Here is a 54,095-nt window from a genome sequence, read left to right as displayed (position 1 = left end):
CTGACTCCATTGTAGTATTAAGTATATTGGCCCTATGAAACTTGGCCAATCAGTGCAACCAGCCTAAAGCAGCCGTCTGCTGCCCTTGGAGCAGAACTCCGGCCGCAAAGTATATTAAGAAAAACTGTAGAACTACATTTCCATTCTGGAAGTAATGCCAGTGTCAAAATATCTACTGGAAACCAAACCACAGGTTCTTTCCATAGCCCTCACTGCTGTTCGCAAAATGTTAAAGTAACTCAGCTGAAAAGATGCCGGCAGAGAATTTCAGATGGGGACGTAGTCAGAATCCAAACTAACCAGCCACCATTTATTTCAACGAAAATATTTCATTTCAAATGAAACGACTTTCTCACCTTGCCAAATCCTCTTGCCTACCTCTCAACGTTTTAATACGTCCATATCTTAGCGACAAATACTGATAGAAAGAAAGAAAACAAACCATGGCTGACCGGATAGCAGAGTTCCTCTGCCGACTCATCAAAGGCCATTAAGTGTGCAAACCAGTGGTGATGAATATTCATCAGCTGATGAAAGAAGATTTTTTTTCTCCCCACAATCAGTGAATTCAGACGCCGCGCTCAGATGCAGAGACTGCTGTTTGTGTGCCAAGATGTGTATTTTCAAAAGTGGGCACTGATGTGGGAGTTTCCCACATTCCCATGCCTCTTTTTCCACGTATTCAACTGGCGGCCCCTGAAGAGGAAGGCTGCGCAATCATCCCGGGGGCTCACGATCTGACTCAGGAATATTGTTCCAGCTTTTGAAGCTGAAAGTCGCAGCGGTACAACTCCAAGAGTGTCTTCTCATGGACAGTGAACTGGTGGACTAAAAGCCTACTGTTGAGTGGGCTGAAGAGCTCCTGAGATCCGTCTCCCTGCTTACACCAGAATGGTGTCATGCACCCCCAGCTGGACATCAGACACCTAACGCTGTGTCTTAATCTCCACAAAGATGCACCGTTAATAGTAGTGACTGCTTATGGTGGTTCTCTGTTAGAATTCCAGAAGTACCGTAAGTGGTTGAGAAACACCAGGTCCACTGACTCCCGTTCCGATACATCGCCCTGCGCTTCTGCTGTAGTACGGAGGAGCTTTGGGAAAAAAACCCTTACTCCGCTTTAATAGCGCCTTAACTTGTGCTGAAAACTGGGATTTCCTTGTGGGTTTTCCATGTGCTGGCTGTGTGAATGAAGAGTCGCGACACAAGAAGATGGATAGAAAATCACCCTCGTGGATTTTGAGGTGCTTAGTTTCAATTAAGCGCAGCTTTTCCCTGCCAAAACCTGTCTCACTCGCTTGATCAAGAGTGGTAGACCGCACGTTTCGGTCTCTTAGATGGAATGTTGGGAGCTGAGGGTGGTGAAGCAGACCAGGTCTTTTTGGTGCAGCATCTCTCTCTGTAGCGCTCTTAGTGGTCGTGCGTTGTCCCTACAGAAACGGTAATGCTGCCTCAGGCAGTAATACTGGGGCAGTTCCCAGTCACACCAGCAAAGCGACCGTGAAGATGGGACCGTCCCAAGAAGATAGATAGTCCTTTCACTTCAGGGTAAGCTCTGGGTTTGCGTAGTACGTTGCTGCAGTGCTGCGTGGTAAGCCTGAGGTTTATTAGCAGTAGAATCATGAAGTAATTTTAGCAGGCGCGACGGAGCGGGATGGAATTGCAAGCTTGGACTCGGCTTGTGCTGGTGCAAGTGTTAAACCATCCTGCTGGGTTTCACGGGGACGGGAACGGGAACATCGCGCAAGGGAGTACCTCATCCGCTGAAAACAGTCACTAAAGACCAGAACAAGGGCAGATTCTTCAGTGTCGTCTGCCCCTCGTTGCCCCATGAGAGCGATGTAACAAGATGGAGGATGACCTGGGGGTGGAGCGGGTCCCCCCATGTTTGGCAGGGTACCTAAAGGACCTTCCCTGCTCTCTGCGCATTGTGTCTTAGTGTCCCCACCCAAAAGTGCAGAGATAACAAGTCATTGAGCTATCACTCATTGATGCAGAATTTAGAGAAAGATTAAATGGAAAGCGATGTCTCATTCTTAATGTTCTTGATCTATCGTACCTGGTTCTGGGTCCTCTTCCCTCTCGTTCCGACCAAGATGGGGTAGGGGAGCAGTGTCACACGCCCACGTTTGGCAGTACTGGTTGCCCAGTCCTTCCACCTGGGCGTCCAGTCCAAGTGCGCTGGGTGACGGGTCCTTTCCCTGCTACGGCACCGTCCCAGCCCGCCTGCCAATCACTTCTTTCCACTTCCCGTCCTGCCCCATAAATGCCGTGTGCAAACACGTTATTACAGGGTTGCAGAAGCAGCTGGAATCTGGCCATTTATCTAAATAACCCATTGAATTGGATCCTTCGGATTCTTTTACCAAAGCCAAAAAACCAGAGTGTGCCTCCTGGTTGGAAATAACTGCATCTGTAAGAGGAAGGGGTGGTTTCAGCGGCGCTCGCTGGTGCATGCCGTCAAAAACGTTCCCTGTCAGAACCGTTGTTTTGAGGGTGAGCTACCAGTTCTGTTACATCTATGGCTTTAGGGGGTCTCTTTCTTCTCTTGGAAATCAGCGCGAGTCTTCTGAAAATGGTGGGGTTAAAGTGTAAGCTCTCTGGGACACAGTCAAAGTTATGTTTCCTGAACAGTGCTGAACTTGCTCGCGATTTGCAGCGCTTGCATGGAAGAAATGGAAGAGAGAAGTGCAAAAGCGCTGTTATCTCAGAAGTCGGCTCTGAGAGTTTGCCAGCCGTTATTTACTAATGAGGAGGAACTCCTTAGATGTGCTGGGCTGGTTTGGTTTGGTTTGTGCAGCCACAGCGCTCTGGCATTTAAAAATCTCCTGTCCAGTTTGCGGGATACTTTTTAACTTTGGGAGCCATAGAACGGCATGTAATGAGCATCCCACCGTGTCACAGGGACAGTCCATAAGGCAAAAAAAGGGTATTTGAAACCCCATGAGTTCTCCTGCAACGTCTGTCTGAAAAAGGCGATTCAGAGAAGGCACCTCGTGCCCTGAGAAGTGGCTTTTCCCGCTGTGCCTCACACCAAGCATCCTTTGTCTCTCTCCGTACCAGCTGCAATAGGGCTGCGTAGGGCTAACTTTCTATTGTAGGCGCTCAAATTAAACAACCGCAGTCAAGTGGTGGGGCAAGGCTCTGGGAGCCAGGTTCTGGATTAATTTTGCATAAGTGGGGCTTTCTGCTAACGCTTAAAAGATTTTAAGTAAAAGCTCAGCAATAGGGTGCTTGAGCTTCCATGCTGAACTTAAGTTAGTTCTTGCCTAATCCTCCTTTGCTCAAGTACGGTGTTGGATACATGCTCTCTCTCAGTATTTTCTTATTTTTAACTGAAGTCATCCTTGATTTACAGCGGTCCAATCTCAAGAGTCCGGCCCCAGTTTGGAAGATGTGTTGGATATGCAAAACATCGCATTCATATGGCTGATTATTTGGCGCTGTAAGTTTAAAAGAGGGTTCAGTTATGCTTGTTGTATTTCAAGAGTTGTGGTGTGTTGTTGGTTTGGTTTTTTTGTTGTGTTTTTTTTTTTTTTTTTTTTAAATTGCATCTCTCGCCAGCAGAAAATAACATGACTGCAGTTGAAATAGCAATTCCAGCATTTCAGTTGCCTAAAGATTCTTCTTTGGGATTGGCAGTTCTGCCATGGGTATAAGCCAGAGATCGCTGCTTGTGCCGAATTTTTTAGCTCTCGCTTCAGGTAATTTTGCTTTCTTCCTGCGGAGATCTGCATTGGTTTTATTATTTGTGTCCAAAAGCTCGATCACGCCTTAATGTTTTAATTATATATGTTCACTTGTACAGTTTTTATATTGCAATAACGCAGGTTTCTTACAGTAGTGAAAAGTATAGGTAACTTTACTATTAGCGTTCATGTTGAAATTGTGTGTGTTTGTACATACTGGGACAGTATTTTTAGATGTATTTGGCAAATTTGATGCCTCAAAACTGTTTGAAAATGAGACACTGCCATGGGTCGTACTTGAGCACTCAAATATAGAAACATGTAAAAATCATTTCTCTGCTTTGAGAAATCTTCTCTTTCCTTCCACCTGCTGGTAGGCACCTCCCTCTTGTTGTTACGGATGGGCTTATTAAAACTGCATAACAGTATCTGTAACCGATGCCAAATTCAGTGGAATTTGAAAGGCGAGTTCACCCTCCGGTACATGATGTATTTTAGTGTTGTGTTTAGTGCTTTATAATGATACGTTTTCTGCAGCCCGTTGAAAACGTGAATGCCTCATTGTGGAAATAATGTGTGCTGAGCTCCGTATGGTACTCTGCAAGCCAGTTTTCTTATTTCCCTTCTTTGGGTTAGAAACAAAGTCATTCTCCTGAGCCAACGTATTTATAAACCCTGAAAAGGCACGGGGGCTTCTCCTGTGGTTTCCCGCGGCAGCTGTGTGACGTGAGGCATCCTTTGTGTGGCAAAGCGTATTTTGGAAGGGATGGGGTTGCGTATCTGATGGGGCATTGTCTCATGCGTTGGCACTGGCCGGGGGGGTGAGATGTCTGTCCTTTTGGCGGTGAGAAGCAGCCCAGGCAGGAGGTGTGTGAAGTCCTCTCAGCTGAGCACGGAGCACCTTGCCCCGTCCCCGACGCGGTGGAGGAGCTCTGGTGCATGGCATTCCCCTTGCAGCCTGCGGAAGGGTTACGTGCCCGAAAGGGCTTGTCCTGCTTTCTCCTGGGCATGGTGTATCTCCCGTGGCATGGGCTCGAGCTGCCGGGGACCCCTCTGCCAGCCCTGGCGCGGTTGGGGAGTGACGGAGGAGGGGGGGGAGCATGGCTGTCCCTCTGAGGGGATGCCCGGTCGGCATCCCTTCCACCTGCCCGCCGCAGGCTGTGCTCCCAGCCCAGCCAAGCCGGAGGCGTTCAAGGGGAGAAGGCTGAGCGGTTCGACTCGTGACTTCTGTTTTATTGCCATCGTGTTATGTGACTGCTTTTGGGGGGGGAGCATCCCACCGCCCTGTTCCCGACTGCTTCAGGGACACGGCGGCTGCCAGTGATGGGGTTTGGAGTCAGGTCTGCGTGTGTGTCTGTGTGTGTCTCTGTGCGCCTCTCTGTGCGCTTCCCTTCTGGTGGTGGTTCTCCCCCCCCCGCTTTGCCTCCCGTTCGCCGCGGAGCCGGGCGGGACGGCGGCGCGATTGGCTGCCGGTTGCAGAGACCAGCCCGAGCCGGGGCTCACACTCACACGGCGCACACACACACACACACACACACACGCCGCACACCCGCAGCCTCTCCGCACCGCCGCCGCTCTCCAGCGCAGCGAACGCCTCTCACCGGGACGGACGGGCGGTTTGTGCCGCGGCGCTTTTCTCTGCACTGCCTTTCCCTTTTTTTTTTTTTCTCTCTTTTCTCTCTTCTTTTCTCTCTTCTTTTCTCTCTTCTTTTCTCTCTTCTTTTCTCTCTTCTTTTCTCTCTTCTTTTCTCTCTTCTTTTCTCTCTTCTTTTCTCTCTTCTTTTCTCTCTTCTTTTCTCTCTTCTTTTCTCTCTTCTTTTCTCTCTTCTTTTCTCTCTTCTTTTCTCTCTTCTTTTCTCTCTTCTTTTCTCTCTTCTTTTCTCTCTTCTTTTCTCTCTTCTTTTCTCTCTTCTTTTCTCTCTTCTTTTCTCTCTTCTTTTCTCTCTTCTTTTCTCTCTTCTTTTCTCTCTTCTTTTCTCTCTTCTTTTCTCTCTTCTTTTCTCTCTTCTTTTCTCTCTTCTTTTCTCTCTTCTTTTCTCTCTTCTTTTCTCTCTTCTTTTCTCTCTTCTTTTCTCTCTTTTCCCGAAGAGGCAACCCCCTCCGCGATTCATTACCGCAGCCCCATCCGCGCCCGCCGCCGGGGCGCGGATCGACCTCCCTTTGGTGGGGGGTGTCCGGTGCGGTGGGGGGGGGCTCCATCGCCCACCCGGCCGGTTCGGGGCGGGGGGTGTCTGGTATGGCGGCGGCCACCCGCTGGGCGCTGTGCCTGTGCCTGGGCTGGGGCTGCCTGTGCCTGGCGCTGGGGGACGCGCTGCGGGCGGGCTGGGCCGGGCTGCGGCGGCGGGGGGGGCGGCGGACGGAGCCGGAGCGGGAGCCCGACGAGCGGCGGCGGCCGGAGGCGGCGGACGAGGTGTCGGAGCACATGCTGCGGCTCTACGACCAGTACAGCGGCGGAGGAGGAGGGCGGGCGGCGGCGCGGCCCCGGGACCCGTCGGGGCAGCTCCGTCGGGGCAACACGGTGCGCGGCCTCCGCCCGGTGGCGGCGGGTGAGTGCGGGGACCGGCGGCGCCGGGAGGGGAAGGGGTGTCCGGGGGAGGCTGTGCCCGCAAACGGGGGCTCCGGTTCAGCGAAGACCCCGCGGTCCCCAACGGCCCCCGCGGGTACCGATGGCGGTGGCGGCGCTCAGCCCGGGAGGGGGGTCAGAAAAGGGGTGGAAAAGTAGAAAAGGGTTAGAAAAGTAACGCCTCCTGCAGCAGCGGTTGTGTGTTGTAGGATATAATGTTTATTTTGTCTCTCGTGTTTTAATTGCGGGTCCGTCCCTTCAGCGCCGTGCGGTGTCTGAGCACTGCATGAGAGGAGTGCAGTGATTAACGTACCCTCTCCGGATGCTCCTTTCAGTGCCACTTTGGCATGTGTCGCTTCTGCTGAAGCCAGGGGCGGGTTTGCGTGTGGTAGAGCCGTAACGCGGTGTGGCCATCCTTGAGGACCATCTACAGAGTTCACATACAGAGGCACTGGTGACAGTAGCAGTGGTTTGGGGCACAGGCAGGTGGCTTTGGTCAAAGTGTAATTTGTGCATGGTAAATACAGCATCTCAGCATCTTTCACAGTGGCATTTGGATCTCTCTGTGATTGCAGACTGGCGTGTGCAGGTAGATTTATGAAAATGTGAAGTCATTTTTCACAAAGGGTGTGTGCGTGTGTGTGTATTTGACGTGGCAGCATCCCGAAAGAACTCCCCTAGCAGAAAGGGAAGGTGGCATTGTCTTGGCACTGCATCCCCCGACTCCGCTGTTCTGCTTTTTGCGCATCTGACCGGGGCTAAATGGAAATGCCACAACCCAAACGTGACCCCCGCTGGGACATGCTTCCCAAATCCACTGCATCCCAAAAACTCGCTGTTAGCATGACAACTGTGGGGGCAGCCCGACTTGCCCATCTCTTGGTTTTCATTGCACTACTGGATTGACCCCAGCGGCTTTTTCACAGAGCAGCATCTCCCAGCAAAGCTGAGTGTTGTCGGGAAGTTTGTGACCTGCACTGATTCCTTCCTCTCCCAGAAAACCCGGGAGCTGGGTGCCAGACTTCCCTTAGGTTTCTTTGCAAGTCATTACTTCTGATTCTTCAAAGGCCACGACGTCTATTGTAGGATAGCTCTGCGCAGAGATCAAATACCATGGATAATTGAATGGCTTTGGTGTCTTAGGATTCAGCCCTACAAATGCTCTCCATCATGTGTTACTGCGTGTATTTCTGTCCACAAGATGGGCTTTAGAGGCTGGAGGCGTAAAAAACCCTGGGTTTGGAGGATGGTGAGCTGGGGCTCCCCAGCTGCTGCTCCTACAGAGCAACTCTCTTGTTGAACATGACCGTTCCTTGCAATATAAAATCTAGTGTACATTGCTTTGTTCTGAAATAAGCAGTTCCCTCACTGAAAGAGGGAAAGGTAGACTCAAAAAAAAAAAAAGGGGGAGGGGGGTGTTATAACCCCAGCAGAGTGATTTTTGTGCCTTTTAGCATATCTGATTGAAGATATTTATTGTTCTAAACCTAGAAGGCCTTTGGTTGAAATCCCATCTCTGTGGTCTTTATGATTATATTTATACTTTCACTTGACATTGGGTGGCAGCAGTCCTATAAACACAGTATTCACTGATCCCTTTCCTCCTCCTTCTCCACTGCTTTCACAGTTCAAGTGCCAAAGCAATAAATTGGAAGTGATTATAAGTTTTTTGACACTTCTATAAGTATTTATGCAAAATATTTAACCAGTTAGCGGTTGTCTTTCTCTCTCCATAGGCAGCAGCAGCTCGTTTTGTGTGGTGTTTGATGGCAGAAAAGTGCATTTCCAGAAAACCCTGAGATCAAATGTTCTTTGGAGCGGTGTGGGGAGCAAAAAGGCTTTTTCTGCTTTCTGGTTCTTTCTTGTGCCCGACGGCCCGGCCAGCCCTGCGACAGACATGGCGCATCCACACTATTTCCTTTTCGAGGTAGTTTGTTTCCAGATCCTCTGCTCTGACGCTTGCACTCCTCAACTGCAAATTTCAGTCTCCCACAGGCTTCTCCTTGTCCTTAATGTGGCTGTCTCGGTTAAATTAATAAATTGTGTTGCCGTTACTCCTGCAGCACACTTTACCATCCCCATCCCCACTGCCAGCCCCGTCAGGAGACTGCTTTTTGTCTGCAGTGAGCAGAACATCCCTGAAACTCTGCCCTGCATTTCTCCTGCATCTGCAGCAAGAGGTCTTGAAGGGAATCTTTTGTGGTTTCATTTGCAGTTTAACCATACGTTTTGCAATTTAATCATATATTTTCAGGAGAGAAGCCGTTTCTTTCCTGAAACGCAGCTCTCAAATGTGTCTGTGAAACCTTTCTGTCCTCTCTTTTCCCCTGGGGGGCTTCTGGCTCTTGTGCAGCACACGGAGAAGGCCTTTCCCAGAGCTCCCAGGTGACCCACCATGCAAATTTTTTGAGACCCTGTAAGATGGTGTTGCGTGATGAGACCGAGAACTCTTAGGATCTGTTGAAACTCGTCCCTGTTTCTAGTCCAAGCAAAGTGGTGTTGCATATGGCAGCTGCGGACAGCCAACAAGAAAGGAGGAAGGTGCGATTAATCAGAAGAAGCAACCCTACAGCTGCTAAACGCAAGTTTGTCTTGGTGTGGCTCAGCGCTCTGAGGGGAGAAGGTGAGAGCTTCAGCCCTGCGTGGGCACCTCTGAAGTCTCCATCCTGTGCTGCCCGGGAATCTCTCGCGCGTTGGATTTCACGATGAGGCTGGATCGTTAGTGGTTTGTTGTTTGGGCTGGGGGGGGTTGGCCTTTGATTTTGATGAATGTTCATGTGATCTTCTACTCAGGAAAATTTGTTTTCCGTTAATCTTGCTAAATTATCTCAAAACATAATTGTTCAGCGTGAGTCACTCAAAAAAAGGAACCTTTGATGCCCATGACAAAGCTTTAAAGAAACCGCACGCCCCAAATCCGTTGAAGGTGAAGTGAAGGATATGCATCGTTCACAGTGTGGCTGGTACATTCCAGTACATTCCTCTCATTGACATAACTGCTCTGATTATTTCTTCGTCAAAGGATGTTCAGCCCGTGATTTCTGTGGCAGCCATGTCATCGTCATGGGATGTTTCTGGGATGGCGCTAGCAGCCCTTGTCGTGCATGGGCCAGGGCTCACAGTGAGCTCTGCTCTGGTAAGAATTATAGGATGGAGCCTTTCCCGGTTCTTTTCCTGTGGGTACCACCACATCGAGGGGTTCTCCATCCCTTGTGCTTCTAAAAAAGACAGCTGGGAAAAGAAGGTCAGACGATACGTGAGGTAGAGCTGAATGCTTTGACGGTTCTGGCAAGCGCGTGGTCTTGACCTGTGGTCGAGTCTCTGCACCAGTTTCTGCACACGACTGTTCTCTTCTCCTGCCTGTTAGCGAAACCGCTGAATGACCAGACCTCGGACTGATAGAAATCTGCTTACCTTCAGCGCTTCCCGGAGAGGTGTGCTCACCTGCAGCTTCTGAAGCTCAGGATCTGGAGGAAAGATACAGCGCGGAACAAATAAAAGAGAGCAGAAAGATAAAAGCCTCAAACGCAAGACTCTCGGTTTGCTTTTGAAAGCGCTCTTAATCATAGCATGGCTAAAGGAACATGTCTTGCAAATGAGTCATTTAAAAAACTCTCCTTTAATTGGAGGGTCCCTCTAATGATGTTATAGTAAAGCTATACAGTCAGAAATTACTTTAAACTCTTTTTTATTGACTGAATTTCAAGTAATTTTAGGTATTACACCTGCCCCTAGGCCAATTCTTGTGGTTGAAGAACTATGTTCTCCTCCTTTTCAAAACGCCTTTCTTTCCTTTGTTGTGGTACGAAATGCCCACGCAGACAGGGGAAACGGAGAACTGCGCAGGGAAACCAGCGAGTCACCGGCTGCCATCAGCCTGTAAAAACCAGTACGGGCCAAATCCTCGCCTCTTTGAGCCCGAGTCACGTTAAGGGTCTTTTGTAACGAGAGCTTTAACAGCGTTGGGGCAGGAGACGGTGAGAGCATGGCAGCCGACCTGCTGCCACCAGCTGAAGCAGAAATAATCATAGAATCCAATAGAATTGCTGAGGTTGGAAGGGACCTCTAAGATCATCAAGTCCAACCATCATGGCTGTGAGAAGGAGTAGAGTCGACTTTCCGTGTTCCCCTTCCCAGCTCCGAGTACTTTATTGATGCAGCCTCCTTGCTGGCTTAGCTCATGCTATCTTCGAGTTCGATACGGTGTTTAGTTTTCAGACCTGCTGCGGCCTTTCTGCTCAAAATATGTAGAAGAGAGATCATTTGCCCACTGTGCAGCACATTCACGATGTGCAGTGTGCATATTTGTGGTTTTCGTATCATAATGTCCACATGTAAGATCCTGAGCGTGCACCATCTCTGCTTCTTGAAGTTCTTTATTTAAGTAGCTGATAGCTTTAATCAGAGGGGTGGACTTCTTACGTTTTTTTATATCAAGTTACTAGCTGCTATGACCTTACCTGCTTTGCTAAAAAAAAAATAATTGTAAATCCAGTTTGGCACCGAGTCCCATGCTCTTTAAAAAGAGAGAGAACTAGATCCTGTATTTTTCTTTTGCAAAATGCTCAAATTGTTAAGGGGGAAGCAGCGGACAAGTAGGAGCAAAGGTGGGGGAAAAGGAAGAAATCTGACTTCCAAATCTGTGTTCCTGTTCTGGAACTTGTTCCCGTTTCCAGCCCTGAGTGAACTTTTTTAGCTGGGCCGCGAACCCTCGAAAACCAAGTTTTACAACGGAAACACTGAAACATTCTTAACTGTGCGCTGGCACAAGGGCACTGCTTTAATATCTCATTTAAATGATGGCTAATGACGACTATATAACTAAATAGTCCTCGTTATTGCATCCTTTTTCACCCGTGGGATAGATTTGGCAGTCCATAAAAACGTCAGTGCATCCTCTATAAAGGTAAACACACCACATGTGAGCGGACTCGTTCCAGCTTGTTGACGGCGGGAAATGCCCCTTGTAACGGGAACATGTTCGCGCCAGTGACGTCAGTCTCCACACACCTACTGCTGTTTTTTTTGTAAAATGAAGGTAATTTAATGCCATCCGCGCAGCTATGGGTTATTGGAGAAAGGTGAGGAAGCTGTGACCCTGGAGATCAGCGGGTAGAAGCGCTCGGGCTGTGGTGCTGTGGGTTTGTGGTCTGAGCTGTGAGTGGCGCCTGTGATGGCCCACGCCGTGGGTGGTGGCACAGCCCGACATGGTGCTGGGAGACAACCGCCTGCGCGATGGAGTACGGCTTTAGGCCAGCTCTGTTGTACATATTTTTCCTTCGCTTGTTTCCTCTTGAATCTTCTCATTGTTGCATGCTTTGTTGCTGAGAAGGCTTCTGTGCCTCCTGCCTTGCACTACAAAAGAGCAAAGCTGAGTTTGCAGAACTCACTCAAGGTAAGAAAGAACTAAAAGGCGTAGCTGAAGCAGCGGTGGTGGGACAGACACGTGCCGCTGGCAGAGCTGGGGGGCGCGTCGGGTGAGCCAGCCCAGGGACCGCTGCTGAAACAGCACCGAGGAGCACCGTGTACTGCTGCGCGCGAGCACACGCGAGGTTTACGGAGTAGAGCTGCTGGGAGGCAGCAGGCAGTCTTGCCAGGCAGTAAGGGGGGCGCCGGGCTGCGGGGCGCCTGTGGAGGCTGCACCCAGCGTTGGTGCGACCTTCCCACCGCTGCGGTGTCCTGCGAGCCAGCCCGGGCAGAGGGGGGCCGTCTGTCCAGCATCCCTCTGAAGGGTCCTGTTTCGGCATCAGGTCCTTGGCTATGTCTGCAACAGGCCATGTCTCCTCTGGGCAATGACCACAAAAAAAGCTGCTGCAAAGATGTTGTTTTCACCGGTTTTGTTTGACATTGAAAACGTAAGAAAAAAAAGTTATTGCGGTGCCATGATCTTCTAGGGTATAGGTTTCTGCACCTGTGTTTTATGTTCTTTCACCTGCAAAGCCGACTTCATCCTTCTAGACTAATAGAGGGCTTTGTTGCCAGGAGATCCTGTTGCCTTTGAGATCTTAAAGGTCTTGTTATAGAGGGCGGACTGCCCGGAGGCCTTGGCCGGGCTTGGTCAGTCTGCCTCTTTCCACTGGTTCTGAGCAGTGGCTGATGGACTTCACCCTGCGGTTTGGCCCCCTCCTCCCGCCTTTTAACGTGGAGCCGTTGACAGCAGCGTCCTGGGAAATACCGTTTACTGCACGTGGCAAGGTATTGGAATTAAAGCCCTGCAGAGATTGGTCTTGGGGTTGTGTTTGGGGTTCGTTGGGATTAGCGAGGGGGGAGATTAGTCAGTCAGACTGCTCACGGGAGGAGTTATGGTGAAGACCAAAGCCTCGGCTCACATCAGTCGGTAAAAGATCACTGGTGTCAGTAGCACGTGCTGGATGAGGCTCAGGGAGAGCTTCCCGCGTCAGAACAATGCGTGGTTAGTTGCTGCTCGATGCCTCCTGATGTTGGTGAAAAGTTTAAACTATGCCCTCGACCTTGGCTAATAGTTTAAACTCCGTTTGTTGTAAGGACAGATTTTCAGCAGTCTCTGTCCTCTGGGCTTGAGGACAAAGTTTAACTTGAGTTAAATGAAATTTTCCTGAGGACAAGGTGCATTGGTAGATATTTTAAAGCTCAGTCTTCCTGAGTGTGTCTGTCATTTTTAAGGGTAGTGACTCTCTTGGGGGACACTCATTTGAATGCACTGCTCACATCTGAGAGTTGGGTATCGCTGTCACCGACGGATGTATTTGACACGGTGTTCCGAAGTTGTGACAGAAGCGTGGGTCACGAAGTTGGATTTTTCTGAGCCAGACACCAGCAACTCTGTGCTGGCCGCTAGCAACTGGTTTCGAGATGATTTTGCAGGCTGAATGATCCCGAATCTCTTGGGAGGCGTTTGAGATTGGAGCTCATTCAGTAAGAAAACAGCACCACCTACTGCAAGTCCCCAGTCGTGGGTGCAGCATGAAATACGAAGAGTGGCTTCTTGAGTTTTGCTTTTAATCAGAACTGTATATTCCTCCCGTGTCTGTTTGACGCCATCTAGGGTTTCTTTATAAACAAAAGCGGCTTGGTTTGTGTTCCTCTACAATACGCCAGTTTAGAACAGGTAATAGTTGTTAAGTGGAATTCTTATTAAAAATTTAAAACCAAAACTTGTCATTCAACACACAGCAGTGATTTAAATAATAACTTCTTTAACAGGCACTCATGAGACATCATAAATTCTGGTTGCTGAGACATAGCGCTCTGCCAAATTACATATTAACCTTGTTATATTAGTGATTACAAACCAAGCAGAGGTCAGGTCCTCGTGTGTGCTTAGTGCAAATGTAATAAACGGCCATTTTTTGGCTTGAGGAATTAACAGCAGGATCAAACTCAAAGAAAATCTAGTTCCTCAGGCGTAAGTAATAGCTAGAAATTGGATTGGTTAGGTATGTTAATTTTCACCTATTGGGAACTTACCTGTGTGATCCGCTGTCAGATTGGGCTGAATGTCTAAACGAGGGTGTCTTGCCTAAATTATTTGGCCTTTTTGTGCCCTGTGCCACTGAGAAAAGCGCATGTTGGGTTTTTTTCCCTAATTTCATGAAGCAATGCATGTGATAAATTGGGGAGAAGGGTTCTGTCTTTCTAGCGAGACGGATTCTTGCTTTTTTAATGTACCGGTTAGAATATTGATGAGGAAAAAAAACATTGAGAAGAGGCAGCTGCTCAGATTGTCGGGTAGGGATGGGGAGGCAGAGGGAGGATACGGTCTTTTTCTGCATTTTTCTGAACGGCGTTAGCAGTTGGGATGTCGCAGGCTGGAAGCACAGAATGTCACCCAGAACGTAAAGCTGTCGAATGTCTGAAAGATCAGCACTGGAAATCTTTCCACTTGCTTGGGCAGGGGAGTTACTACAGTGCTTTGAGGGTGGAAGCGGGGAGGCTGTTCTTCCCTGGTCCACGGGCATCTCTATGCTTGTCATAGCTTGGAATAAAAAAATACAAGCAAAACTCTTGCAAAATTTTGTAAACGATAATTTCTCTTCAGCCTTCAGAGGGGGTTTTGTCATGCCATGATGTCAAAGAAGCATTTGACTCCGTGTTCCCTTGTTTTCCTAATGTGTTGGGTTGTCTCCAGCCCTTTGGGGGGCTGCAGACCGTACCATTTTTTGACTATATTTGAGTTTTCCATACAGCCTGGTTCCACAGCTCTCAATAGCACCTTAACATTTGGATCGGCCATCACAGATGGGCCTGTGCTGGGGGGGGCATCGTTGGGTTTGTGCAAGGCACCTCTGGTTGGGTTGACTTCTCTAATTTCACAGCTGTGGAAACCTCGCTGTCCCCCACATCTCTCCTAATCGATGCGGTAACATCCCCGCCACAGAGGAGGATTGTTCTTGGCTTGTTTCCCTCTCCACAGAGGCAAGCAGGTGTGTTTTGCCACCACCCCCAACCCCAAAACATTTTGGGTTGGCTTTCTTTTGGTTATTGGGGTTGCTCTAGTACTGTCCACCTACCTTCAGCTATAGTAGTAAATACTTTCTAACTCTGACTGGCATGAAAATTGATGAAATGTCCTAGGCGGAATGACTAAATTTACCCAGGGTAATTGAAGCAGTCCTGGGCTTTATTATTCTAGAGGGAAACTTCAGTTGTGATTAGTGTCTGACTTAGCCAAAAGGCTGTCAGACCAGCTTGTGTGTCCTTAGCTCATTATAAATGGTGAATCGTCTCTTTCTCCAGAGCTGATGTCCAAGCCTTAAAAATGATTAAGCAGTGATTCTATCCTTGTGTTTCTTCTTCCCACCTATTGAGAGGAGAGCCACATCCCTTCTTTGTGGGTAAGGCTGCTGTCAATGACTTTATAGTTCCTTCTGTGCCGATCTGTAACCCTGCTTGTGTGAAGGACTCAGTCATGAAGATCCAGTTGCACATGCAGAGGTCACTGACTGCTTGAGGGGCCAATAAATTGGTCGTCTTGTAATGGAGGAATCGTTACTATCAGCAGGAAACATCCTTTGCTACACAGGATTTCAGTTTCTCTTTTCATTTAACTTTTGAACTATGTCGTGCTTTCTATGTTTGCGTATCTGTTTTGCATCCTAATACACATAGGCAGCTGTACCAAATGTTACATGGGTTTGGGTCCCTCTTTAATACTCTCTTTGACATCTTTGCAAGCTAAGAGTAAACGCCACCCAGGCCCCGAAGTCCCTGCAGGCGAGGTCCGGATCACAGTGCAGCAGAGTGGAAGCTTTGAAGGAACCAGGTTGGCTTTTTTTTTTTTTTTTTTTTTTTTTGCGTGTGACAGCTTGGCAATCAGCGTCAGCGACTCGCCTGGCAATACACTTGAAAGCCTGTGACAGCACCGAGGGTCATGCCCCGTTTGAATCCAGGCTTGTCCTCTTCCTCACTGCCATGTTGAGCCTCTACTGCTAGGGCGGCATATCTTTTCTTTCCAACTGAGGCTGTGGCTTGAGAGAATAATAGAAGTTTACAGATGATCCAGTGCTTAGTGAAGCTGGTGGGAGCCTTTCTCCAGCTTCAGTGAGGTCTGGGCTAAGGCACGGTTCAGTGCCACTGATGTCCCATTGATGTCCCAGTTGTCTTGGACAAAGAGAGACCATTCTTTAGTCAGGACAGGTCAGCCATAGTCACCTAAGTGCATTTTGAGAGGGAGGGGGTTGGAAGTGTTACAGAAAGACCAAAAACAAAAGAGCAGAACTTTACTGTGGTGTCGCTCAAGTTTGTGGATGATAAACCCTTTAGTGCATCTATTATCGAGCTGTGTTCCTGTGACCTGGTTTGTTTCCTGACGTCAGAGGAGCAGTGGGAAATGTGTGAGTACTTCTGGATGGAGGTAGGTATGGTGAGGAAACAAGACTGAAAGTGTGTGATTTACGGTCACCAGTTTCCCAGCTTGGTTATTTTTCTGAATAATGGCCTAAACCTGTTCCCACAGCACTGTGTGGAAGTTTCCCGTGAATTTAACGCGTAACCTAGAAAGCAATGTGCTCGGTCCTTTCTCTATAAGCCCGTATTCTTATCTAAGTATTTCTTTTTCTAGGGAGCCCTGAAGGCCAGGAGATGTACGTTTTCAACTTGACGTCACTCAGCGAGTCTGAAAACATCTTGTCCGCTTCGGTGTATTATTATATTGGTGATCTGCTGCAGGCTAAGCGAAACTGTTCCCAGTCCAGCGGCTGTTCTCGTCACGGGCACAGGAAACCTGAAATTCAGATACATCTTTCAGTTTGGGCCTTTCCTTCTGTTGGGAACCAGACTCGGAGCCTGGGCCACTTCCTAATAAACCTTTCCACTGCTTACCAGGATGTCCTTTCCTGGCAGCGCAAGGATATCACGCAGCTGCTCCATGAAGCAAAACAAAACAATGAACTCCTGATCAGTGTCAAAATGGATCTGACCAGCCATCACCCTTGGAAAAGGGCACTTTCTCGCTACGAACCCTACATCCTGATTTATGCCAACGATTCTGCTATTTCCGAGCCAGAGAGCGTCGTCTCTAGTTTGCAAGGGCACCGTCGCCCTCTGGCAAGGGTCTTTCCCAGGCCAGAAAACCACATGAGGAGCAGCCTCGGGAAGCGGCGGCGAAAACGCTCCGCAGATGTCCTGTTGCCGTTGCAGAATAATGAGCTTCCAGGAGCCGAGTACCAATACAGCGAGGATGAGAGATGGGTAGACAGAAAACCGTACAAAACCTTCCAGCCGCGGTTAGCAGAGAGGGCAAAGAGTAAGAAAAAGCAGAGGAAGAATCACCACCAGAAGAGCCAGACTCTGCAGTTCGATGAGCAGACGCTGAAGAAGGCGAGGAGGAAGCAGTGGAATGAGCCGAGGTATTGCGCCCGGCGCTACCTCAAGGTGGATTTTGCAGACATCGGCTGGAGCGAGTGGATTATTTCCCCTAAATCCTTCGACGCCTATTACTGCTCAGGGGAGTGCCAGTTCCCAATTCCAAAGGTACAGTCTTTATTGGTGCTTTTGCGCTGTCTGTGACTGTTAAACTATGCGTTTTCTTTCCTGTGTCGGTAAAAGGCAGCTGGTCACCTGTTATGTGTTCGGATCTACTAAATAATATCTTTGTCTCGTGCTGCAAGGAGCAGTGGTTAGAACAGCCAGTAAAAAGACAGGCTTGTAAAGGTAATTAAAAAAATATTGCATGGCATTACTTTTTGGTCCAGAACCCAAATTGCTGTAAAACGTTTCCTAAATAGTGCTTATGATGTGTGAACTTGTTATTAACCTGTTTAATAGATATAATACAAGCCAGATCCAGAAAAGTGGTTATTAGACAGTTGTCATTATGCCTCGAAGGAGTCTCTGCTGCCAGACCCACACTGGGGTCTGTCAGTACAGCACACGTAGGAAAAATGTGTCCCTGGTGAGGCATGACTGTCACAATGACAGAGAGACTCCGTGGAGCTCTAGGAGTAGTTGGGACGCTCTAAGAGTAAGCAAAAGAATCAGGTGAATCACTTCTATGGTGTACCAAGTGGATCCAAAGGCAATGGATCCTGGCCAAGTGACTCTTGAAATATCCTGGGTCTTATGAGACTGTTGCATGTGAGTAGCAAGAAGGACGATGTGCTCCTCACCCTGTGACTTAGGTGGATGAACTGAGTTCCTTAAAATCAAACACCCGGTGTCATTATTAGCAGCATGGACACCCCTGGAGTCTATCGAAACCTGAAAGTAGGATGCGGTATTTGAGGCTGGCCTAAAATGAGGGGTGTGCGCACAGAATGCCTACAGGAACTGTCAGCGAAGGCAGGGCTTTCGGTCTCACGTCACGTTCAAGAGTCCTTATTCCTGCCACGGTGAAGCCTTAGAAGCTAGTTTGGAAATTTATGTGGCATTTCAGTGGCTTAAGGACCTGAGGGAGTCACCCTTCGAAAAATGACGGGTGTAGAAATGTACCCACGGGGATGGAACCCAGAGAAGGCAAGCTGAGGAAGGCGGGAGTCTCTCTTTGAAGGCAGAGATGACTTACCTGGTTACCTCCAACCGTGATGGCAGGCTTTCAGTTTTCGGATCCAAGGAAGAAATGAAAGGGAACAGGAAGAGATAGAGTCATTACCTTGGAATACACTGCACTGGGCCTCTTGCTATATTGTTGATGGGAACCGTGCCCTGTCAAACCAGTAATTCAGCGTACAGGTTAGAAATTTTAAAAGCGCCAGACCAGGACTTCTTCCATTCTAACTTTAAGGACACGTAAGTTATGAAAATGCCTGCTGTATCCCTCTGCTTAAGGCTGGGTTAGCGTTTCCAGTTGCAGCTTTACTTATAAAAACTTCATCCCAACTGTAGAAGAGTGTTGCACTGATTTTTGTTTAGGAGAAAATGGCACGTAATACTTCAACCAGAAGAGTTAAAGTACTTCAGTTAAAAGGAATAAAAAAAAAAAAAGTTTCTCTGGCTTAGCCGATCCAAGGCCCTAAAATATTTTTTGCTTAAAATGAGATATCTGCTCTGGGCTACCATCAGTATTACAAAAGAAAGCAAAGACTCAAGTACGCATTGGACGACCAGTGGTTCTATTGGAGGACAGTTTCAGTCGAGTTCCTCTGTATTTCTGAAGACAGGGAAAGAACCCCCCTTGCCTGTAGGAGAGTCTGGATCAAACCTCTGATGATTCAATAATGTGCACGCTCAAGAGCAAACAAGGCTTTCCCAAAACCAGTTTGGGATGCGGTGAGTTTAGAAGCCCTTGTTACTTGTCTGTCCTTGCTCCCACTGAAATATAATCCAGCCAAGAGCTGGTGGGAAATAACGAATTTAAGACAGAAAGCAAGTCTCTCTTAAAGAGTCAAGGTGAGACACTGACAGAAGCAGAAAAAGCATAATGTCTCTTCATGTAGATAAAGAAACTGTCAGAAACCAAAAGTAGGGTAGTGATAAAGAAGCACTGTAATAAAAAGGTTCCTATTCCTTACACAGAGCCTTTGTTAGCACCTGCAACTGGAAAATCCGCAACGTGCTCCATAACCTCACGGCTTAATTCCCAGAGTAACTTCAAATCTCTGGAAAGAAACGTAGTGAGCCGTACAAATGCTCCTGCAAGTAAAACGTCCTGAGATGAGTTTAGTACCAGTGGCTCTGAAGAGGCAAAATGAAATTTAATTGAAGTTCAGAGTTACATTTGACCCCCTGAAGCATGGCGGGGGGGTACAAACAGTGCACACAGCTGAAGGGTAATTAACAGGTATCGCTTGGGTGAAAGAGGAGATCCAGCTTTGTCTGTGAGCTGTCTGTCTTGGGGTAATTCCCCTGAGGAATTACATTGCATATGAAAAGATTTTTCTAAGATGCAGAGCCAGGGTGTTTTCCTGCCAAATTTGGGTGCTGCTTTCCTGCAGACAGTAGCCTCGGCCTCTGAGATGTCATGGTTTAGCTCCGTCTTCTCAAATAAGTAGACTTGCTGTATTGGGGAACCGTTACCGTCGTTACCAGGTCTGGCGGTCCCAAAAGGGTGTTCTTCTCCCTCCTCTTCACCCCGCTGCTCTGCTGGGGGAGGAACGTACTCACTGCCAGCGGTGCTCCCTGCCCTGCAGAAACCTTACAGAGAAAAAAGGTGAGAAATCCAAGGGAGGGGTGTGTAGGCAAATAAAGCGCAGAGTTTAAATGACTGCGCTCATGGGAAGCGGAAGGTGCGATGAGCTAAGCCTGTCGCACTGGCCTGCGAGGACATAACCGGGACCCCAGTTTTCTCCTACAAATTGCTACTAAAAGACCTAATCTGGACTTTTCTGTGTGAAACTCTCTAGACTTGGTTGAAGAATTATAGCGGTAGAGCATTATAGTTACTCAGATGCTGTGAAGCTGAGTGTTTGCTGCGATGTGCTTCGTCAAGAGAGCAGGTTACTGAAACCCCTTCCGGGTCTGGCTCCCTGAGAGCAATTGGCAGGCTTCTGTCCGTGCTGGAATTCAAATTGTTCCTTTTGTGCGCTTTTTCAAGCACAAAAACCAAAATGACTTTGTTTTCGAAAGAGAATGAAAAGCAAAATTATATAAAAAGGTGAACAGAGTGTTTTCTAGAGCCATGTGTTGTTCTTGAGCCGTGCGTAATACCTGATGCTAGTGATTAGCCTGTGTTCGCCAAACGATGCTGTGACCATCTGGCAATGACAAACCGGTCTGTGGCTGCGGGTGTGCAGTGTCCCCTGCTGAGGGCGAGCTCCTGAAGCTGACAGCCTCTTGGGTAATTAAGAGCGGATGTGCCCCCCACCCCCCCCGGGTTTCTACCTCCAAATTTTCCATCCTTACCAGCTCCGCAATGTCAATTAGGTGTTCTGGTCCCTGTCAAACCCACCGGCGTTGGGCTGGCGCAGAGCCACACGGCATACGGACCAGGCAGACGCTCTCTCCCAGGTTAGGAGCAGACCTACACGGTTTGCCCTGCTTGTAACACATCTCTGATGAAGTTCAGCGGGGGGCAGCAAGTCTCCCAAGGACGCAGGTGCCGCCCACACCGCAGCCAGACCCATTGGCAGAGCTGCTGCTCCGGAGCCCACTCGGCGTTTTGTCCTCCCGCTGCTCCTCTTGGCCGCCCCTGCTTCTCCCATCCCAGAAGGAAAAATCCCCCTCTGCTTTTTGTGGCCATGCTCTGTGCAGGCAAGAGCCCGACTCACCCTCCTTGCACGGGGCGTGATGCCAGTTTGGTACCCACAGGGGCGTTTCGGTCTTCTGAGAAGCACTCACCTTCGGGCTTTCCTCTGGTCACAGCGAAACTCCCACCGGCGGGAGCAGAGTTGTGCCGAAGCAGGTGGTCATCAACAGCGCACCTGCGGGGCCAGGGGCAGTGTATTCAGGACGGGCTTCAGGTCAGTACGGAGGATGTTCTGTACTGTACGATAACCGCATAAAATAGAGAGAGCTCTTTCATCATACAATAACAGAATGTATCCGGGCTGTTCCCACTGACAGCCGAGGCAGTACTCGAAACCAGTTCTGTACAACTGAGCATTTTAGTGGTACAGGTTCCGTATCTGAAGGGAACGGTTTCCGATGACACCTTAACGCGGCACACTCATAGAGCTGTTGTTAATTCCACTGCTACTGGCAATGGGAAATAGGGTCTCACTCGGTGTTTTACCTTTTGACGCCCGATGCGCAGGCTCAGGAGATGTGTTTGGCTCCCTGTTACTTTTTTGGAGACTGTTTCACTGCAGCTGGGTGAGGAAAGAAGCGTGGATACTGCCGGAGCTCTCACTTATGTTTGCAGGCAGAAATCATACAGAAATCTATATTCTATACTCATCTAAGATATTTTTTAAATCCCTGTCGACTACTGCTGAGGAGCATAGCTACTCTTGAATTCAAAACAAACAGAAATGTCTCTCTTGAGATCAGCTCCCTAGATGGAGAGTAATGTCTCTAACCACGCTGGGAAACCTACAGCTGTTAAGAGGATGGTGCAACAAGCTTTGCGTTTGTATTCTAAACAGAATATCACCACAGCCCTGCATCTCATTCATCGGATGAGCTATGATAGTAAACTTAAACAGCAACAGGGGAAAAGGATCAGCCTTTGTATAATGTCTGCGTTTAAAAGGGAGGTGGATCCTGAGTATACTTGAGAAGATTCTGACTCTCTCAGAGGATAAACAGAAGCAAGTGGATGTGCGGGATTGCCACTGCTGTTTGCTCAGTCTTCCTGCAGGAGAAACAGGTTCCTTGTGACAAGAACATTCAAACTATGTCTAAAATGTACATAAAGAATAGCAGAATTCTCCCCAGTGGATCCTTTTCAATTCTGTGTCAATGGTTCCAGTTCTCCCTTGAGACTAGTTTCAACAAGGTGATACAGAAGTTCATTCTGATCCATATCTGTTGGAATTGAAGGAACAGCTGTGTCCATGAGAAGGAAGGACAACACAGCTGGCAGTCATGAGCCATGTTGCCATAAGCAGGGACAGATTAGACATCTATATGTGTTGGCAGCAGAATTGGAAACAGTTACTCCTAAATGTAGTAAGATGCTACACAAACCATACAACGAGACGGAATCTCACAGTTATTCCTGCGCCTTTCGCAGGCGAGGTCATTAAGACTTGCACCTCAGGTCTAACCCTTAAGACTGATTTTTTCCAAAAGCAAAGCATCTCTTGTGACAGCAAAATTGCCAATTACACGTTTGGCACAAATTATCTTGTTCCATACGTTTCTCAGTGGCGTCTGACTGAGCATATTGAACTGCGTGGCTCCCAGGCGCTACGTGTAAGAAAAGCTCAAAAAAGCATTGATGAAGTTTCACTCTTGCAAAACCAAAACTCTTTGGCTAAAAACGGCATCTTGTACATTCTTCATGCTCGTCTGTCTTTCGTACAGATACTTGGATTTGGAAGTGTTTGGGGGTGCAGAGGTAAAACTTAGAATTTTTCATTTCTATGAATATGTTCATTTTTATGAGTGTATGAACGTATTCTAGTTTTGTGAACAAATGCAGTTGTCTCCCTGGTCAGATTAACGTTTTGTGCATACCAAACCAAAGTGCACTCCTATTCACATGAGTATAAATCCAGGTAAATTTGCCCTTTGGTGAAAAATGTCATCGTAATGAGGTACAGCTGACACGGGATTTGGGGGCTCAGTTACTCAGCAGTGTTACAGATGATTTAATACTACAGATGAGAAGTGGTTTGGCGTGGAAGAATGAGCAAAACAACCTAACCTAGCACGAGAGCAAACTGGAACAGTTGGCATCGTGGCGTAAAGTACTTCCGTTCTCTTTTCTGTACATCTTTTATCCATTATTTTTTTTCCTGATGCACTCGCGTTCCACCAGTCGAACTTACCAGCCTACAGGTGTGGGGGTCTTTCTGCCCTAATGACTCAGCCTGCTGATAGCACGCTGACGCTCCCCTCCCTGACAAACAGGTTTTATGACTAAATTGCAGCCCAAGTATAACTCAATTCACTCAGAAGGGACCACCTTGACCTGTAGGTGCACCTTGATGCAAGTTGTGCTGCCGGGGGGGTTTCCCGGGAAGGTGTGTCCTGGGTCCTCTCCCCAGCAGGACGCTCGAGATGAAAGTGCTGGAACGAAACTCACATCCAGTGGCCAAAGGAACCAGACCCGAATCACATTCCCTTCTGCTGGCTCAGGGCAGCTACGGTGACGACTGGAAATGGTGGAGTAGAAGACAAGATGTTCCAGCTGGTCAGCTGCGGGCTCTCCACGGGGCCTTTCTTAAAAAACCCGTTTGGTTGTAGAGAATATGGGTCCATTCTAACATGGGTGCACTTACGTTTTTCTGCTGTATCTTTCTCTTGCAGGCCTTGAAGCCATCCAACCATGCCACCATCCAGAGCATAGTGAGAGCCGTCGGGGTCGTCCCGGGCATTCCCGAGCCTTGCTGCGTTCCTGACAAAATGTCTTCTCTTAGTATCTTATTCTTCGATGAAAATAAAAATGTGGTTCTTAAGGTGTACCCCAACATGACAGTGGAATCCTGTGCATGCAGATAACATCTCGGGAGACCCTTTTGCAATGCTGACGTGATCACTTGCTGTTTGCGGGGGGAAGGGGGTGTGTGTTTCATGGTATCTACTTTTTGTTTGCACTGCCAATGCATTTCCTTTGGACAAAAAAGAAACAAATGTAAGCATCCAAAGAGGATGGAAATGGAATGGATTCTGAATAGCAATTCCAAGGAAAGAAGAGTATGAACTTCATTTGTCTCCGAATTTGACCAAGACACGAGTCTTGGCAGTGGGGACTGACTGTTTCTTTTGAAATCAAGAGATGAAAGAGGAATTTGCAGAAGACCCTTCAAGATTTTAGAGACTGCCAGAAGGACATACTGATCTATTTTTATAGAAGATTTTGGAAGAAGCAGAAGCTGTTAATTTTTGTGTCCGTTCTCATGGTGACTAACGGGGAGGGATATTGGAAAATATACTGTTCTTCATTTTAAAGCTAAGCTTTCTGCCTTAGGTTATGGAGTAGTGCAGCAAGGAAGAACAAATCTGACATCCTAGGAGCCTTAGATAATCCAACTTAGACATATATCTCTTCGGTATGACGTGGCAGCGACTGCATGTGTGTATTCATTTTCATTGACATATTCTTTGTAATTCAGCTTATTAGATGTCCGTGCCCTCAGTCAGAAGAACACAAAATGCAGTATTGCTGCGTGAGTAGTTGTGGCATCTCAAAAGCAGAGGCTTTTCTTTCAAGCCACTGTGGAAACTCGGCAGGCCAAGGGTGTGACAGTATCACGCGCAGTGAAGCGGCCAAGGGACTGGTTCACAACACGTACTCTAGAATATAGTTGCAGATAATCTGTGAGGAAATGGTGGTAGTTGATTCCTGACGTGAAATTATTTGGTGCGTAATTCTTATCTGTAGGCCTTCACTAAGATTATTTGATCAAAACTGCCTCTGGTTGGCGAGTTTTGATTGTTACATTAATCAGATAGTAGACGACTTTTTCTTCTTATCTCAGTTCACTTCTACTTTGAAAATCAAATTTGTTGTACCTATGCTGTCAATTTAAGACTTCTTAATAGCAGGTTTTGCACAATAAAAACACAAAACATTCTTTCAATGATGTTATCCACCAGAAAATTCATTTGAGAAACTAAAAGCGGTAAAGAAAACATCTAATGAACTTCAGGCACAGCTGCAAAAAGTTTGTTCTGCTACCGAGTAAATGTTCACAGGAGTGGACATTTAGACAGAACTCTAGTTCCATTTCCAGCAGCACAATCTATAGAGGATGATGCTTTTTAAAGCACTTTCAGCTGGTGAGAGCGATGTTTTAGCTTGCGCTAAGAGTCAACGTCCAACAAGCTTTTCCCGAAGTTACCTACATAACTGACAGTCTGTGTATTCGTAGGGAATAAATTAATTCCCCATAATCACGAGAGTTAAGTTCTCTACTTTGGAGTCAGCAATACCTCAGGGTATTGAAGGTGAGAACAGTTTTCCTGTGTGCCTGCCTTTTGGCAGCTTCATAGCTATTCAAGGTCAGTTTAAGGGCTCGGTCACTGGTTTTTGTATTTGGTCACTGGTGCCGTCGTGTTTACCAACCTGAGTTATGTGCATGTGCCTGGGTGTGGAGGTGGAGCAGGTAGCCTGGGGCTCCTTTCAGCAACCGCTGCTTACCTGCACAAAGCCTTACTCAGTGGAAGCTGACAGGAGTTTAAATTGTTTAAAAAAATAAATAAATAAAAATAAAAAAGAACCACTGATCAGTCCCAGGTGCAAGTTATGCTTGCAGCCCTTCCCTCGCCCTGCTTGAACAACGTACCCCTGCAGTCAGATTCCCAGAGTGCCACCAGATACGTGTTTATTGGCTCTAATTAAGCAACACTAATCAGCACAGCTATCCAACCTGGTTGCTCTATGTTAGGATTCCAGGAGCTCTGTAGCAGTGTGTTGCCTTGAAGGATCTGTTCCCTGGAACCGGAAGAGAAAAGTCCATTTCAAGAGAACAAGTGTCACCTTCAGCAAATAGGAGCAGAACTGCCATCAAAACCAAGGACTAAGTGTGAAGCTGTGTCCATTTACATCAAAGGCATTTGATCCACCTCCGTATGAAGGAGAAAAGTGAGACGTTCTGTGTACAAATCGGATGGACATAAAAACAGGAGGAAGACAACAGTGCTTTTCTCCTGGCTGGAAAGACAAGGCAGTCTTCACAAGAGCTTTCGAGAGCTTTTCACGGCTGTGTCTCGGTATTGAAAAAGAGCCTTTCTCTCTGGCGCGGAGCCGTGCGGGTGCCTCTCTTCACCATAAGGACAGGCAGAAGTGGTGATGCGCACAGGCTGCCCGTACCGTAGGACTCGCCTTTTACTCCACTGATACGCTCCGCTCCTGGGCCCAGCACCATTAGGACGCGTGGGGGATGCCACTGGCTAAGCTGGAAGCAGGCGCGGATTTTCAGTAGACGTCGGGGTCCTGCAAGCAAAATCAGGTGCAGTGGTTTCCGACAGTGTCCTTTTTTTAAGAGCCGCATAGATAAGTCCATCATTTATACAATTCAGCATAACAATGGCTCCTGTTAAAACACACGCAAACTCAAACAACCAAATTAAATCCAATGCTCAGTTGTTTGAGAGCTCTTGGCAAAGTAGAATTCATAGAGCTTGACAAGGCAACCTCAGCTTTGGGCCGATCCGTCCTGTTTCTTTGTTCAAGGCAAGCTGGATGGTGATGAGAAGCACTATTATTGCCAAAAGTGGTTCCTTCACAGTATTTTTGAGGCTCTTGAGGGGCGTGCCTCTTGTCCTCAGTAGAAAGGTGGGAGCTGCTCAGTAGCCCTCGCTGGCTGGATTTCTCCCAGCACCGCCCTGTGCAAGGATTACAGCACATTCCTTCCTTAGAGCAGCGCCAGACTGCACCTTCCCAAACAGCGTGGAGGAGAAAGCACCTCGCTGCTGTCTGACTCCCTGCGGGAGGTCTGGGGGGTCACCCCGCTGCCACTGAGACTGCTGCCCCGCAGGAGGGCAGTCCATCCCCCAGGAAAACACTGGGGGAATGGGGACCCCACAAGGTGAGGAGTAGCTGAGCCCCAGCATCCCGCTTGTTGGGGGTGAAATGGAGTGGCTGGCTCTTGGGCAGAAGGTCAGGACTGAGCCGAGCCCGGCTCGGGCTGCGAACGGTGTCTGGCACAAGCAGTGCCAGGAACGGGGCTCCGCAGAGGAAAATGTGCCCTGGACCGCCCCTTGGATGGTAGCAGAGGTACCACATCACGAGAGGGTGTTGGCAGCTGAGCTTCACAGCTTTTGCACTCCAGAACGGAGGCGGTAACTCAAGTATAGATGTGTCCTAGGGCAGCGGTGCTTTGAGTCACTCTTTGGGATCGAAGCCAAGTTAAAGGCTATAGGCAACGGTTCCCAGAGCTGTGGTGAGACACACTCGAAGTGGCCTTGAAAGCATCAGCCAAAAACGAGCATGAATATGTCACGCTTGATTTTCACTGGGATACAGCCACACTTTGTCATGAACCATATCATGTAGAATAAGTACAGTCTTTCGAGCAAAATGTGATGTGCCCCTTCAAACTCTACACTAAGAGTGTTCTCTTCGGTTAACCGTATAGAAATGGGACATTTTATGCCCACGACTTGTTTTGCATTTGCAGCTGTAAATGAAGCTTTTCACATAAAGCCATGTCTGCCATTGGTAATGTATTAATCACACCGGCAATGCTTTCTGTATATAACTTTATATTAGTTGGGGCCTCAAAATAATTCCCAACTCCTGTTATTAATCACCGTTTAAATCTCAGTTCAGCACTGGGGGCTTTTCCCACCTGTTCTGGTTTTGGAAATACTATTAATCAATACACGGCACTGCTTCCTATCTCACTATGTAGTATCTGATGCACACACATTATTTTTATGGCTGGCTTAAAAGATGGGCAGGAGAATGTCCCGAGCTACACAAGCTCTCTCTTCAGAGCAGCTCCTCTGGGAGCACAGTCCCCAGAGAGGAGCACACCATGAGCAGCTGCAGAAAGCTCTTGAAAATCCCACTCTTGGAGGCTGAAGAGGCAATCTCATGGTAAGTATGCAAAATAAAACGTGCCTACCCCGGAAGGCGGTACCTTGACCCTGGGTAATGGCCCACTCGATTCACTGACGCTCTTCCCCTGAACAGGGTCACCAGGCAGGCTCCGTTCTTGCCTTCGTCCGGCGGCACTGACCTTGCAAGGAGCAGAGCGCCGTTCCCGAGGGGCCGAGCAGCCCTGGGGTCACCAGTCACTGCTCTGCTGCTGGGCCCATCCCTGAGGGCAGGCTGACCACTTTGCAGGAGACTCACCTTTTGTTTAGCGACCCCTTTCTCCTTGTAAAAACAGCAGTTTTAAATGATGTCTCCTATAAAGATGAATCTTTATACCGACTGTGTCAATTTTAAAAAAAAATAAAATTACTCCCCCAAAAGAAAAATTATTTTGTATATGGAAAGAAACTTTTACAGATGCTTTTAATTTATTGTATATCTGTGGCCATCTTGTCCTTTTAATGTGTTCCTCTTCATCGCAGCGCTCTTCAAACAATACAGTGGTCTCTGTCGTTGTGAAGATGAAATGCACGGGCCACGGTCAAGTGCGCGAGGACAGGTCGCAGCCACGCTGTGAAGGGCATGTTTCACTACTGATGTATAAGCTTGCCTGATTTGTACTTCTTTTTCCCCTTAAATAAAGGGAAAGTTTCACTAGGAACTCTGGAGAAGATATAAAATAAATCACTTTTTACATGAAAATCCATTTTTTTTCTGTGTGGTATTAAGGTCTTTCCGAGAAGATTAACGTTTTCACTGCTTTCCCTGTTCAGCACTCTAGAAATGCATGCATCTCAAGCGCTCGTTTGCAGATCCCATTCAAACAGAGATGGTCTTTTTGAGCGAAGAACAGAGTGGCTGAGGAGTGCGTGCTTTGGATCCCACTAAAGGTCGGCTGGTACCACAGTGAGAAGCTTGCTGAGGTTACCGCACCTGACGCAAGGCCTAAAGTTCTCACTGGGCAAGTACTGGTCCCCCAGCTATGGCATTACTTGCCACAGCAAGAGCACTCCTGCTTGCAATCATCGCTGGCCTCTCGATCACAGGAGCGTGACAAGAGTGGGGACTGTGACTCCCGAGGGGGTTTTGGCTGCTTCCGACCCAGCAAGCAAAGCTGCGTTGGGTCTCGCCGTGCCCTTTCCTCTTGTGCAGCTTGGGGAGCTGCTCCAGGCTTACCTTGTGTTTTGATCGCTGCCTCGTGAGAGGGATGTAGGGTAGTTATTAACAAAGAGAAGCTTATGGATCCTGGTAAACCTGGACTCCATCACCGCCCAGAAGAAGAAGAAAACTCGGTTGCATGTGCGAGCGCCCCAGCAGGGGTTGCTTACTGGTAATCCTTCACAGATTGAGCTTACACAAAACCACTAACTCCCTCCTTTTGAGCAAAGCTCAGGACCTTGTATGCTCGTTCTCAAGAGGAACAATCTTTTCCCAGGAAGCTTAAATTCAGATCTTACCTCATGCAAGGAGGTCACACGTGTGTTTCAAAGGATGCAGAGAAATAGGACTTTGATGTATGAAGCTTGCAGGCACACACACACAAAAAAAAAACCAACACATTTTTTTCCTGCCATGTGGAATTTTCATGAGGTCTTCATGGAAAGTTGCTTCCCTCTTTTCCACTTCCTATTTCACTTTGAGGTTCCCTTCCTACAACAGAGACCAGAGAATCCCATTCTCATAAATGAGCCTTTTTGTCAAGCCCCAGGTTATCCCGATTTCCAAGGCATTTTGAAATATCATCGTGAGCAGAGAGCTGGATCTAATTTAGAATCTTTTTCTTTGAAAACCTTTCACAATGTTGAATTTCTGTCGTTAATTTCACATCTTTGTGTCTGCTCTCTGCACGACCTCCTCCTTGTTTGCCACCTTTGGGAGTAATTTTCTCATTTTACTCACGTTGCAATCTACCTTTTTAGCACTGCCTTCTCTCCCAAAAACTGCACCATGTGCAAAATGTGGTGCAAAACCATTTTCCTCGGTCTTTCACCTCAACAGGTTTTACGCACTTAGGGAGCACGATGTCCATAGGAACCATTGATGTGAGCACAGACACGCAGCCACTTCGGTGGCGAGAAACAAAACGGGGAAACAGTGTTTGGTAAAGAATGTATTGAGGTGTGTGCGTCTGTCAGTATCTCTTGTTTTACCCAAAATGCTCAAACCTGTGCCATGAAGAAAAATAACTGTGCTACAACATTTAGGTACAGGGAACTTGAGAGATAGAGAGCACCAGCTTTGTGCTGCCTCGCAGAAAATGGGAAGGGAGGGTGAATTTAGGGCAGCGCTCTACGCTACAGCTGATAGGGCTGTGTTGAATTGTCCCTGCTGTCTCACACTTTCCGCGTAATCTCGAGGAAGTCAAGCTGTCAAACTATCAGAGGTGTCTAAACCCAAAGCTACGCACAGATCTCCAGAGGGCCTTCAGAAATCACCGAGGGGATTTTCACCGCAAATCTCTCAGGACTTCAGCTCCCACTTTGTCACATAATGATAAAAATTCTCCCTGCTCCACCACAGGGTCCTTGGGGACCACAGCAGGGGAAAGCCCTGGCTGTTCAGAGACAGCTTGCTGCATAGTGGGAGAAGAAAGGGATCTCGGCTGCTTTTCAGCTGCACATGAGACCTGTCAAATCCTGAGCTAAATCTGGATGTTGATGGCAGTGCGTGGACGGAGAAGCCCATCCCTTTCCAGGAGGAAGACCTGACCTTAGCCTTGAAAGCTGGGGACTAACCTGGGAAGAAGGGAGGCAATGTTTCCTCACGCCACCCCAACATCTGCACAAAAATCAGGGAGGGGAGGTGTACTTGGAACCCAATGCCATGTCACCCACTGCACAGCACAGGTGCTCATCTACTTGTGAGGCTTCCCCCGGTCAAGAGTAGGCTGCCTGGTCCCCGCTGGCCTCTCCAGCAGGAGAGGCACAGACCCTGCGCGACAGAGAAACACCCCGTCTGCATGGGGCTGAATCCCACCTGCCTGCAATCGCAGAGACCCACTCTGTGTCAAGACAGCTGTTTCCTCTCTTTCAATATGATAAACTTACACGCGTACACATTAACAACACAAAAACCTTAGAAACGCACACATTACAACATCCACACCGCTTTCCATAGGATTTCAAATCTTTGGGGCACTGAGGTTACTTCTTCCCCTTTTTATTGCCAGATGATTCTGATTAACAGGTGATTCAGGAAACTTCAAACTATGCTGATTGTCACCAGTTTGCATGCAATTTTTAAAATAAATATTAGACTCAACAATTCAGCTACTTTCTTTCCAATTATTCAGTCCTCTGCGAGTGCCATAAAATAGAAACTCGCTGTGCAAAGGTATCCTTATCTCTGCCACCTACCAAAGACAGTCCAGGTGTCAGCAATTCCATAGTCAGCGATTCCTAAAGAACAACGAGCTTTTTATTGAATACTTTTCCAGCTTCTTTTACCAGCCGCATGACCAAGTTCTAAGAAAAAGCAGAAGAAATGCAGTGGCGCCCTAGGAAAAGAAGCTTTTTACACACGCCCGCATGCGCACGAGCACAAATCAAAAGGAAAAAAAAAAAAAGCATAGTTAGAGCTAGGTTTGTTAGAAAGCAATGATTTCTCAGAGACCTACAAAACAAAAGGAAAGCTGTCACGAGACAAAGCTAAGATGGTGCATAGGAATGCTGAAGAGAGAGCTCACAGCACACAAGAAATCACTGTCAGAATCCATTTTCTACTGACCTCAAAATAAGCAATAATAGCACAATTTGCAATACTAAGCACAGTATAATCATCTTAACTGTTTCTTTCCAATCTCCCACCGCCTGGAGCACGCTGTTCAACCCCCTCAGCCTGAATGCCTTATTTTCCCCCTTTTTTTACGACTGTAACTTCTCTGGTTCTGAGGTGGTGTCTAAAGTACAGCTATCTATTACAGACAGTTTGGTTCAGTTCACAGCGTGTTTACACTGGACTGAATCTGCTTCTATTTTTGGTAAATCATCACTCCTGTGCATTCAGCCTGGAAATAAAATGAACCAAAATACCTGGGGCCTGCAGAAATAGGAAAATATTTGAGAAAAGGTTCAGTGGAGAAATCATCACTTATCTGTGGGGCATCCAGGCAAGCAACTTGGCTGCAAGAACGTGGCTCTGTCCCCGGGATGGCCTCTTCTGTCTCAGTCCCGTTGGAATCATGGGGACAAATACAATCCAGGGCTAACAATCTGCACCGCTGTATGGAACGTGATTGTACAAAGCGCATGTGAGGCACTGGAAGTTTATTTGTTTAAACTGTGAGTTAAAGAAGGTGTCCAGTTGCTTTGTAAACAACAGACACTCTAAACACACACATCTGATTGCTAGCTGTATTAAATCTATCATGTTGCCATTTCTGCATTTAAAAAAGAATATGTGTGCGTTTATAAATAAAATGGGAAATCACTATCTAAATTGAGGAATATGATTTTTTTGAAGGGGTTTATGACAAAAACCTGCATGAGGCACACACACATACATACATACATATAATGTTCAGTGTTCACCTAAACCCCAAAAAGAAAATCCACTTTTTAATGCTGCAAAATAGTATTAGCTTCCAGCGCGCAGCCTGATGCTCAAGCCTCTACTTTCACAGTCCGCTCCGTCTTCAACTGGGTATGGCTATCATCAGTTTGCACAGGCTTTGCCAGCTGCAAGTTTCCACAACAGCTTACAAGGCAGGGAAACAAACAACAGCAAAACAGGAGAAAGCCAAGCAGCTGACACTGAAATGGTGCTCTTTGCCAGGCTATAGATGGTAAAGTTAAAAAAAAAAACAAACTTGCCTTTTTTAAATGCCTGAGTCTGCCACATTTGATACCGGTTTTAAAAATTGCAGGAAAGCTCCTACAAGCCTCATGCAAAGGAAAGTAAATGCTTAGCACTCTAAAACAACCGGTTCCCTCAGGAGTCTGGCACAGCGCCGGGCAGGAGCTTTGAAAACAGTCTTGATGTGAAAGGAAAATACAAGTCAAGCAGCACTGCATGCTTCTCCTGTGAGCTGCTGAGTCTCGTGCACTATACCTTACACAAATAAAAGGCCAGAAAAGTCAGTATTTCCACTACATCTAGCCTTATCCACACCCTTGTTACTGTAACCATAAGAAAGTGTCCTGCACTGACTGTGAGTGTGGCAGCTGGGCTTCCTGCGCTGTCTGATGTCATGCCCTTGGAGAGACCCTTCTCTGAGCCCAGTGAGCCCTGGGGTCAGTGGGCCGAGGTGCTGTTCATCGCTGCATGGGAATGAAGGCCCCTAGGATGAAATATGTTTATTTTGTGCCCTTGCCCAGCAGCCAGCAAGTACTTCAGTTATGTGTTCTGCAACTGCTGCTGACACATTTTAACTCAGCCCATATTGCAGCAAATTTCACTGAAGGGGCAGGGGGCTGGCAGACCTCAAATGGAGTTTCTGGGTGTCTCCCACGGGAGACATCCTCAGCTGGGTACGGACAGGGCGAGAGCTGGAACAACTCAGCTGTCATGTAAAGGCTGTCCCAGGGAAAGTCCCCTCCATCTGGGGGCTGAAAGGGGAGCTGCATGGAGCAGTTGGGGTGGGAGTTGTGGAACAAGTAGGAAAAAAGCATCAAAATGTTATACAACAGGTAGGAAGCTGGACAGAAGGCAAACTGAATGCTGTAGAGACAAAAGCTGGCTATGGCCTGTAAGGAAAGAGCCAGTCCCTTGGAAAGAGATTATTTCTTCAGATGAGCACAGGAGGTCTTTTTGGAGAAAATACACCGCATTTTCTTTTTGGTTCAGTGAGGGCTCACAGCAGTAATCAACCAGCGCCTCGGAGCGCCTTTGGAAATATCAGTAACAGCTGGGGGCACGCTGAACCATCGCTCTACATTCCACACGCAGCAAATACCCCTTCCCTAGCACGACACACGGACCCGGCACGGGGAAGGTGGAGGCCAAGCCCGGGTGTCTGCATTTCCAAGGAATACACCGGGCTCGCAGCGTCTCATGGCTGACGTGTTTCAGCAGGTTGGGGCTAACCCCAGGTCCTCGGCTTGTTGTTGCCCACCAGTCCCCGGGGCTCTGCTCAGCCCCAGCCCAGGGCTGGTGTAGTGCCGGGCAGGGGCACACCAGGGCAGCCCACTGGCCCGAGCTCCCCGACCTGTGGCCGGAGGCCAGTGGCCCTTTCTGTTCTGCTCACGGCCATCCCCAGTGGCCCAGTGTTTGTCACCACACTCAGCAGCGCTCCCAGGGCAGGCAGCACATCTGCCCAGAGGTGAAAAGCACCTGCAATGTTTTCCGACTAGTTTGCCACCAAAGGCACTGGCCCGGCAGACACGTCCCTTCAGCCCCTGGCACTCAGCGAGCACCGGCCTTCCTCAGCCCGCTGTGGGACCGGCACCCCGTCACCGCCGCGGCGCCAGCCGGCTGAGGCCGGGCCCCGCCCGGCGGCAGGGGCGAGGGCCCGGGGCGGCTGAGGTGGCCGGTGAGGTGGCGGGTGAGGAGGCCGCGGGAGGGGATTGGCGATGGGGGGAGACGGGCGGGGCGGCAGGTGTCGCCCTGTCGCTGCTCCCGGCTGGGCGCGGGGGCGGGACTTCCGGCCGCCATTTTAAGGGCCGTCCCGCGCGCACGCAGTTTCTGGGGCGGCGGTGGGCGTGGAGGCTGTGCTGCTGCTGCTGCGGGAGAGGACCGGGCGGCGACCGGGCGGCGCGGCGCGGCGCTCGGCGGCCCTGTCTCGGCAGCCAGCCAGCCCCGCGCCGCGGCTGGCGGAGCCTGCTCGGGGCCGGGCAGAGAGAACCGAGGCGGCGCCGGGAGGCTGCCGCGGCCCGACAGCCGTTCTTTCAGCAGCAATGGCGGCGGCCTCCCCCCATGGATGGTGCCTGAGCCTCGCCATGGCGGCCGCCTCGGAGGGCGGCGCGACCGTGGTCGCGGGTCGGAGACTGCCTACGGGTGAAGCCGGGGTGCCGGGTGACAGCGGCCGTGTGGGCTTGTGGCTGGGTTCGCTTAGAGAACAGCAGCGAGTCGGCGGGTGTCGCTTTGTTCCTCGGCAGGGCTCGGAGAACCGGCTGGCTTCGGACTGGGGGAGCCGCAGCTGACAGCGGGAGACGATTTTTCGGGGGGCCGCTGAAGACACAGCCTTGTGGCCTTTTGGCAGTTCTGGGTAGGTCTGTGGCGGAGCGGTGCAGCACACACGGTGACACGGGTAAGGCTGGGGCCGGTGGCTTGTGGGCCTATCAGAGAATCCCTGGTCAGGAATCGGGTTTTTTTTTTTTCCTACACAGCTGGCAAATCCAGGTCTCTCGCTGATCAATTCTAGTGTATAGTGCTTCAGGCTTCCTGAAAACTTCTTGGTCAGGTATGTTTCTCGTAGAGGGATGGCTGATCTGTAGTCTGAAATACTTTGGGGTGGTGGGATTTAGGGTATTTTTTGCCTTAAAATTGTCAGCTTACCTCGTCTGTCCTATTGTGTTATCGTGTGCTGTGTCTCGTGACTGTGGTGAATGGCTGCATCCAGTATTTTCTGGTAGATAACTTCTGAAGGTGTGTGCGGACATGGAGCAGCTCATGTAGGGCTACAGAGTCCCTTGTGCTTTCGCATAAATGTATATCTGTTCTGAGTCTTTTGTGTTGGAAAGACTTTGTTTAGCGTGTGGTTTTGACAGTGTGACAAATGCTTTAGCTGCTGAGGTGGCAGACCTGTACTGTCAACTTATTCCTGGGTTATAGGACTGTTTCTGGTTGTCCATATAAATCTAGACAGATACTTTGTGCACAGTGGTGAAGCCTATCAGCTTGAGCGAAAAAACGCAGGAGACTATTGAAGGAAAAGGTGATTCATCTGCTGTAGCTCTTTAGAAACAAGCGTTCTTAATTTTTATTGCTCCAGAGTGTGTGGCTGGGGTCAATGGTGTAGTGCTCTGGGAGAAGGTAGGGCAGGCAAGTCTCCAGCCAGGGCAAGACTTAAACTAGCATGAAATGAACACCTGGTTCCCACTGAAAGTACAAAGGCTTAAAAGCAGCTGACTGCAATGAATGTTTGGGCCAGTAGATATCTAAGTGATGCAACCCTTCCTTGGTTTTTACAGAACCTGGCCCATGTTCAGACCCTGTAGTTAGCCCATCTGATGAATGTCAAAACCATTCGTTACCTGAACTGCTTGCCTGGGCTGTGCAGAACTGAGCCTTGTTGGTGTAAATGTTACATTTACACATTAGTGTAAATGTTTGTGTGCCTTTGTTGGCAAAGCCACTGTTTTACTTCGGTGAAGAGCTGTTAACTGCCCCAGTGCTCATAAGCTGCTTGTAACTTGCTCTTCAGTGAATGACTGTGAAGAGAGGCTTGTGGCCGAGATAAGCATGGAAGTGTGGCACAGGCCTGTGCGCTCTGTTGAAGGCACAGTGCGGGTGTGCCGGACTTGCCTGCAGGGCTTGGACTAGAGTAAGTGACCTGACTGCCAGTGCCGAGCTGGTGGCATCTGCGCTAGCTCTAGGTGAGGTAGGACCTGCGCAGGCCTTGGGTTGAACATGTGCACATGTTCAGGCAGGAGAGAGGTACTGGCCTCGTAGGAACAAGGGTAGGATGACACAAAAAGTACCTAGCAGGTGTGTGTCATGAAAATAGGCATTTATATATGGAAACCGCTTTGGCTGAGAGTTGGCAATGTGAGGTGGCCCTTGTGCCCTTAAGCAGGTCTTGTGCTTTCTGTGTAATGCAGTCTTTCCTGTGTCTGTCTACACTGTGCTTCTTGTCCTGCCTGTTCTGAAAAAGGCTCTCCTTGTCTTCCCCCGCTCTCCTTCTCTTGGCCTAATATTTCATTCACTGCCTCCACTGATGGATGAGTGATAGAGGAAGTGTTGTTGATAGGGTGGTAAAAGCTTTTCCAGTGGTGTGGATTTGATTCTAGATCTAAATGTACTTGTAGGATCCTTTTCTGAGATGACTTAAGAGTCTATTATTGCACACTACTAGTACTACTACAGGGGAAATGAAGACTTTATTTTATTTATTGAATTGAGGAGGGAGGAGGAAGTAAGAGACAGCTACAAAGAGAAGTAGTAAGTTTGTGATATTCTTGATGTGTTCAGGAACATCAGGCCTTTGAAAGCAGTTGAAGTATTTTTGGGGGGAATCCCAATCCAACCTTGCAGAACTAAGTCCTCAGGCTTTACATCACGCTTGGAGTCTGTGAATCTTTGAAATTCACAAGTCAGGAGTCTGCTTTTTGGCTGGCATTGCTTACAGCCATCCTAGAGAGCTGAAAAGTGGGAGTGCTTCTAGACTTGATTTGGGGTGGGTTTGAGGGTTATGGGGTTTTTCCCCCTCCTGCTGTATTGGTGTGATGACCAAACCATAGAAAGGGGAGGGTGGTTTATTTTTATTTCTGCTGTCGGTGGAATTGAGACCTAAACCTGCGGCTAGTTTTTGTAGAATTACAGGCATGAGAGAGCTTAGTGCTTTTGGCTGGGAGATAGCTTTATTTATTACAAGTACATGTTAGCAAAAGTGTGCAATGTGGCTTGTGGAGAGAAAGAAGCAAGTGCTGCCCAGCTCCAGAACTTGATCTGTGTACCCAGAAAATGGCCGGCTTAATCTTGCACAAATCTTAGATTGCTTGTTGGTCATTGCCAGTGGTTGCTTTTATTATTGAGAGAAAACTGCCAGGCCTTGTTGGGGAAAAATGGCTTTGTCTGCAGTGTATGAAGGAGATAAAAGAACCCAAAACTGCTGTTTTTAATAAATCCCTAAGTTTGTGCGGTTGTATGAAGCTCACTGCTGTAATGAGCTGATAACTTGAATTGATGTTTTAAGTATTGAAAGACGGGTCTCCCCCCCCCCCCCCCCCCCCCCTTCTGCACAGAACATGATTGTATTTGCTAATCTAACTTGCTAATTAGTTAATCGCTTGAGTAACACTTGCCTCTTTCTCTTTTCCTAGAAGGATGATCTGTCTTGTTCTGGAAGCAAGAGAATGTCCCGGTCTCTGATGCTTTTGTTGATTTTTCAGCTTAACTTGTCGTAAGTCACTTCAGCTTGAACATGTACCTTCCGAGCCTTACCTGGTACTGTGTATAGCTATTTTCAGCAATGGGGAAAGGTGAAGGGCAAAACTTTGCAGAATATTGGCCTGTTTACTCCTCTATACAAAAGGACACATTTTTGCAAGTTTGACAAATGAATTGTGATGTTGGCTGAAGTTTTGTGATTACACCCTGAAGGAGGCTCTAGCCAATACACACATCAGCACAGCCTCTAAGTCGTGGTCAACTTGATTGCTACCTCCCAAAAAATGAAACAACAAACCAAACAAAAAAACCCCACCCTTACTAATCTTCGGTAGAGATTTTCTTTGTGTGCCCTTTGGCTGAGGGCAAGGACTCAGCTGATGAGAGGGGGCTGAGAGTTTTTGAATGCAGAGGGGAGTGAACAGAGAATATTCTATTGTTTTCCTTGAGAGGGTGTTAGTTTTGCCTTGTCTCCTGTCTCTATTCCTGTACCCCTGTCACTTATATTATTTGTTCCCAGCAGTACCTACTCCAGGCCCTGTGCTCTTACGAAGGTATTTATAGTGTACCTGCACACGAGACCTTGATAAGGAGTTGTTGGAGTGACAAAAAGTGTTGTAAGGTCAAAGCTGCAGTAATAAAAGTTCTTTGGACTCCTTGTGTCTCAAGCCATTCCTAAGCAGTGTAGTTGGCTGTGTGGACTAACACCTGTGGGTGGCAGCTGTCTCAACTACTTTCTTGATAGGGGGTGGAGGAAAACATTCAGGAGGGATTTTACTTGGGTTAAAGTTTAGCTCTCTGGGTGTGCTGTGTTTTCTCCTAATGGAAAGCATGGACAGTACTGCTGGCAAAGAACTGCTAGCCAAGAGCCAGCCTGCTTGAGAGGGCTCCTTGCCTAGAAAGTGTGAAGCCCTGCTGATGGCTTCTCAAGTTGTTAGACCTGAGGATAAAGGTCTGTTTATCAAATAAAAATAGTAGCCAACAGGAGGATCCTTGGGCATCATCCAAGGGGTTGACCTTGGGTTTTGCTTCAGAAATTATTTTCTTGAAGCGAGGCACCTGGTCTCTCAAAAATATGGTGTGGTCCCTGGCAGGCATCTCATTGCGGTGGTGGGGTGGTGACTTCCCCTCAGAGTGCTTGGTTGAGGAGGCTCACGGACAACTCTACACAGGCAGAGTGATGGGGTGGTGGCCTGACAGAAGTTGTGATTTGGTTGTATTTGAGAACAGTTTTGTTATTGTAATTGCCTTGACTTGTCTTGTTTGAGATAATATATGTTCTTGATGTAGGAGCACTAGAGGGATGCTTAGGAGGTATGTGCTTAAACTGTGCCTTATACTAAAGAAAAGATATTTTTATTTAAGTGAATTAAAATTATGCAGTAGGTAGTAAGATGGATAGTTTCTAACACAAATCATAATAACTTATACACAAATCATAATAACTAAGTATTTCAGGTTACTTCCTTGGTCAAGCAAAGTGAAGAACGTAGTCCCTGTCTGTTCACAGCTGCAGTGCTTCTCCAGCCAGGGGCAACTTGTCGCTGGGACTGTGCACAGTGATTGTGCAGGGGTGTGAACTACTGGTGCCGGTGGTCTGAGCTGGGCACATGGGAGGCTGGAGCATGGCAGTTGTGCTGAGTTGGGATAAAGCAAAGAGCCTGTTGGAGAGACCGTGCCAGAGTTAGTGGGAAGTGTGGATGAGGTTATGCTTGGGCCACGTGCCCCTCCTTACTCCAGCTCTCAAAGATGTTGGGGCTGCTCTTCTGCTGTGGCTGTGCGGGGGAGTCTCTTCCCAGGTGGAAACTGGGCTTCTAAGGCCTGGCGTTTTATCCCCTTTTCTTGTGTTTATACTGCAGTGGTGCTTGACGGCTTCGGACAGTGTAAAGGACTAACAGGAAGACAGGTCTCAGGACGGTATTTGCAGCTTCAAACTCCCCCGAGTCAAACGATAGCTGTGTATTCTGGATATGGATGGTTTAATGGTATGGATTGACAGCTGGGCAAGTTCATTTAGTGCCCAAGGAAAGTCAAATACTTTTATGGTAGAAGTATTATTATTGGAGAGCGAGAGAGAGAGGTCTCAAAGCGTACGTGCACCTCTTCAGCATGGAGTGAAGGACTGAGCTTTGTTCATTGCCCCCTTCAGAGTTTTACCCTTCCCTTTCGGCTCTTCTGACCCAGCAAGGTGTGCAGCAGCGGCGGCGCGAGGGCTGTAGCTGTTTGAGGGGGGGGGGGGGTCCATGGCGTCGATTCTGGTCACGGCCCAGCCCTGTGCGGCAGCCTGGCAGGGGGAGGTCCCCGCGGCATCGCCGTGAGGAAGGGAGGAGGGGTTTCCCAGGGCCAGCCCGAGGGTTTACTGTCGTGCTCAGAATGGCACCAATTAGTCTTCCTACTGACTGGAAGAGTCCCGGTCGCTGTAGCTCAGCTGCTGTCCCGTCCCTCGGTGTGAGGGAATTCCTGAGCTTTCTTCTGTGCTCTTTGTTAATCTGCTGAAACGTAATTGGGGCTTTTTGTGTTTCGGGTGTCTCGCCGTAGGGGTCTGGCGACGCTCAGTAGACCCCCCCCTCCCCGCCCAGGTGTTGTGTTAAAGGGCAAAGTAATTTGGCAGACAAGAAAGCCCTTTGCGTTCCAGCCTGTATGAGAGGGCCTGGGGGCGGCGAGGCTTAGATTCTGAGCAATGTCCAATTCGGCGTTAAAAGTCCGGTGGCGTTCAGTATGTACTATTGAACTATCACGATTACGGAGGCACTAATAGCACCGCACACAATCGGAATAAGCGGCGTCCCGTGAACCAGCACGGCCACACGTAAGGATTTGGGTGGCGTTCACTGGGAACTCTCGTGGCTAGATTGGTGAAAAGTGTCGTTTATTGAAGCAACAGAGGCACAAGTTCTTTTGGAGTGCCGGTGATAGTGACTGTCTGCAAAGCCCGTGTGAATACTAAAGGTGTTAGTAATACAGCCTGGCTACAAATGCGCTGAGTTCTAAACTAACTCTATTGAGATTTCTAAGTTTCCCGGGGAAGCACTCGGCGTAGCCGAGTGTTCCGATCTTCCCCACGAGCGTCCTTGTGGGGGGGAGGAGAGGCTCAGCCCGTCGACGGATCCCAGCAGTCACAGGTGGTCAGCCCCAGCATTTCCCTGCCCACGTTGGTATCTTCCCTGACATCCCTCCTCTCTGACGCTATTTTCATACTGTTTTGTTGGTTTTTTTTTTACCTTTCAGGTGGAGCTTGATGGACTCTAGTCATAGCTACTTGTGTTATGATTGGTGTAAAATTCTCTCGCTTGGCTTCTAAAGGTATAGACTACGAAAAATTCAGAGCGTGGACTCCGTGAGGAGCGGTCGCACCTTGGAGGCGGGTAGCTTTTGGGATGGAGGTGTGTTTTGGTATTATAATGACATCATAATGAGCAAAGTTCACCCAAAGGATAGCATTTTGTCCAAAATGACAGATGGTTGGCTCAGGGTAACAAATAGGCAGCTTATCAGTTCCGTAAGACCTTCAGGGGTTCCATTTGACCCTCAAGTTCCCATTTGATCGCAGAGTTTGGCCGCGGCATCTCCACTCCGCTCCATCCGCCGCACTGTTTTTCCTTCGGGTTGGCGCACCGGACTCCCCCAATGTCGTCAACATCTAAGGTTGCCTCGGGGACCTTTGTGAAACGCATCCTTTGCACAGCAGCTGCGCTCTGCCCCGGAGAGTTTCCTCCACGCTGCACTTTTCTTCAAAATGGGACATTACCTTGATTTCTAAGTCACCTCCAGTAATGATCCCACACCAGGTTTGCCTGCCGGTGGCTGCGCGCCCCGAGGGGACGGGGCCAGCCCTGGGTCCGCTGGCTTTGTGCCTTTTTGGGGGGTGGAGATAAAAAGGGCGTGGGGGTGTGTGTGTGTGTGTGATGATGACATCGTTTGGGGCAGCCCAGGGGCCCCAGGGAAGAGGCTGCGGTGATGGGGTGGGCAAGCAGGTGAGTGGGGGAGGGGGGGGGGGTCACATGCGGGTCGCCTGAAAAGAGGCGGATCGCAGCCCCAAGATGTCTGAAAATTCGGGGGGGGGAAGGGGGGGGGGCAGGGATTAGCAAACTTGAAAACCCGTAAATATGGGCGTGAGGCATTGAAATAAAGAAAAATCTCACACTTTAGTCTCTCTTAATAAATGAATATTCATTGCTTTACATAGGAGGAGTTTGAAATAAACCCCTAGATGTACTCTGTTACGTAAAGGATTTTAGACTCTAAAAAGGTGTGTCCCAGAGCCCGTTTTTGGCTCTATCGTTCTCTCTCTGCCGGGCTGCCCGGCCTTTTCTTTACCTGCTCTGTCTCTCCCCTTCAGCTCCTCGAGGTTTTCCGGTATTCCTCAGGCTTATATTTACCCTAAAGATATCTATGTCTGTGTGTAAATGGATACCTGGGTGAAATGTCTATTCTCGGTAAGGTTTTTGAAATGCAAGGAAAGCCTATTTATGGAAAGCCCTTAAAACCTCGACACACCACCCTCTACCCCTCCCCGTTTTTGTTGTTGGGGTTTTTTTTTTTTGAAGATGTAAAAAGCGCTTTAGCAGCTGCCTCTTCCTCCTCCCCCTTTTCTCATCCCAATTTAGGGCCGCTTTCCCCTGCTGAGCCGTGCACACAGAGCGGGAGTTGCTGCCGCGGCACAAAAACACCCCACAGCCCTGCTTCTGGGTCTGCACGGGGGGGGGGGGGCGGGAAACCCCGAATTTTCTGGTTTGGGGGGGAAAAAAAAAAAAAAATAAAGAGAAGTTCTCCCAATTTGGGGCTCCTGGGCAAGCCCCATCCACCTGGCTTGGTGCAGCTGGAACGCAAAACCCCACACCCCTTTTCCACGCTCAGAAGCAAAAAATCACCAAATTTTGCGTGGTGGATAAGTGTTGAAAAGCCCCAAAGCAGAGCATTATGGAAAAGCGAAGAAACCTGCACCCTGACGTGAGGAAAAGGTGGGTGCAGCGGCGGCAGTTTGGTGGCTCCAGCGTGGGCGAGTTGCGGAGAGTGGGGCGCCCCCCGTGAGTCCCCCGCTGTGGGTTACCCCGGCCGGCTCCCCTGGGGGAGGTCCCCCCCGCGCAGGGGGGTTGTAGCCCTCCTCGGCCCCGCCCCCGCCCCGCCCCGCCCGCTGCTGCCATGGTCCCCGCCTGCCTCGACCCCGCCTCCCCCTGCCGGAGCCCCGCCTCAGCCCCGCCTCCCATCTTGGCTCCTCCTCCGTCCCCTCCGAGGCCCCGCCTTCCTGGCACCGCCCAGCCCTACTCGGCCCCGCCTACCCCGCCCCTGTTGCCGCGGAGGGCTACGCATGCGCGCTATGGCGCGCGGCTGACTGCGCTCGCTGCTGCCACCAGGCGACCAAAAGCCGGTCCTGCACCCGAGGAGCCGCCTCTGCGCAGTCCAGCGGGAGTTTTGCACGCTCGCTGCTGCCAGCGTGCGACCGGAAGCCACTACCGCAGCAGGGGAGCCGCCAGTGCGCAGTCCAGCGCGATGTTGCACGCTCGCTGCTGCCGCCCTGCAAACGCGCCGGTACTGCAGCGGGAGATCGGCGCACGCGCGTACAGCGCGGCGGTTTCTGCGCTCGCTGCTGCCGAACGGCGGCCGAGAGCTCTAGCTGCGGCGCGGGAGGCGCGCCTGCGCAGTACAGCGAACTGCTGCGACCGAGCGCGGGTACTGCTACCGCGCTATGGTCTGCCCTCGCGTCTGCCTCCTGGCGGCCGCAAGCCGGTACTGCAGCCGGGAACCCGCGCATGCGCGCTACAGCGCGATGGTCTGCGCTCGCGTCTGCCGCCTGGCGGCCGCAAGCCGGTACTGCAGCCGGGCGGCGGCGCACGCGCAGTACAGCGCTCTCGTGGGTCCCGCCTCCTTCTCCTTCTCCGCCTCTGCCGCGCCTTCCTCGGCCCCGCCCCCCCCGCTCGTCCCAGCCCCGCCTCCCGCCCCGCCTCCCGTCCCGCCTCGGCCCCGCCTCCCCGCTCGTCACGGCCCCTCCTCCCTGGCCTCTCCCGCCCCGCCTCCCCCGTCTCGGCCACGCCTCCCCGCCCGCCTCGGCCCCGCCCTGCAGAGCCGGGCCCGCACGGGCTGTTGCCGGGCCCCGCGCCCGGCGGCGGGGGAGGGCCAGGACCACCGGGGAGACGAGCGGGCACCTTCGGCGCCTGCGGGAGTTTCTCCCGCCCGCTGGCCGCCCGGTGGTGGCGGGGCGGGGGCTTCAAATCGCCGCCTGCGGCTGGCTGCCGATCCGCTGGAGGCGAGCCGGCTCCGGGTAGCCCCCGGGCGTTACCCGAGAGCTGACGGAAGGCAAGAGGGGACGAAGGCGCAACGGTTTTATTTTGCGCCGTCGCACGCAAATCCATCCAGTTCTGAAGAAGAAAAAGCCGGGGATTGGTAAATCCGCCCCCCCCCCCCCCCCCCCCTTTAAGCGCCGCGCAGGCGCGGCCGCACCGGCCCGTCGCCCCGGCAACGGCCTCGCGCGGCGCCGCTGCCTCTTCACCATGGTAACCGCTCCAGGCCGGATAGGCGGGGGTGCGGGCCAATCACAGTGCGGGAGCCGCGCTCCGATTGGTCGGACTGCCTCGCCGGGGTGGGGCGCGGGGGGATTGACGGCAGGGCCGAGCCAATGGAGAGGGGGCTCTCAAGGAGCGATGCGGACGGCGTCCAATGGATGCGCGGCGTGGGCGGGCCGGGGCGCTCCGGAAGCCGAGGGGGCGGGAGAAAATGGCGCCCGGTTCGAAATGGGAGCGGGGCGGCTCGGGGGAAAAGCACAGCCCGGCGGGCGGGTCCTGTGGCCAGCCGGGCTGGGCCTGCGGGCTCGCCGCGAGGCCGTCGTGAGGCAGCTGAGAGCGCGTCAAGGTGAGCGGGGGCCGGCCGGCGGGCGGTGGGCAGCGATGCGGGAAGGCCTGAGGGGCCCCTGAGGAAACACGCCGGGGGGGCTGTAGAGGGCCCGGGCGGGGGAGGGCGACGAGCGGCGCTGCACGGGGGCCTTGAGGGAGGCTGGGGGAACGGGAGGGGGGGCACTGTAGGCTCAGAGCGGGACTGTCTGGGCCCGGCTCGCCGCGGGGTGCCTTGGGCCTGGGGGGTTTGGGGTACGGGACTGGCGGTGCCGGAGAAATAAAGGCCGAAAGGGCGATAGAGAAGCGACGCCCGGGCCGTGCTGGCGCCTCCCCGCAGCGCGGTGGGGTCGGGCCCTCCGCACTTGCCCAGCACTGCCCAAAAGTGCCTGTGGGCCCTGGGGGTGTCGGGCTGTGGGGTGGCTGCGCTCGGCCCGGCCCTCAGCGTGGCCCGCGGGGGCTGCGGAGGGGGGTGAGGAAGCAGAGGAGGTGAGGCGGTTTGGGGCCCGAGACGGAGAGCAGGTCTTCTGCCCCGCGGGCTGGAAAGCAGGCTCCCGGGGCTGGTTTGGGGGTTCGGGAAGAGACGGAGTTGTGTGGTTTGGGACTGAGGAGTAGGAGTGCAGCCCTGCGTTTTTGGGGCTTGAGAAGGGGCCCAGCAGCTGGGGTTCGGGGCTCAGAAAGGGGCACTAAATGAGCGGGTTTGGGGGCCAAGAGCGGATTCCAGTCCGGCTGGTTTCGCAGGGGCTGGGGGAGGGGGGGGGGGAGGCAGAGAGGGGCGGGAAGGCGTTGGGGGCTGCGGGGAAAAAGCAGGGGGTGGGCAAGGTGCGTGGAGCCTCCCCGGAGGTGGGGGTCTGGTGCCGTGGGACCCCCGATTTCAGGAGGCCGTCGTGCAGCCAGCTGAACTCGGTGTCTGCGGGGCTCTCTGGGGGGAAAGGCGCTTTTCAGACCCGGCACGCCTCTCCTCTTTGACTCCAGCTCTTCTTTGGACATTGCTTAGTATAGTTATTAAGTAATTAATCATAGAAGCTTATTGATATTTACACTGTGTAAAGCCATGGCGTTTAACCCTAACACTCAAGTCAGGACACCGATTAGTTAACGACCTCATCAGCAGCCCAGCCTGGTACAAATAGCTGGAGCTGGGAAGGAGGAGTTGAAATCAGCTGGAGCTTCAGTGCAGAGCTGGGGCTTCAGTTAGCCAGAGCTTGGCAAGCAGGAGCTGGAGGGAGATGGGGTGTCCTCTGTCCGGACCGTGCATTAGCCAGAGGCAAGACTTCTGGCAAGACTCCTTGTCTGGGCCCCGCTCCCGAGAGCAGAGGAGGGGTGGGGGTCCCCCAGCTTGTGCCCGTTGTCTGGCTGTGACAAACAAGGTCGTTTCTCGCCTCCTCTTTTCCCGGTGTCCCCTTGTGCGCCCCAGGAAGAAAATCCTGCGGGGTTGATTCCGATGGCTGCTCAGGTGAGGGCAGGCGTGGGGCTGGGGGAGCGGGGAGAAACGTTTGCGAGTTCAGGGGCGCTACAGGTACTCCGCGTCAGACGGGCAGAAAACGCAAATTTGCTGCCAGCGTGGAAAAGCTGATGCAGAATTGCGGTTAGCAGAGCGTGCCTCCTTCCCGAATTGGTGCCTGGGTAGTTAGGAATGTCTTCTTTTGGGGTCAGAGCCACCTTTCCTCTCGGACAAATTAAGAGCTGCCCGATACCTTCTTTAGGGTCCGGTGTTTCCCTTCTGTTTGTTCATGCTAATTATATGGGCAAGTTGGAAATAGCCTTTTCTCTTTCCCTGCATAACTGAATTGTTAGGAGACTGTGGTGTGAGTATGGTTAACTTTGGAGCACCTAGGTGCCAGTGGAAACGTAATGAATGAAACGTGATGGAAACTGATGTTTTGCTTGATTTTTATGTCATTTTTTTAAGTCAAAAAAGTTTGTCCTTCCAGAAAAGGACTGGTTGTTCTGCGGATTGAGATGTAGACTTGGAGAGTCTCTGAAGTACGTGGTCAGCGTTAAAGTCAAATGTCGCTTAATGTTGCGGCTGCCGGTCTTCCCTTCCACTGCTTTCCCCCCAGCTCCGTCGGGGTGGGATTTTTTTGGCTTGTTTTTTGTGGGGATGTGGGTGTTTTGGTGATGACTCTCTTTCTCGAGCGTTCTTGCAGAGGTTTCTTCCCTGGGTCATCGTAGCCTTAAGTCTTTCCCAGGATTTTGTCTCCATCGGTCATTGTGGCTTCATGGCCCATCTTTCATCCAGAGCTGTGGCGTTCTCGCACGGCAAGCCACGCCGGAGGGTCTGCGCCGCGCGGCCTCGGCAGTGTTGTGCGTACCGTCAGGCTGCGTCCTTTGGTCTGGCACTAACTCTACCCTGTGTGGTATTCTGCATCCTTAGGTCGTGTTTGTAGAGCGCGTCCGCGTGCGTGTGTTGGAAGTGGAGCCGCTTCGCCTGTGCGTGTAGCAAGTCCGGTTGGGGTGGAATGGCCCACGTGTGGGGTGGTGATCTGTTGATGAACACGGCCCGTTTGGGTGGAGGTTGTATGGGCTGTGTTTGGGGGGAGCCGGTAGCGATTGGCACGCCGGCTCCGGAGTGCCTTGTGTGCCACCTTTTGCAGGTGCCGCAGGGTGATGTGGATCCCCACAGAAAAGCCTCGAGCGAGCTGTGCCGGAACGTACAAATCAAAGCGAAGAAGGAGCGGGAGGGACGCAGCTGGCGAAGCGTCTTCCTCAGCTGGTGGTTATGAAGGCCGTTGTTCCTTTGGAATCGAGTGGAGCGGCGATGTTGATTTGAGGTGCACGGTGAGGCAGTTTCAGGGACGGCTCTAGAATTGGGGTGATCCACTGTTGTGGCGGGCGGGTGGCGAAATGGCTATGTTCCGAGCGAGGGGTGGAATGAGTGGAGGTGGAATGAGTGTTAGTTTCTGAATGTGTCTAACCTTATACGTGTGACTATTTTGATTCCAGGTTGTATTTAATGTTGAGATAGTAAATTATTTATGTTAAGTTTTAATTTCAAAAACCCACATGGGAGATTTCCCCCCTCCCCGCCCCGGTCCCGGCCACTCTGCGAGGCGACGTTTATCACCAATGTTAGGAGGGAGGTTGGGCTCAGGCCAGGGTTTTTCAGCAACAAGGTGACTTTTGAAGGCCCCTGTTCTTCTGTCCTGCTCCCTCTCCTTATTCCCCCCCCGTCTGTGTCCTGCACCCGTTGCTGTTTTTTCCTTTTCCCTCTCTCTGTCCGGATCTGCATCCCTCCCTTTTCCCCGACAACTGCTCTGGCCTGTTCCCCGGGGTTCTTTTCCTCTCTGCGTCTGTACGTGCCGCTCCGTGTCCCTGCCTTCCTCTCTCTCTCTCCTTCCTTCCTTCCTTCCTTCTCTTTCTCTCTCTGTCCCTCGGTCTTGCTCGCTGTCGCTGTTTCTTTCCATTCTGTATCTCGCTGTCCCCGTCCTCCTTCCTATTCCTCTCTTCGTCTCTCTGACCTCTTGTGCTGCTCCGTTTTTAAATCCTCCGTCTCTCTGCAGGGCTCCTTTTACCCCTTTTTCTTTTCCGAGCGCCCTGTGCTCCTCACGGTCTCTGCCTTTCTATCTCTTGTTGTCATGATGCTTGTCCGCCGCCGCTGCCTCTTCACCATGGCAACCGGTGCCGGGCGGATGGGCGGGAGGCAGCGGCCAATCACAGCGCTGGAGCCGCGCTCCGATTGGTCGGGCTGCCTCGCCGGGGTGGGGCGCGGCGGGGATTGACGGCAGGGCCGAGCCAATGGGGCGGGGCCTGCCAAGGAGGGGTGCGGGCGACGGCCAATGGGCGCGCGGCGTGAGAGGGCCGGGAGGCTCCGGAAGCCGAGGGGGCGGGGGGGAAATGGCGCCCGGTTCGAAATGGGAGCGGGGCGGCGCGGGAGGAAAGCGCAGCTCGGCGTGCGGGTCCTGTGCCGGGCCGTGCCGCGGGCTCGCCGCGAGGCCGTCGTGAGGCAGCTGGAGCGCGTCAAGGTGAGCGGTGGGCGGCGATGCGGGAGGAACATGGCGGGGGGGGCTGTAGAGGGCCCTGAGGGGTGCCGGGGGGGGGTGGGGTGGGGGGAGGGGCGCTGCACGGGGGCCTTGAGTGAGGCTGGGGGAACGGTGGGCCTGAGGGGGGGCGCTGTAGGCTCGGAGCGGGACTGTCTGGGGCCCGCGGGGGCTGCGGAGGGGGGTGAGGAAGCAGAGGAGGTGAGGCGGTTTGGGGCCCGAGACGGAGAGCAGGTCTTCTGCCCCGGGGGCTGGAAAGCAGGCTCCCGGGGCTGGTTTGGGGGTTCGGGAAGAGACGGAGTTGTGTGGTTTGGGACTGAGGAGTAGGAGTGCAGCCCTGCGTTTTTGGGGCTTGAGAAGGGGCCCAGCAGCTGGGGTTCGGGGCTCAGAAAGGGGCACTAAATGAGCGGGTTTGGGGGCCAAGAGCGGATTCCAGTCCGGCTGGTTTCGCAGGGGCTGGGGGAGGGGGGGGGGGGGAAGGCAGAGAGGGGCGGGAAGGCGTTGGGGGCTGCGGGGAAAAAGCAGGGGGTGGGCAAGGTGCGTGGAGCCTCCCCGGAGGTGGGGGTCTGGTGCCGTGGGACCCCCGATTTCAGGAGGCCGTCGTGCAGCTTCCTACGAATAGAATGGGCTGAGTCTAATCTTTGCGTATTCTGTATGGGTATCGGGATCAATATTGGTTCTTTAGTGCTATTAATGTTGTTTATGGAATCCTACTCTATTAAATCTGTTCATAGTTTGCCTCCCGGGTGGGGAGAGGTCATCGGGTGATAGAACGAATTGTCTTAACGGCAGTAAATGGTTACGGGTCTCTCAAACCGTAACAGATGTTTAGACCTAACAGAGGGGTTTTGGAAGGGAAGGAGAAAGCGTTCTCGGCCCTTACAGAAAATAGGCAGACCCTCTTGTCTGTCCGCGGCTTTCCTGTGCGCACGAGATGAAGCTGTTTGATTTTTCTCCCGTGTTCCCGGTCTAAATATCGCTGCTGCTGCGGGTTTGCAATTTGCCTTGCTGCGTGTTTGTGGAGTTCTCGTTATGGATGACTTCTGCTGTGGCCGAGTGTCAGGAGGCGGTTTTCAGTTTAAAGCTTCAGCAATGGCATCCCCTGAAATCAGCATCGGTGAAGGTGATCCTGCGCGTGCGGCTGCGCTCGCAGGGATGCTCGGGGGCTGCTTGTGCGAAGAGCGAGGTGCGCATGGGCACCGGCAGGGTTGCGCTGGCGTCTGGGCGCGTGCCGTACTCCTGCGTTTGGGAGACGGCAGAGAGCGTGTGCCCGGTAAGGCGGAGGGCAGTCGAAAGCTGGCAGGGCCCCTGAGCAGGTTTGGTAGCGCAACGGCAGTTTTAAAAGCTCGTGACCGTCTGGAGAACGGGCCTGGAAAAAAATCATTGCCTCTTCGGAAGGAGGCGGTTCAGCGGGCCAGTGGGTTGCTGTACCCCGTAACAAAAATGTTCACCTTGGTCCGTCTAGGGTGAGGAAACCTTGGCTGTACGTAGGCTTGAGAAAACGTGCCTGTCCGTGTCTGTCACCTGCGTGCAGCCGGGAAGGTGGCTCTAGTGCGACTGAAGCTGCCGGTGAGTCAACGAAAGGCAGGGTGGTCTGAAAAATGCAAGAGCTCTCGTGGCCTGCCCCAAGAAGCGTCCCAAAGGTGATGCCGAGTACTCTTTCCTCCACCCAGCTGTCGTCTAGGCAAACCTTCAGGGAAGAAGGCAGCTTGAGATTCTTCCCCGGCTTTACGCGAAAGTTTTTTTTTCCTCTCTCGACAGATTGTCTTTCTCTGCAGCCTTTCTCTGCGGTCGCCCTTTCTTCTGCCGTGACGGTACGGGACAGAGGGAAAGGATCCAGAGTGGTCTGCGAGGACGAGGTACGTCTCCCATTTGCGTCTGCTTTTTTCCTACGGTCCTCGTCGTGTGGGCTTTGAAGCCAACGTGAAGGATGTGCCCACTCCCCTCCCGTAGCTTTTTGATGAACTATTTGAAGACGAATACTAAAAAGAAGGTGTGTCCTGGAGCACATTGCGCCCATGCAAAGCTTGCTTCCCTCCGCTTATTTTCTCCTCCCGAAAGCATAATCTCTTCATGTGTGCTTACCATTAACTGGCATGCTGAAAATAATGTTGCACTAAAAGAGGGAAGAAAGCGTTCGCAAGGGTTCAGATGTTCCGAAGAAAGAGACTTTGTTTTCGTGGTAAAAGCTTTATGCTTTTTCAGGCCACAAGTTTTTAAACTACCTTCCAGTAGTAGCGGAAAAACTTACTGAGGTACGAGCCTCTGTACGCAAGGCAGCTGAGGGTGAGAGAAGAGACTGGGACAAAGCGGGGTGCCTCCTGCGTGTTTTCCAGGCTTTGCCAAGGAGCATTGCAGTCTTGTAAGTGGTGACGGCGAGTCCTGATGTGTTGTCGGTGAGCCATAACGTCCTTTTTCCGTAACCTACAGTGTGTAATTTTGACTTCAATTGGAAAGAGATTTTCCTCAGTGGAAACGCTTCTCATTTGAAGCAGTTGCATTTTATAAACTTCCCATCGGAGCGGATTTTGAGAGGCGATGTACTTGACAGTAGAAGCCATCGGTAACAAGACTTTGCACTCTCTTTTAAACAATGTTTAAAAAAAAAAAAAGGTCCACTTCCTTCCAAAGGCCCAAGCACAGCCCATGTTCCAAATTTGGCGGCATTGCCGGTCTTTGGGTTCTCAGTCGTAACAGGCCAGACATCATCAAAACACGTTCCTCTGCATGTTCAGCACAGCCAAAGCTTTAACCCATCTGCTGGTCCTTTTTGGTAGCCTTATGGATTGCGGCCCTGGAGGTTTGATTTCCCCCCCCCCCCCCCCCCTTCCAAAAGTAAAACATATGGGGGATTATTTATCTTGCTGATTTTTCTATTAGAAATGACACTTTAAAAAAGGTTACAATCGTGTAATTTACAAACTGACTTGTTTTGTTTAAACTGCAACTGCCAACTGGCTGTAGCAATTTATTAGCTGTGCTTAAGCAGTTAGGTATTTGTTCAAAATCTTCAAAGACAGGGGCCTTTTTTTTTTTTTTAAATGTAAAAAAAGGAAACATTTAAAAAGAGGCTACTGAACGTCAGCGGGGTTTTATTGCCAATCTTTAGACAGAGCGCTCTGAAGTTCTTGATTACTGTCTGGCTGTCAGGGGCGCCTTTCCCCGGCGGTTCGGCAGCATCTCTCCTGGGCGGGGCAGCCGGCCAGGCGTCCCCGCTAATCGTGGGGCACCCAAACTCCCCCGAGTCAAACGATAGCTGTGTATTCTGGATATGGATGGTTTAATGGTATGGATTGACAGCCGGGCAAGTTCATTTAGTGCCCAAGGAAAGTCAAATACTTTTATGGTAGAAGTATTATTATTGGAGAGCGAGAGAGAGAGGTCTCAAAGCGTACGTGCACCTCTTCAGCATGGAGTGAAGGACTGAGCTTTGTTCATTGCCCCCTTCAGAGTTTTACCCTTCCCTTTCGGCTGTTCTGACCCAGCAAGGTGTGCAGCAGCGGCGGCGCGAGGGCTGTAGCTGTTTGAGGGGGGGGGGGGGTCCATGGCGTCGATTCTGGTCACGGCCCAGCCCTGTGCGGCAGCCTGGCAGGGGGAGGTCCCCGCGGCATCGCCGTGAGGAAGGGAGGAGGGGTTTCCCAGGGCCAGCCCGAGGGTTTACTGTCGTGCTCAGAATGGCACCAATTAGTCTTCCTACTGACTGGAAGAGTCCCGGTCGCTGTAGCTCAGCTGCTGTCCCGTCCCTCGGTGTGAGGGAATTCCTGAGCTTTCTTCTGTGCTCTTTGTTAATCTGCTGAAACGTAATTGGGGCTTTTTGTGTTTCGGGTGTCTCGCCGTAGGGGTCTGGCGACGCTCAGTAGACCCCCCCCTCCCCGCCCAGGTGTTGTGTTAAAGGGCAAAGTAATTTGGCAGACAAGAAAGCCCTTTGCGTTCCAGCCTGTATGAGAGGGCCTGGGGGCGGCGAGGCTTAGATTCTGAGCAATGTCCAATTCGGCGTTAAAAGTCCGGTGGCGTTCAGTATGTACTATTGAACTATCACGATTACGGAGGCACTAATAGCACCGCACACAATCGGAATAAGCGGCGTCCCGTGAACCAGCACGGCCACACGTAAGGATTTGGGTGGCGTTCACTGGGAACTCTCGTGGCTAGATTGGTGAAAAGTGTCGTTTATTGAAGCAACAGAGGCACAAGTTCTTTTGGAGTGCCGGTGATAGTGACTGTCTGCAAAGCCCGTGTGAATACTAAAGGTGTTAGTAATACAGCCTGGCTACAAATGCGCTGAGTTCTAAACTAACTCTATTGAGATTTCTAAGTTTCCCGGGGAAGCACTCGGCGTAGCCGAGTGTTCCGATCTTCCCCACGAGCGTCCTTGTGGGGGGGAGGAGAGGCTCAGCCCGTCGACGGATCCCAGCAGTCACAGGTGGTCAGCCCCAGCATTTCCCTGCCCACGTTGGTATCTTCCCTGACATCCCTCCTCTCTGACGCTATTTTCATACTGTTTTGTTGGTTTTTTTTTTACCTTTCAGGTGGAGCTTGATGGACTCTAGTCATAGCTACTTGTGTTATGATTGGTGTAAAATTCTCTCGCTTGGCTTCTAAAGGTATAGACTACGAAAAATTCAGAGCGTGGACTCCGTGAGGAGCGGTCGCACCTTGGAGGCGGGTAGCTTTTGGGATGGAGGTGTGTTTTGGTATTATAATGACATCATAATGAGCAAAGTTCACCCAAAGGATAGCATTTTGTCCAAAATGACAGATGGTTGGCTCAGGGTAACAAATAGGCAGCTTATCAGTTCCGTAAGACCTTCAGGGGTTCCATTTGACCCTCAAGTTCCCATTTGATCGCAGAGTTTGGCCGCGGCATCTCCACTCCGCTCCATCCGCCGCACTGTTTTTCCTTCGGGTTGGCGCACCGGACTCCCCCAATGTCGTCAACATCTAAGGTTGCCTCGGGGACCTTTGTGAAACGCATCCTTTGCACAGCAGCTGCGCTCTGCCCCGGAGAGTTTCCTCCACGCTGCACTTTTCTTCAAAATGGGACATTACCTTGATTTCTAAGTCACCTCCAGTAATGATCCCACACCAGGTTTGCCTGCCGGTGGCTGCGCGCCCCGAGGGGACGGGGCCAGCCCTGGGTCCGCTGGCTTTGTGCCTTTTTGGGGGGTGGAGATAAAAAGGGCGTGGGGGTGTGTGTGTGTGTGTGATGATGACATCGTTTGGGGCAGCCCAGGGGCCCCAGGGAAGAGGCTGCGGTGATGGGGTGGGCAAGCAGGTGAGTGGGGGAGGGGGGGGGGGTCACATGCGGGTCGCCTGAAAAGAGGCGGATCGCAGCCCCAAGATGTCTGAAAATTCGGGGGGGGGAAGGGGGGGGGGCAGGGATTAGCAAACTTGAAAACCCGTAAATATGGGCGTGAGGCATTGAAATAAAGAAAAATCTCACACTTTAGTCTCTCTTAATAAATGAATATTCATTGCTTTACATAGGAGGAGTTTGAAATAAACCCCTAGATGTACTCTGTTACGTAAAGGATTTTAGACTCTAAA

At 50.7% G+C, this 54,095-nt stretch overlaps 1 protein-coding gene and 1 long non-coding RNA gene across 3 annotated transcripts; both read left to right on the top strand.

The window, feature by feature from the left end:
• Positions 1-5,925: 5,925 nt before the first annotated feature.
• Positions 5,926-23,844, top strand: BMP3 (bone morphogenetic protein 3; the record flags this gene model as incomplete). The annotated part of the gene is made up of 3 exons (XM_082482553.1): positions 5,926-6,235; positions 16,292-17,202; positions 23,521-23,844. The coding sequence occupies 3 exons, from the start codon at positions 5,926-5,928 to the stop codon at positions 23,710-23,712; spliced, it is 1,413 nt and encodes a 470-aa protein (XP_082338679.1). The 3' UTR covers positions 23,713-23,844.
• A 10,797-nt stretch (positions 23,845-34,641) lies between these two features.
• LOC309671307 lies at positions 34,642-38,292 on the top strand. 2 transcript variants are annotated; one of them, XR_014269119.1, is made up of 3 exons: positions 34,642-34,901; positions 35,023-35,096; positions 37,681-38,292. It is a non-coding gene; the product is annotated as an uncharacterized lncRNA (long non-coding RNA). The 2 variants fall into 2 exon arrangements; XR_014269120.1 differs by having other exon boundaries at positions 37,678-38,292.
• The last annotated feature ends 15,803 nt before the right edge of the window (positions 38,293-54,095 follow it).

This window comes from Vanellus vanellus (assembly GCF_965231255.1).
Source record: "Vanellus vanellus genome assembly, chromosome: 4".
Classification (NCBI taxonomy): domain Eukaryota; kingdom Metazoa; phylum Chordata; class Aves; order Charadriiformes; family Charadriidae; genus Vanellus; species Vanellus vanellus.
The sequence above is the reverse complement of the archived record's forward strand: the minus strand, read 5'-3'. Positions and strand labels throughout refer to the sequence as shown.